The sequence below is a fragment of the Eumetopias jubatus genome, unplaced genomic scaffold (assembly GCF_037043125.1).
Source record: "Eumetopias jubatus isolate StellerSeaLion01/CBP00866 unplaced genomic scaffold, mEumJub1_p1.0 scaffold_7, whole genome shotgun sequence".
NCBI lineage: Eukaryota > Metazoa > Chordata > Mammalia > Carnivora > Otariidae > Eumetopias > Eumetopias jubatus.
This window is the reverse complement of record NW_028274813.1, coordinates 1,202,926-1,270,849: the sequence shown is the minus strand read 5'-3', so window position 1 is coordinate 1,270,849 and position 67,924 is coordinate 1,202,926. Positions and strand designations below refer to the sequence as shown.

Sequence of the window (67,924 nt, the reverse complement as noted above, 5' to 3'; positions counted from 1 at the left end):
CAGACAAGGAGAATGTTTTAAAAACAACCACAGAGTAAAGAAATCCCTTACACAGGAATGATGGCAGTTTTCTCATCAATAACAGAACCCTAAGGACCTTGGATTCCAGGGTAAATAACTGTCTATCAAGAATTCTGTGCCTGGAGGGGCGTCTGGGTGTCTTAGTCGGTTAAGCGTCTGCCTTTGACTCAGGTCACGATCCCAGGGATCGAGCCCCGCATCGGGCTCCCTGCTCCGCGGGAAGCGTGCTGCTCCCTCTCCCACTCCCCCTGCTCGTGTTCCCTCTCTCGCTGTGTCTCTCTCTGTCAAATAAATAAATAAAATCTTAAAAAAAAAAAAAGAATTCTGTGCCTGGAAAGCTATCCTTCAATAATGAAGGAAAATTAGAGACATTTTCATGTTACTAAGGACTGAGTGTCCACCAACACATTCCCACTCAAGGAAAATAACTGGCGACTGAGAATTTTATATCCAGCTGAATTCCTATTCCGGTCAGTTGTAAAGGATATATTTCAGGAGGAGGAATAGTGCGCAGGTCTGAAATGAGAGAAGGAAAGGTGAGCAGATCATTCTCACACACCCTGACCGGAAAAAATGATGATAAGAGGTATAATGTATGGGGCTTAAGATAATAATAATAATAGTCTTACAAGACAGGACAAACTTGAGAGACAACACACGCTGGAGATCATCAGAGATAAAGTACTCGAAGGTCCTTGCACTACACTCAGGAAGAGAGAAAGCTGTTCCTTATGTATGCAAGGTAAAAATCCAAAACCAAGCTAGTGACAATGTGCGGACACAAATGTCTACATCAACACAACGAAAGAATATTGTGGAAGTAGAACATGCAGTGGGTCTGAGTGGCCTTTTGGGGAAACCATCCTTCGGGTGGGAAGCCGGTGCCCCAGCCCCGATCCTGGCTGCGTCATCAGAGCCCAGGACACGGCAGGAGAAGTGATGGAGCTCCCTTTACCAGACGTGGTAACCTCCACTTGCGCTGCACGGGTCAGAACCTGCCCTGGGGCCATCACATGGACCATAGACAGCGGGAGGAATGATCCTCTCCACTCTCAGAAACGGTAAGAGCGGTGTGGAATGTCCTTCACCGAGAGGATACAGTTAGATCAGGACCAGAAAACAGGAGAAGAATCAGTTGACCCACAAGAGCAAGAAGAGACACAAAGAACTGTATGATGTGGGCCAAATACACAATATAAGGAATGAAAAATGAAATGTAGTGGTAATCACAATAAACGTAAATAGACTACACTCAGCTGGAACAAGTAAAGATGATCAGGTTAGATGATGTTTTAAATTCCAGTTCTGGGGGCGCCTGGGTGGCTCAGTCGTTCAGCGTCTGCCTTCGGCTCAGGTCATGGTCCCAGGGTCCTGGGATCGAGCCCTGCATCGGGCTCCCTGCTCCGCGGGAAGCCTGCTGCTCCCTCTCCCACACCCCCTGCTTGTGTGCCCTCTCTGTCTCTCTCTGTCAAATAAATAAATAAAAATCTTAAAAAAATAAAAAAATAAAAATAAAAAATTAAATTCCAGCTCTGTTACTTACTAGACACAGATCTGAAATACAAGAAGGCACATCAACCTAAGGTAGAAGGATATTTTTAAAAAGCCACACAAATTTAAACTAAATTAAAATCGGACAACGTAGATTTTAAGACAGAAGCTGCTACGAGGGAAAGTGAGAGCATGGTGACAGGTGGTTCAGTCGGGGGAGACAGAGACACCGGAAGTGCAGACTCCACCGCGGGAAGCAGGAGTGTGCGCGGGAATCCACAGGCCGGCACAGCTCTCCCAGTCATTCCTGTGCCGAGGAGACAAATCATTAACCAGTGATGTATGAGATTTGGAAGCACATCCGTGAGCTGGATTTAAAGATGGATCTAGACCCCAGACCCTCCCCAGCGGTGGCTGCGCATTCTTTTCAAACACATTTACAGATTCTGAGCACACATGGGCACACAAGGCCTGTTCTTGACCAACGTTAAAGACGTAGTGCCGCGCGGGCCTTGCTTTCTAACCCAAAGTTGATTAAACTAGGAATCAGTGATGAAGAAAGAAGCTTCACATACACTTGGAAATCTTAAACCAAATTTCTTTTTTTTTTGAAGATTTTATTTTTAAGTAATCTCTACACCCAACATGGGGCTTGAACAAATGACCCTGGGATCAAGAGTCGCAGGCTCCAACAACCGAGCCGGCCGGGCGCCCCTAAGCCAGATTTCCAGATCATTCACACGTAAAAGGAAAAACGGTAAAAAATGTAAAATACTCAGAAGTAAATACTGACCAAGTCACATAGGAGATCATGGGGCACAGTGGAAGCAGAGATTTGCAGAAAACAGATCCCTTGGGCACTTTGTAGCAGCAAGGAATAGCTGGAAATTAGAGCCAAACATGCAGCTTAAGGCAGAAAAATAGCCACAGAGCACATGACAGGAAGTAGAAGAATGGATGGAATAAAGGTGAAAAACGGGAACAGATTGAAAATGAAACCGTAACAGAAAACAAAAAATATAAAAGTTGATTGATTTCTTGGAAAAGAATAAAATCGCCAAAATTCTGGCAAGATCTCCAGCGGGGGAGGGAGAAAGACAAGAGGCATAAGGCCGGTCTGGGGGACGCAGGGGGTCATCCCTGTGGACACGGCCGAGCGGACGGCTTTAGGAAGGCAAAAGCACTATGAGAACCTTGTCAATACAGCGGCAATGTCAAACAAAAGGACACATTCCTAGAAAAATGGGATTTACCAGAGTTGGCTCTCAGAGAAACAGGGAGCCTGAATGGTCCTATAACCAGCAAAGAAATTGAATTCATAATTTACAATCTTCCCACAAAGATGTAAACGATCTAAGATTTCCATGCTCCACCAAAATTAAAAAGAATAAGCCTGTTTTACAAAGTTCAAAACATAGGAATGAAAGGGTGCATACCCAATCCATCCTAGGACTCTAATATAATTTTTTTTTTTTTTTTTTTTTGAGAGAAAGAGAGCTCAAGTGGTGGGGTAGGGGCGGAGGGAGAGAGAGAAAATCTTGAGACGGCTCCATGTCCAGTGTGGAGCCCAGTGCGGGCTGGATCTCGCGACTGTGAGATCATGACCTGAGCAGAAATCAGGAGTTGGAGGCTTAACCGACTGAGCCACCCAGGCACCCCTAGGACTCTAATATATTTAAATTCAAAGACCAGGTGAAGCATGAAGAGAAACACGATGTGTCACCAACGGCAGTTGTGGGCACAGATGTACAATTGGAAATCCCTTACTGCTGAAGCCACTCCAACCACACGCAATGTAGGTCACGGTTCTTATGGGGCTATCCCAGGACCCCATGGTTAGTTTAACTTGAGAAAATCCCTGATTTACTTCATTAACAGATTCAAGGAGAAAAATATAGGGTTCTCTCGATGGATGTGTACCAAGCATGTGGTGGTCCTAGTGAAGTGGAGGGACTGGTCTACCCGTCCCGGAGCCTTCGCAGGGCACCACGGGGATGGGGCAGGGCCGCATGGGCACCAGGGTGAGCACATCAGTGGAAGAGAAAAGGAAGACCCACACACATCTGGAGACTTGATAAACACAGAGTCAGCAGAACAGCACGAGAGGACTCCTAATTATCCACCAGGAAAACAGGTCTCGTGCCCCAATAACCTGTTCCAGGTAGATGCTTACCTGTGGAAGAACACTGACTTTCTTTTTTTCTTCTTTGAAAATTTTATTTAAATTCAAGTTAGTTAACATAGGGTGTATTATTAGTTTCAGGGGTAGAATTTAGTGATTCATCCGTTGCGTATAACACCCAGTGCTCATTACATCACATGCCCTCCTTCATGCCCATCACCCGGTTACCCCCTCCCCCCACCTCCCTCCAGCGACCCTCAGTTTGTTTTCTATGATTGAGAACCTCTTATGGTTTGCCTCGCTCTCTGATTTCATCTTACCTTATTTTTCCCTCCCTTCCCCTATGCTCATCTGGTTTATTTCTTAAATTCCACATATGAGTGAGATCATATGATAATTGTCTTTCTCTGACTTATTTTGCTTAGCATAATACCCTACATTGGGGTGCAGGTGCCCCTTCTTTTCACTACATCTGTATCTTCGGGGTAAATACCCAGTAATCCAATTGCTGGGTCATAGGTTAGCTCTATTTCCAACTGTTTGAGGAACCTCCACACTGTTTTCCAGAGGGGTTGCACCAGCTTGCATTCCCACCAACAGTGTAGGAGGGTTCCCCTTTCTCCACATCCCCGTCAACATCTGTCGTTCCCTGACTTGTTAAGTTTAGCCATTCTGACGGGTGTGAGGTGGTATCTCATTGAGGTTTTGATTTGGATTTCCCTGATGGCTAATGATGACGAACACTTTCTCATGCATCTGTTAGCTGTTTCTATGTCTTCTTTGGAGAAGTGTCTGTCTTCTGCCCATTTCTTGACTGGATTCTTTGTTCTTTGTGTGTTGAGTTTGAGAAGGTCTTTATAGATCTTGGAAACCAACCCTTTGTCTGTAGTGTCATTTCCAAATATCTTCTCCCATTCTGTGGGTTGCCTCTTTGTTTGGTTGACTGTTTCCTTTGCTGTGCAGAAGCTTTTTATCTTGATGAAGCCCCAATAGTTCATTTTTGCTTTTTTTCCCCCTGCCTTTGGAGACGTGTCGAGCAAGAAGTTGTTGCTGCTGATGTGGAAGAGATTGCTGCTTTTGATGGACTCCTGTCTCACATTGAGGTCTTTCGTCCATTTTGAGTTTATCTCTGTGTGTGGCGTAAGAGAATGGCCCGGTTTCATTCTTCTGCATGTGGCTGTCCAGTTTTCCAAACGCCACTTATTGAAGAGACTTTTTCCATTGGATATTCATTCCTGATTTGTAGAAGATGAGTTGACCATGGAGTTGAGGGTCCACTCTGGGCTCTCGATTCTGTTCCATTGATCGATGTGTCTGTTGTTGTGCCAGTACCATACTGTCGTGATGATGACAGCTTTGTAATAGAGCTGGAAGTCCGGCATTGTCATGCCGCCAGCTTTGGTTTTAAAAGACTGACTTTAGAACATGGTGCTTGATTTTTACATCCTTGGTCAGTTATAATAGCGAGAAAACCCTTGCAGAGAAGTCTCAAATTTCAGTTAGTGGTAGTATTTTCTGTAGTGATATTAGAGTTGTTACTTGGAAATTGTGTTGAACCTGTTATAAGCCAAAGCTAATAAGTAATTATATTAATGTTAGGAACCAAAAGTTTCTGTGGAAGAGAGAAGAGGTGTAAGTACAGACCCAAACCAGGGAAGAAACGCTTGCTGTGGTCCCCAAGCAGGACGTGCACCCCCATGTCCACTGCAGCGTGATCCACGAGAGCTGAGACACGGCCCCGACGCACGTGTCCGTCAGGAGACGGACGGATGAAGAAGGTGTGGGGTGTATTCACTCACACGGTTGAATACTACTCAACTGTAAAAAGAAGGAAATCCTGCCAACGTGGGTGGACCTGGAGGGCACACTGTGAAGTGAGCTGAGTGAGAGAAAGACAAATACCGTATGACCACTTCCAGGTGTGGAATCTGGAAAAACCGAGTTCACAGATACAGAGAACGGACTGGCAGGTGCCGGGGTCGGGGGAGGGGGAAACACGAGGGGTCGTGAGGACACACCTTCCGTCATCCGGGGGTCCTGGGATGGGATGGGCAATGCGGTGAGCGCGGTGCTGTATCCTGGGAAGCTGTCAGGACAGCATGTCTTAAACGTTCTCATCACAAGGAGAAACCCTGATCCTGTGAGGTGACGGGTGTTAACCGAACCCCTCATGGTGGTCATTTTGCAGTATATACAAGTCTCGATCGTTATGTTGTACCCTGGAAACCAATGTGTTATATGTCAGTTACATCTCGATAAAACAGGGGAGGGTGGATAATAAAATTAAAAAGCAAGAAAAGAAAGAACACTACTCAGCCCGTGTAATGTTTCGGCTGAGTTGGAAACTTCTTACCGAAGGCTGTTGGCCAGGCAAATGCAGAGGGAATAACGCAGGAAACCAGTGGTCTGCGCCCCCCGGGCGCAGGCTGACAAGGAACCAGGAACCCGCAAGGCGCCCGAGCATCAGCCCTGGGTGCTTGCTGGGAGCAAGGCCGGAAGCACATTTTCCAACCGTCAGATGTAGTGTCACTCACTCGTGGGGGGGCTGAGAGTCAGGAGGACCCGGGGTCCCTGCCGCCCCCGGATGGCCTTCCTTCAGGATGAGCCGTCTCTGCCTCACTCCCAGCGCCCAGGTAGCAGGGAAGAGGAGCGGAGACGCCGTGGGGTGGGGAGGTGGACCTCCGGGGGGTGGCCAGGTCAGACAGGTGGAGCCCTTGTGATGGGATTAGTGCCTTATGAAAGAGCCCCCAGAGAGCCCCCAGCCCTCCTCTCTTGGGAAGACACAGCGAGGAGGGAACCAGGACCCAACCTGCCGGCGCCTTGACCTGGTGCTCCCGGCCCCCAGAGCTGTGAGGCGCAAACGTCTGCTATTTACAAGGCGCCCAGTCCGTGTGTTTTGTTATAGCAGCCTGAACAGACTGAGGGAAGCCAGAACTATGCTCCTGGGAACACAGGGCTGATGGTTGAACTCCAGCAGCCATTGTGGGGCCACGAGGCTGCTAGTCGACCCTAGGGATTGGGAGCTAGGATTCCTGAGGAGGGGCCTGGAGGGGACCTGGCTCCCCACGGCTGTAAAGCAAATACAGTCTCTAGGCCACCAGCCCCTGAACCTGGTTAGTGTGAGAGAGAAATGACCAATCCTGTTCAAGCCAAGGCTCCTTGGTTCTCTGTGGCTTACCCTGAGCCCGCCCGACGCCCGGGCCTGTGGCTAGAGAATGCCTCCACCTTGGGAGATGGGGCCAAGGAGATTTTCTCTGGAGGTGAAAGTTCCCAGCCCCACCCTCTGGCTGGCCCACCCAGCTCCAGATGTCTGTCTGTCCGGGGTGCAGAGGGAGGTACTCAGGACGAAGAGGAAGTGGCCAGAAGGGGAAGCAGCGGGCTGCAGACAGGAGGCAGGTGGGCTGGGGGTGGAGGCAGCCACCAGAGCCTGCTGCCCGCACAGAGAGCCGAGGGCCTGCAGTCTGTGTCTGGAGCGAGATGCACGCCAAGGCAGGGCCCCCAGAGGTGAGTCCAGGGAGCCCGGGGCTGGGTGGAAGAGCCAGGCCGAAGGCCCCGGGGAAGCCAGCTGCCAGCAAGCCCGGGCCCAGGGGATCACAGAGCCTCCGTCGGGCCTGCAGACCACCCGGTCCTTCTCCAGTCTGGGCCGCGGGGACCACCAGGCCCCCAGGCCTCCCAGTGAGCTGACAGTGGGCCGTCTGCCCCTGCCGGGGCCTGGCAGCCTCACCCCACGCTTCGCGGGGCAGGAAGTTCCACGCCTGTAGCCATGACCTCTGATGCCTGCAGGGTCTCAGCTGGCGGCTAGTGGGCCACGCTCTCCCCACAGGCAGCCCCAGCCCAGGGCCACGCGCTTGCTGGGGCTGCAGTGCGGGAGCAGCTCCGCAGTCGCCTAGGGCTGCCCTGGGGGCAGCCTCCCCCGGCCCCAGTGCTGTTCCCAGGGGCCAAGAGGAGGAGCGGATGTGCTCTGGGCATCGGAGGTCGGGGAGGTGCCTGGGACAGCTCCAAGTCCCGGATGGGGGCTGCGGGGCTTTGCCCTGCCCTCTTCCTGGGACACTTGGGGCACAGAGGGGAGCCGCCAGTCCAAGGATGTCCCTGGTGCCCCCTTCACCCGTCCCCAGCCCCGGGCTTTACACTGTGAAGGCCCGATGAACCCCTGGGGTGGGGAGTGGCACCCTGAGTGTGGCTCTTCCGGGAGGACGGGGAGCAGCGTGAGGCCCTGAGCTCCCCTCTGGGGGTAGGGGGCATCCTGGCTCCCCTCTTGGGGGGGGCTCCGTCGCTCTGCCTGAAGCCTTGTTCTGGCTTCTCAGGCCCCTCCCTGCACCCCCCGGGGGCATGCTGAACTCGGGAGCACTTGGCTCACGGTGACATTTGAGGCCACTACGGGGAACCTGCCTGGCTTCCAGCTCTCTGTGGGAGTAACTGCCCTGAGGGGGCTGCGTCCTGCTGCAGATGGGGAGCCCCACACAGTACCCCGGGCTCCCCAGCACCCCAGCACAACAGCGAAGGGTCCCAGCTCAGCCCCCACCATGCCTTCCCAGCCAGGACGAGTGGTGCTGCCAGAGTCCCAGGCGGGGGCTGCCTGGCGCCGGGCGGGGGGCCCAGCCCCGGGAAGGGAAACAGCTTTCTACGGGTTGTAAGGAGGACCCGGCTGAAAGCAGAAATGGCTCCGGGCCTCTTGCCACACGTGTGGCTGAAAGCAGGAACCGAGACTCAGACACCCAGATGCCCACGGAGAGGGAGACCGAGAGGGGAAAACAGCCCGGGGGCACACCCACAGACACACATACACAGAGACACAGAGACACACACAGAGACAGAGACACACAGAGACAGAGACACATACACACAGACACCAGCTTCAGGCTCCACACAGAGTCACCACCTGCAGGCTATGCCGCCCAGGGAGCAGTGGGGGGAAGCCCGGCGCTAGGCCTGAGGCTTCGGGTGACACCGGGTCGCCCTGTCAGGGCTGGGACCTCCGCAGAGAGCATCAGTGGCCCTGCCCGGCCCTGCTCCACAGGGCCCACTGCCCATAGGACAGAGAGGCCGGCAGGGCAGAATGGGGGGCCCAAGGGAGGGGGCTCTGTAGCCTCGCGGAACCCCACACCAGAGCAGCAAGGACGAAACCAGCCAGACCAGAGGGCTGCCCTCACTGTCCAACCCCTGTCTCGGGGGGCCCCCCCAGGAACAGCCCCAGGCCACCTGACCCCCCCCACAGTGGGCTTGGGCCCTGCTCAGCGCCATCGTCCCCTGTCCCTTGCCCACCCGGCCCCCCTGCATACCTGGCCCTCCCTGGGAGCGGGGGACAGTCTCTGTCAGCACCGGAGGGGCCACCCCAGCCCACCCCTCTGAGGACCCCCATGGTGACACCCTTCTCCAGTTGCAGGTGCTGGGAATGCTGGCCATGCTGTGGCTTGGCGCTGTGACTCTCGCCTACGTCCTGTGGCAGGTGCACCTTCCCCCGACCTGCGGCCAGCTGCACCCCGGGGAAGGGCCCATCGGGTCCAGGGGCCATGGCTCCAGCCCGGCCTGGGAGTCCCAGAGAGGGGAGGCCGGGCAGCAGCTGCAGGACTCCTGCCGGTGAGTGAGCCTGCCAGGTCTGCCGGGCAGGCGGCCACACTTTCTGCCCCTCCACGAGCTTCCACCGTTGGACCTGCCCTGCGGGATAAGCACGGCCCTCTGCCACCTCTTGGAAGATGCAGCTGGCCGGGAAGGCTGGCCCAAGGCCCAGATGGGTTGGGGGGCAGTGGAGTTCAGGTGGACTTGGGGTGCTCTTTGCAACAAACACAGGCCGCCACCTAGGGGCTCTGCCAAGGCTGCGAAGCCGGGTGCCGCCTGGGCTGAGGCTTGTGGCTTCTCAGCTCTCCCATCACTGGGGTGGCGTCGCTGTTCCCAGCTGCTGGGCCGCCTGCCTTCCCACGTTTCCTGCTGTGGGGGGGAGTCCTGCGCATGGTCCAGTCCACAGAGCCCGAGGGGGGCTCCCGCCACCTCCTGGTCCAGCCCTTCCTCGGGGTCAGCTTGGGCTGCCTCCAAAGGTCTCCCCACCAGTAGGCAGCCCAGACCCAAATCTCTGCTCAGAGCAACGGCTCTTGAATAGCAGGGCCCGCCTGGGATTGGGGCGGGGCCCCGGCCTTAACCTGCCCTGCTCTCTCCCTGGCTCTCCCCCCACCCACGGGGGTGTCACCGCCCCCAGCGGCTGGCTGGGCTCACGCCTGCCCCGTCCAGTCTAGTCGGCTCCCTGTCATGCGCCCTTGGCCTGGGCTCCGGCCCCCTGTTGGCAGCGACCCCTCCGGCCTGGCCAGTGGGCACAGAGCAGACGATATGAGGCAGGTTGGTGGCACCTCTGCTCAGGCCCCATGGGCTCTCTCTGCAGGCTTGTCCTTGTGGAGAGCATCCCCCAGGACCTGCCCTCCGCAGCTGGCTGCCCGTCTGCCCAGCCCCTGGCCCAGGCCTGGCTGCAGCTGCTGGACACCGCCCAGGAGAGCATCCACGTGGCCTCCTTCTACTGGTCCCTCACGGGGCCCGACATTGGGGTCAACGACTCGTCCTCCCAGCTGGTATATGCCCCAGCCCTCCCCACCCCGGCTTGACGGCCACAGGCCGTCCGCCCCATCCGGTGCCAGGGCACATCTCTCTGTGAGCTGTGGGTGGGCAGGGTGGCCTCCCGGGAGAGGTCTGGGTCCTTTCTAGTTGGCAGGGGCTCACCCCTCATGGCTGGCCTGGCCTTGCAGGGGGAGGCCCTTCTGCAGAAGCTGGAGCAGCTGCTGGACAAGAACATTTCCCTGGCTGTGGCTACCAGCAGCCGGTCACTGGCCAAGAACTCCACAGACCTGCAGGTCCTGGCGGCGCGAGGTGGGTACCTGTCCGGCCTGGGCCCCTGGGCCCAGGGGGAAGCATGGCACCTGACCTGCTGGTGCCATGGGACAAGGAAGGAGTGCAGAGCTGCCTGGGACAGGCCTGGAAAGGCCACCCATGTCCCCCTAGTTCACCAGGAGGCCAGGGCCCACAGGGGCCCAGGGTGGCAGGCTTGAAGTCAGCTTCACCCGGGGCTGGTTCCAAGGAGCCAGAGGGTCATTTTCCATGGTGCAGAGCATAGGGTGGCCTTGGGGCCCCACCGAGCCCAGCTGCTTTGACCTGTGGGTGGGCTCAGGCTGGGAGCTCAGCCGGGGAGCAATCCTTATAAACCGGGCTCTGGGGTGGGGCTGCCCCAAGGCATCCTGGGCCAGTCCATGCCTCCGTTACCCCACCTGGAAAGTGGGGACGATGATGGCACGGGCTTAGCAGGACTGCCCTGAGGGTAAATGAGCAGACCCACCCCGAAGAATCAGGTTTGCCTTGAAGCTGGTACCCAAGAGCCAGCTCACCACACGGTCCTGACCCCCCGGCCAGGTGCCCAGGTGCGGTTCGTGCCCATGAGGAAGTTCACTGGGGGCGTTTTGCACTCCAAGTTCTGGGTCGTGGATGGACGGCACATCTACCTGGGCAGTGCCAACATGGACTGGCGGGCCCTGACGCAGGTGAGTCCAGACCCAGGGAAGGGAGACCCGCCTGGAGCGCTCGTGCACTGCCCGCACTCCCGGGGGCTGGGCCTAATGTCCCGTGCAGCCTTGGTGTAACATGAGTATAACATCACCCTGCTGCAAACAATCAGAGCTTGGGTCACGAAGTTACGGGATCCCACACGGCTACTGCACTCACCCCGTGGAATCTCATTTAACCCCATGCAAAGATGTTCCAGTCACTCTATCCAGGGAGACATGCAGACTGCAAAGCACGATCCCTCTTAGGAAAAGCAGTGCATTAAAAACCAGTCCGAGAACGGTGGAGGAAAAGGCAGCTGTGTCTGTTGTGGGACGGGGTCGCGAAGAATGATTTTTCTTTTATGCGTTTTCTTTTTGTGGTAACAAGCATGCATCGCTTTGATCATTGGCGTACAGTGTTCAAGACAAGCAGGGTGCCCTGGGCACCCCACCTCATAGCTTCCCGCGAGCACACTGTGTGTTGTGACTCCGGCAGGCGACACTGCGGTGGGCAGGCTGCCGGTGTGGGGGCCCGCGCTCTGCCCGGCGGTGGGGGGCACAGCCGCACTCTGCCCAGGGGGGCCTCCTCCCACAGCCGCTGCCCTGTCCCCCCGCAGGTGAAGGAGTTGGGCGCCATCATCTATAACTGCAGCCGCCTGGCCCTTGACCTGGAGAAGACCTTCCAGACCTATTGGGTGCTGGGGGCGCCAAAGGCGGTCCTTCCCAGAGCCTGGCCCCAGAACTTCTCGTCCCACATCAACCGCTTCCAGCCCCTCCGGGACCGCTTTGACGGGGTGCCCACCACTGCCTACTTCTCCGTAAGAGGGGCTGAGGGGGCCTGCCAGAGCCCCAGGAACTGTGTCTTGCTGCGGTGCCCACCAGGGCCTCAGGGCAACGGCCTGGGGAGCCAGTGCCCAGGACCCCGCCGCGGTCCCCTGGCCAGCAGCAGCCTGGTGTGCGCAGACCCAGCTCCAGGAGAGGACATGCCATCCACGGGAGACAGGCAGCCCGGGAAGGGGGGCCTCCAAACACCCTGTTGGGTGGGGCCAGGGGGCTTCAGCTCGGGACCAGGGAGGGCCGGGGAGGACCAGCTCATCAAGTGGTTCTGTGGGTCTTCAGGCAGGGAAGGGGGATGGGGCAGGCTGATCCTCTGTCTGGGCGCGTGGGAGCAGACATCCCTCCAGCTGCCCGGTGGCTGGTCTTTAGACACCCAGCATCAGAGCCGGGGTGGGGGGGGGGTCCGCGGTGGGGCCCTGCCTGAGCACCTGAGCAGACACAGAAGCCTTTGTTGGTGCAGCCAGATGCCTTGTTCCAGGAAGTCAGGCCAACCTGGAGCTGGGGGGTGGGCTGCCCGCTTCCAGGCTTTCCTGCCGAGACCGAGGGCAGCCCCGAGGCCCCTGTGTAGACCCTCCCCCCTGTCTCCCCACCTCCCCGGGGGGCGCCTCTTGTCTTCCTCCACGTTCCCACGTGCTGGAGGGTGGGTGCATGCTGGGGTCACAGGGACCTCTCTCCCTGGACAGGCCTCGCCACCCATGCTCTGCCCTCATGGCCGCACGCGGGACCTGGAAGCACTGCTAGCGGTGATGGGGGACGCCAGAGAGTTCATCTACGCCTCGGTGATGGAGTATTTCCCCACCACGCGCTTCCGCCACCCGGCCAGGTGGGTCTGGGCAGGACCCCGGCGGCCCCAGGGGCTGGAGGTCCGCAGGTGGGCAGCTCCTGGCACGGTTCCTCTCCTGCCGGGACCCATGGCTTGCAGGCAGGGCCCCCGTTGGCTCAAGGACCCTGACCCGCCCTCCCACAGGTACTGGCCGGTGCTGGACACTGCACTGCGGACAGCCGCCTTCAACAGGGGTGTGCGTGTGCGTCTGCTGGTCAGCTGCTGGCCCCACACGGACCCCAGCATGTTCCCCGACCTGCGGTCCTTGCAGGCTTTCAGCAACCCTGCGGCCGGTGTCTCGGTGGATGTGGTGAGGACCTGCTCCCCGGGCCGGGCTGGGGGAGGTGGCCCTCCTCCCCTCCTGACAGCTCCCGCTCTGTGCCCCCAAGAAAGTCTTCATCGTGCCGGTGGGAAATCACTCCAACATCCCGTTCAGCAGGGTGAACCACAGCAAGTTCATGGTCACAGAGAAGGCGGCCTACATAGGTGAGCAGCCAGGTGGCGCAGCCCCAGGACCCGGAGTCTTTGAGGGGTGCCGAGCCTGTGCACATGACACGCGGAGCCCACATAAGCCCACAGAAGGGGGACGTGACCCCCCAAGCGGTGACCAGGCCAGGGTGCTGAAGGGGACACTGCTTTTATATCCAGCACGGACCCCTCAGGGCAGTGGGGCTGCTGAAGGGCACGAGGGTCTGCGGGGGCCTCTAAGGACCAGCACGGGACCCAGGGCAGGTGGGAAGGCCTGAGCACTGAGTTTTCAGGACACTGAGTCAGGACAGCTGTCCCGGGCAGACGTGGACGGAGCCCCACACGCGTGGAGAGCTAGCTGGGCCTCCTGCCTCTGAGGGGCTGCCCCAGCTGGGGTTTCTGGCAGCGGGGGGGTGGCCGCTGTGCCCCTCTGTCCCCAGAGCGTGGCTGAGCCTCACGGCTGGGCCCTGCAGAGGGGACTGGGGGAGCCCGGTCACCCAGGGACCCCTCCCCATCCACCGCCCCCAGGCACCTCCAACTGGTCGGAAGATTACTTCAGCAGCACCTCAGGGGTGGGCCTGGTGGTCAGCCAGAGAGCCTCCAGCACCCGGCCAGGGGTGCCCACCGTGCAGGAGCAGCTGTGCCACCTGTTCGAGCGAGACTGGGATTCCCACTACGCCGTGGGCCTGGACGGACAAGCCCAGGGCCAGGACTGTGCTTGGCAGGGCTGAGGTGCAGCTCCGCCCGAGCCCCGGTCCCACAGCTCCCCATGGACGCCGCCGCCCACTGCGCCTCCCCACCTGTCCCCTGTCGGGGCTCCAAGCTGCCCGTCCTCACAAGCCCTGCTCAGGGCCAGGACCTCCCAGCTCCTGGCAGGTGCAGACTGTTTGCTCACGCCCAGGTCCCGAACCAGCCCCTCTGACACCCCTCCTCCTCCAGAGAGCCTTCCAGGATGCTCCTCCCTGACCCACAGAGCCACAATACCCACCCACAAAGGGGGGCTTTAGAATACACAAGCACCTCCCTGCCTGTGTGAGTCCAGCAGGGGCTGCAGCCACTCCTCCTGGCCCCAGGTGGAGTTCTGCAGCCCTGACCCTGTGAGGCTGCTGGGCAGGCCTGCTCTGTGTGTCTGCCGGAGCCCAGTCCGCACTCACAGGGACCGGGGGGTGGGGCCGGGGCAGGTGCTAGGACAGGGGGGCCCAGGACTGTGGGCACGGGTCCTGGAGAGGGAGGTGGGTGCGGGGCTGCTGTCTGGCCCTTAGGACCATGTGTAGTGGACTCGGCACTGTGCGTAGAGTTGAGAGAACCTGGTTTTGAGCCAGGGGTTGGGGGGTGGGGTGTTGGCACCGAGCTGGGGTGGGGACTTGGATGCAGGCCTGCTGGGGCTGACCCCGTCCTGGGATGCACCCAGCACTTGCCCTGCGGAGGCGGGATCTGAATCCTGTTGGACACCTGGGTTCTGACCCTTCTACTGGGTCAGAAGCCTGTCTCGGCGCACCTTGACCTCTCTCGACCCCTGGTTTCTGACCAAGGCTTCAGAGCCCAACCAACCTGTGGAGCCCACCCTAGGCTGGAGCTTGGGGCTAGCTCAGTGACCCAGGGGACACTGGATGCTGAGGGAGCTAATCAAGTACATACCAGGGCCCTGCTCTCCCACATCCTGGGGTGCCTCTTCCCTGCCCCCCTAGTCCTCTCTGCCCCAGAGTGAGCTGATGGGCTGTCATTGGGCCCCCTACACGTCAGCATACTTGTTGGTGAAGAAGGTCCCTGAGCCCAGCCTGCCCTCCTGCCCAGACCGGCAAGGGTCTGAAAAGGGTGCCGCGGACCCATGCGGCCCTGCAAGGCATCCACGGCCTCTGGGAGCTGGTCTGTGTGTGAGCTGCGCTGGGCCAAACCAAGCCCCGGGGCCGCTATGGCAGCTCCCCACGGCTCGCATCCCCTGCCCGTGGACTGCACAGCAATGCCCGTCAGGAGGAGATGCTGTTGCAGCCCCATGTGCTCTCCAGGGCTGCTTGTGGGAGTCTGCTCTCTGGTGCTGGCCCCACAGCTGTGTTGTCCCCGGGCCGGTCAGCCACAAGCTAGCAGGGCTCCGTGCTCCAGGCTGTGCTGGGACAAAACCACAGCCAACGGCCCAGTGGCCCTCACCAGTGGCAGCCTCGAAGGCCCGTTCCAAAGCAGACCCCCCCGACAGGAGACCCAGCTTGATGAGGCTCAGGAGGTCCTCCGGGGTGCCTTGACGTGACTCCTTCTGGGCCACGGTGGACAGACTCTAAAGTGGTCCTCACGACCCTGCCCCCTGGAACCCATGTCCTGTGTGACCCCCTCCCCGTGGGGGTGGGCACAACCTGTCTTTGCTTGTAACCAATAGAACACACAAAGGTGCTGGAGCATCACAGCCGTGACTGTGTGACATGTTTGTAACCGTCTTGCTGGGAGTCCGCTCCTTGCTGGCTGGATGAAGCTAGCTCCTAGGCTGTGGCCGGTCGGTCAGGGAGGCCCCGGCGGCAGGGCACCGAGAGTGGCCAGCAAGACGCAGTGGCCCTTGGGCATCCAGCCTGCAAGGACTGAGTGGAGCTAGCAACTCCTTCCCCACTTGGACAAGAGATGAGACCCCAGCCCCGGCTCACACCCCGACTGTAGCCTGCAGGACCCTGGGCAGAGGACCCAGCTAAGCGGGGCTTGGACTCCCGATCCATGGAAACTGGGAGGTCATAAATGTGTGCGGTCTTCCGCTGCCGGCCTGTGGCACCGCCGTGACACAGCGTGGATGCCGCGTGGGAAGACTCCGCTGCCCCTCCTGCCTCCAGCACCGAGGCCCCAATATCTCAGGCCTTGACTCCAGCTTCAGATGAGGCAAGAAGCCCACGGAGCCTGGCAGACCCCCACGGTGGCGTTCCCAGGAGGACGGCACTCGCCGCCTCTGACATACGGGACAGGCCGGGAGCCTCGGCCTGGGGGTGCTCGTCTCGCTTGACTTCGGGACAAACACCCCACTGCCTTTCTTCCCGTTTGTCAATCGTGAACTGCCCATTTTCCCGAGGATTCCACATCCCCTAGCATGGGTGCCCTCCCCCGTCAGCCACAGGGAAGGGCACGGTGTGCGCACAGTGGGAGGGGAGCCCTCCGCTCTCCCTGCCAGGGCGGCACCAGGTGGAGGGCTCACGGCCCAGCCCTCGCTGCAGCACCCACAGCCTGAGAGGGAAAAGGAGCGGGTCACCAGGAGCCCCCCGGGCCGGGGGGGGGGCCCGAGGCAGTCTGAGCTGGGGACGCTGCGAGCAGTGGGCCCAGCAGGAGCGCCGCAGGGCGGCTGAGAGGAGGAGACTGGGTACCCGGCCTGGGGATTTGCTCCCGGGCGCTGCTTGGGAGGAAGGGAAGGAAGCCCCCGAGATGGGCCCCCATCACGGCCAAGGACGTCTGCCCTGCTCCAGCCCTGTGCTGCCTTCCCGCTGGGCATGGTGCCGTGTCCCTGACAGCGTGCCTTGCTCTGAGCTCCCGGCCTGCACTCCTTCTGGCTGCCTGACGCACGACAGGCAGAGGACCACTCTAAGAGTCACCCCTAACTCTCCTCTAGGGCAACCTGGGAGAGGTTAGTTCTGGGAGTGGGTGAGCGGAGCACGAGCAGAAATAAAAAGACCTCGCAGCCGGTGCTGTGGGATGCGTCTTGTCCTTTATTGTCCATTGGGGGGGGGTTCCACCGGCAGCCTGGCTGAAGCGTGTGCAGTGGGGGGCACAGGGGCACGTGGGGGCTGTGCGAGCACGGGACGGTGCAGACCTCCGCCGGCTCACCCGCCCCAAGCGGCCATGGAGGAAGCTGGCTCAGCCGGCACGCTCCGCAGCTCGGCCCCCCGCCCCGTTGGAGGGCTGCGTGGCGGTTGCCCGGCTGGTGTACCGCGTCCAGGAGTGCGGTGGACGCCGTGGACACCGGTGTGGTCGTGTGGCCGGGGTTCTGCTTCGGGACTTGGTGCGGGCGTCTGTCCTCTGCGGAACAGTCACCCCTTCCCGGCCCTCACTTGGTGGCGGGCCTGGGTGCAGACTGCTGGCTGGCGGCTCCGTCCTGCTCCAGCAGGATCAGCTCGGTTCTCGCCGCGGAGGTCCCCATGGTGCCGGAGCCCCGCCTGGCGCCCGCGGCCTCCGCCGGCCCCCCTGCTCCTGTCTCTTCTGCAGAGAAGCTTTCTCGCGCGTCATAGAAGATGCCTGCCTCCTCTTGGAGACTCTGCTCGGCCAGACTCACCTCCTCTTCCTCACTTTGGCTTTTCTCGGTAGGGGAAGAGGAGAACCCCAACTTAGGAAACCGGAACCAGCCCCCCTTCTCCTGCGAGGGAGGGGTCCGCGCCTCGGGCTGGGTCTGCACGGGAGCTGGTCTCTGGGCATCGGCTTGGGAATCGGCACTTGTCTCGGAGGCCGAGGAAGAAAACCCGATGCTCGGGAGCCAAAACCGGAACAGACCAGAGGACCTTTTCCCTTCAGGTTTTGCTTTGGGAGCCTCGGCCTCCTCTGCCTCCTGGCCCTCCTCCGGCAGGAATTCGAGGATTTCCGCGGGCTCCTCGTCAGAACAGCTGTCGGCACGCCCATGGCCAGAGTGAAGGTCAGATGAACACGCTGGCGGTCCCGGCATGTCTACATTGGGACAGATAATTTCAAAAGGCTCTCCGGTGTCAGGCTGGAGGTCTCCAGAAACGGGGTCTGCTCCTGGGACGGGCTCCTGAGCCTCTCGAAGGCGCCCCCTCAGCCCGCACTCTGTGGTCACCAGGTGCACCCGCGCCCGAGGGGGGGGTTCTGGGACCCTCCCCTTCGGCAAGGAAAACCCACAGGAAGGTGTTTGGGTCTCCGATGCGGGGACCTCTGACTCCTGCACGATCTGGGTGGGAAAGGCCTCGGGGCCCGAGAGCTCGGTGTACCTGGCGGTCACCGTGCTGTGCACGGCCACCTTGCGGCTGGCAGCCTCCGCGCCCTGAATGTGCACTCTGACCTTACAAATGGGGGCAGCTTCCGAGGAGAGGCCGAGGGCCACGGGGGCCTTCGGGAGGCTGGTGCCCCGCCCGCTGGGGCTTTGTTCCAGCAGGGCTGTGTGAGGACCGCTCTGCGGGCAGGATGGCAACTCTCTCACACCGGGCACGAAAATGTCAGCCTCCAAGCTGGGGGCCGGGAAGCTGAACCTCGGTACCTTTAACTTGGGGAACTGGACACGTAGCACAGAGTCTTCCCAGACTTGACCCACGCTGACTACGGAAACCTGGGATGGCACATCCGTACTGGAAGCCCTCAGTCTGACAGGGCCCTCAGGCTGGGAAGGCGGCCCCTCTGCCCCCTGGGCCCTTCTGCCCAGGCCCTGGCCTGCTGGTCCAGGAAGAAGGGGCTCACCTGCTTCTCCTGGAGGGCCGCGGGGCTCTGCAAGCACCCCATGCAGCTGGAGGGGCAGGGAGCCTGCGCCCGGCCGGACCCTGACCTCGGAAGCTGACGGCCCCACAGGGGCGTGAAGATCAAGATTCCTCCGGAGAACATCTGCATAGGAGGAAGCCGGGCTGCCTACAGCTGCCCCATCTGCACCAGCCTCGGGGGGCTGCAGGGACTTAGCAGCGTCCACCTCTGACGCAGGTGCACAGGCATCCGGGCTCTGCATCCCAACCACGGCCTCTCCTTCCCCTTGCACACGGGCCGTCACCGGTGCGGGCCTCTGAGCCCCCAGCCCTGCAGAGCCCACCCGCTCTTTGTGGGGGCGTCCAAAGCCGGGCAGGCGGAGTGAGGGCATCCTAAACCAGCTCTCCCTGGAGCCTGCTGGTGCTTCTCCCGCGGCTGCATCCCTCTCTGGGCTCCCCACCGCTGGGGATGGCTGAAGGGGGTCTTCCACCAAAGAGGCCATCACGTCCCCACAGAGCTGGCTTGCTGAGCTGTCCCCAGGCCCGTGCTCTTGGGTGCTGTCCCTGAGAGACAGGCCGTGTTTGGGAAGAGGAAGGTGGCCTGTAGACGGGCTCCCCTCTACCGTGGCATCCCCGGGGCTGAGGTCAGGTTTCACAAAGCCCGCGCTGGGAACAGGGGCCTCCGGGAGGTGGAGGCTCACATCCGCTCCTTCTGGGGGGCCTGCGGCTGTGCCAGCACCTCCAACACCACCCTTACCACTGGCCGTGTCTGTGGGGCCGGCAAGGGCCAGGCCTGGGTCTCCCCGGGGCAGGCCGGCCCCCCGTGTGGAAGCCTCCATTCCGGGAGGCGCGACCTTCAGCTGGGCAAGGGCTGGTGTCCTGACTGCTCCCGCCTCTCCGTCCTTCCCGAGAGACACATCTGCACCAGCTTCTGCAGGTGTAACGGGACCCCCGGGCGGGCTGCCCAGGGCATCTGCAGTGACAGCCGGGCTGTGTCCAGGGTCTGCTTTGGACTCCGCCCCCTTCTTCAGGGACCAGCTGAAGGAGGGAAGCTTGAGCCTCGGGGCTGTCACGGGCCTGCCTTTGCCCTTGCGCCCCGCACCTTCAGCTGGCGCTTCCTCTGGGGCCACTGCCGACGTCCCCGCAGTGCCTGCCTGTCCCTCTGCCACCGTGGACGCAGAGACACCTGCAGGTGGCAGATGACCCTCTGGCACTGGGAACGCCGTGGCTTCCTCCACAGAGGAGTCCAGTCCCTGTGCAGCGAGTGGTGGGGACGTGGGGGGCGCATGCTCGGCAGCTCCAGGCTCCACCACTGCAGCGGCTGATGTTGGCAGTGACAGTCGGAACTTGGGTCGATGAAATTTAGGAAAAGTCACCCGGCCATAAGATTCGGGAAATGCAATGTCCACGGGGCTCGTGTGACCGTCAGGCTGGGACAGTAGAATGCTCTCACTGGAGGGGAGGTCGCCTGCACCTGCCATGCTGGGAAGCTGAGCGTGAAACTGGGACCTAGACGGGGTTTCACAAGGCAGCTCGGAAGGGACGGGGCCTCTGGGGACAGTCACCTGGTACTTTGTAAGTGTGACACCCTCACTGGGACTGAAGCAGGACGATTCCCCATGGGGACCACTGAGCCAGCCCAGCCTGGACACCGGCAGGGAAGTCTCCACGGAAGCCACAGGCGTCCCCAGGGGCTCCCCATGTCCTGACTCCAAGGGGGACGCTGAGGCCCTCACAGGCAAAGGGACCTCAGTTTCCTCTGCAGAAGCTACAAAGCCTTTATCTGCTTTCCCTGGCGGAGAGAAGACTTTGGGCAATTTAAAATGGGACTTTTTGCTTTTGCTTTTTTCTCCTTCTTTTCCAACTGACAAGGCGACATCACCTTCCATATGGAAAGCATGCTGATCACCACCAGAGACAACTGGATCTCTGAGGCCTGAGGAGAGCGAATTCTGGGTAACTTTATCATGAATGTCAAGCCCTGGAGAGACCAGGGAAGGCTTACTGGGGGAGGTTCGAGAGGAGGAAATGCTGATTTTAGGAAATTTAAACTTGGCTGCTTTGGAAAACACTTCAACCTCCCCAGAGGATGAATCCAGCTTGGCAACAGGAACCTGGGCATCCACCTCCACGGTGGGCAGGGACACCTCCACGTCAGGGGCGCTCACCTCCCCTTTGGCATCCTGATTCAGGTCCAGTTTAGGCCCCTTGATGTCCACCTGGGGGGCCTTGGAGTCCACTTTGGGCATTTTGATGCTGGGCATCTGCACCTTGGGCAGGTGCCCTTTGAGTCCGGCTGTGGCTGAGGGTTCCTTGAGCTCCTCCTTGGGCACTTGCCCCTCAGGGAGCTTCAGGCCCACCGAGGCAGTCTTGATGTCTAGGTCGGCAGATGGCAGCTCAATGGTCACGTCACTGGTCTTGACGTCGGCCTGGATAGAGGGCATGGAAACCTCAGCCTGGACCTTGGGCAGGGACGCGTCCACAGAGGCTTCCAAGGACTTGCTTGGCGCCGACGTGCCAAAGGACGGCATCTTGAACTTGGGCATCTTGAACTTGCTGTCTCTGGCGGCCACCTCCTTGTCTCCCAGGGACAGGTCAGCCTCCACCTTGGTGTCAGGCACCTGGGCATCCACCTCCACTCTGGGCAGGGACACCACCATGTCGGGGGTGCTCACCTTCCCTTTGGCGCCCTTCAGGTCCAGTTTGGGCCCCTTGATGTCCACCTGGGAGGCCTTGATGTCCACCTTGGGCATCTTGAGGCTCGGCATCTGCACTTTGGGCAGCTGGCCCTTGATCTTGACCCCTTCTTCTTTGCCCTTCAACCTGGACACAGCCGCCACTCCTTCGGGGGGGGACACCTCCAGCTCTCCGCCCGGGAGGTCGATATCAGCAGTGGGCACTTGGACGGCACCCTCTGGGGCTTGCACCTCTCCTCCCAGGGAGGGCAGTGTGGCTTTGGCTCCGACCTTGGGTACCAAAATGTCCACGGATGTTCCCAAATCCTTGCTAGGTGCCGACGTGCCAAATGACGGCATCTTGAACTTGCTGTCTCTGGTGGCCACCTCCTTGTCTCCCATGGACAGGTCAGCTTCCACCTTAGTGCGGGGCACCTGGGCACCCACCTCCCCGGTGGGTAGGGACACCTCCACTTCGGGAGCACTCATCTCCCCTTTGGCGCCCTTCAGTTCCAGTTTGGGCCCCTTGATGTCCACCTGGGAGGTCTTGAAGTCCACTTTGGGCATTTTGATGCTGGGCATCTGCATCTTGGGCAGGTGCCCTTTGAGTCCGCCTGTAGCCGAGGGTTCCTGGAGCTCCCCCTCGGGCACTTGGCCCTCAGGGATCTTCAGGCCCACCAACCCAGTCTTGACATCTAGGTCGGCAGATGGCAGCTCAATGGTCATGTCACAGGTCTTGACGTCAGCCTGGATAGAGGACATGGAAACCTCAGCCTGTACCTTTGGCAGGGATGCATCCACAGGGGCTTCCAAGGACTTGCTTGGCGCTGATGCACCGAAGGACGGCATCTTGAACTTGGGCATCTTGAACTTGCTGTCTCTTGCAGCCAACTCCTTGTCTCCCAGGAACAGGTCAGCCTCCAGCTTTGCGCCAGGAACCTGGGTGTCCACCACCATGCTGGACAGGGACATGTCCATGTCCGGGGCACTTGCCTCCCCTTTGGCACCCTTCAGGTCCAGTTTGGGCCCCTTGATGTCCACCTGGGGGACCTTGATGTCCACCTGGGGGACCTTGATGTCCACCTTGGTCATCTTGAGGCTTGGCATCTGCACTTTGGGCAGCTGACCCTTGATCTTGACTCCTTCTTCTTTGCCCTTCAGCCCAGACACAGCCACCTCTCCCTCGGGGAGGGACACCTCCAGCTCTCCCCCTGGGAGGTCGATATCAGCAATGGGCACTTGGACGGCACCTTCTGGGGCTCGCACCTCCCCTCCCAGGGAGGGTAGTGTGGCCTTGGCTCCGACCTTGGGCACCGACATATCCATGGATGTTCCCAAATCCTTGCTTGGCACTGATGCGCCAAAGGACGGCATCTTGAACTTGGGCATCTTGAACTTGCTGTCTCTGGCGGCCACCTCCTTGTCTCCCACGGACAGGTCAGCCTCCACCTTGGTGTCAGGCACCTGGGCATCCACCTCCACTCTGGGCAGGGACACCACCATGTCGGGGGAGCTCACCTCCCCTTTGGCGCATTTCAGGTCCAGTTTGGGCCTCTTGATGTCCACCTGGGGGCCCTTGACATCCACCTGGGGGGCCTTGATGTCCACCTTGGGCATCTTCAGGCTGGGCATCTGTGCTTTGGGCAGCTGGCCCTTGAATTTGACCCCTTCTGCTTTGCCCTTCAGCTCAGACACAGCCACCTCTCCCTCCGGGAGGGACACCTGCAGCTCTCCCCCAGGGAGGTCAATATCAGCAGCGGGCCTTTGGACAGCACCATCTGGGGCTTTCATCTCTCCTCCCAGGGAGGGCAGTGTTGCCTCGGCTCCTACCTTGGGCAGGGACACGTCCATGGATGTTCCCAAATCTTTGCTTGGCGCCGACGCGCCGAAGGACGGCATCTTGAACTTGGGCATCTTGAACTTGCTGTCTCTGTCGGCCACCTCCTTGTCTCCCATGGACAGGTCAGCTTCCACCTTGGCACCGGGCACCTGGGTGTCCACCTCCAAGGTGGGTAGGGACGCCTCCACGTTGGTGGCGCTCACCTCCCCTTTGGCACCCTTCAGGTCCAGTTTGGGTCCCTTGATGTCCACCTGGGGGTCCTTGAAGTCCACTTTGGGCATTTTGATGCTGGGCATCTGCACCTTGGGCAGGTGTCCTCTGAGTCCGCCTGTAGCCAAGGGTTCCTGGAGCTCCCTCTCAGGCATTTGACCCTCAGGGAGCTTCAGGCCCACCGAGGCAGTCTTGATGTCTAGGTCGGCAGATGGTAGCTCAATGGTCATGTCACTGGTCTTGACGTCGGTCTGGATAGAAGGCATGGAAACCTCAGCCTGTACCTTGGGTAGGGATGGGTCCACAGAGGCATCCAAGGACTTGCTTGACCCCGACGTGCCAAAGGACGGCATCTTGAACTTGGGCATCTTGAACTTGCTGTCTCTGCCAGCCACCTCCTTGTCTCCCAGGTACAGGTCAGCCTCCAGCTTGGCGTCAGGTACCTGGGTGTCCACCTCCACGCTGGGCAGGGACACTTTCATGTCAGAGGCACTCACCTCCCCTTTGGCACCCTTCAGGTCCAGTTTGGGTCCCTTGATGTCCACCTGGGGGGCCTTGATGTCCACCTGGGGGGTCTTGATGTCCACCATAGGCATCTTCAGGCTGGGTATCTGCACTTTGGGCAGCTGACCCTTGATCTTGACCCCTTCTGCTTTGCCCTTCAGCTCGGACACAGCCACCTCTCCCTCAGGGAGGGACACCTCTGGCTCTCCCCCCGGAACGTCGATATGAGCAATGGGCACTTGGACGGCACCCTCTGGGGTTCGCACCTCCCCTCCCAGGGAGGGCAATGTGGCCTCGGCTCCGACCTTGGGCAGGGACATGTCCATGGATGTTCCCAAATCCTTGCTTTGTGCCGATGTACCGAATGACAGCATCTTGAACTTGGGCATCTTGAACTTGCTGTCTCTGGCGGCCACCTCCTTGTCTCCCAGGGACAGGTCGGCCTCCACCTTGGCGCTGGGCACCTGGGTGTCCACCTCCACGCTGGGCAGGGACACCTCCACTTTGGGAGCACTCACCTCCCCTTTGGCACCGTTTAGGTCCATTTTGGGAGCCCTGATGTCCACTTGGGGGGCCATGATATCCACCTGGGGGGCCTTGATGTCCACCTTGGGCAACTTGAGGCTCGGCATCTGCACTTTGGGCAGCTGGCCCTTGATCTTGACCCCTTCTGCTTTGTCCTTCAGCCCGGACACAGCCACGTCTCCCTCGGGGAGGGACACCTCCAGCTCTTCCACAGGGAGGTTGATATCAGCAGTGGGCACTTGGACGGCAACCTCTGGGTCTTGCACTTCCCTTCCCAGGGAGGGCAGTGTGGCCTTGGCTCTGACACTGGGCATTGACACTTCCACATCCACGGATGTTCCCAAATCCTTGCTTGGCGCTGACACACCGAAGGACGGCATCTTGAACTTGGGCATCTTGAACTTGCTGTCTCTGGTGGCCACCTGCTTGTCTCCCACGGACAGGTCAGTCTCCACCTTGGCGCTGAGCACCTGGACATCCACCCCCATGGTGGATAGGGACATCTCCATGTCGGGGGCACTCACCTCCCCTTTGGCGCCCTTCAGGTCCAGTTTGGGCCCCTTGATATCCACCTGGGGGGCCTTGGAGTCCACATTGGGCATTTTGATGCTGGGCATCTGCACCTTGGGCAGGTGCCCTTTGAGTCTGCCTGCGGCTGAGGGTTCCTTGAGCTCCTCCTCGGGCACTTGACCCTCAGGGTGCTTCCGGCCCACCGAGGCAGTCTTGACATCTAGGTGGGCAGATGGCAGCTCAATGGTCATGTCACTGGTCTTGATGTCGGTCTGGATAGAGGGCATGGAAACCTCAGCCTGGACCTTGGGCAGGGACGGGTCCACAGACACTTCAAAGGACTCGCTTGGCACTGACGCGCCAAAAGACGGTATCTTGAACTTGGGCATCTTGAACTTGCTGTCTCTGGCGGCCACCTCCTTGTCTCCCAGGGACTGGTCAGCCTCCAGCTTGGCGTCGGGAACCTGGGCGTCCACCTCCACGCTGGGCAGGGACACCTCCATGTCGGGGGCACTCATCTCCCCTTTGGCGCCCTTCAGGTCCAGTTTGGGCCCCTTGATGTCCACCTGGGGGGCCTTGATGTCCACCTGGGGGACCTTGATATCCACCGTGGGTATCTTCAGTCTGGGCATCTGCATTTTGGGCAGCTGGCTCTTGATCTTGACCCCTTCTGCTTTGCCCTTCAGCCCAGACACAGCCACCTCTCCCTCGGGGAGGGACACCTCCAGCTCTCCACCTGGGAGGTCAATATCAGCAGTGGCCACTTGGACGGCACCCTCGGGGGCTCTCACCTCCCCTCCCAGGGAGGGCAGGGTGGCTTCAGTTCCGACCTTGGGCACTGACACGTCCACGGATATTCCCAAATCCTTGCTTGGCGCCGACGTGCTGAAGGACGGCATCTTGAACTTGGGCATCTTGAACTTGCTGTCTCTGGTGGCTATCTCCTTGTCTCCCAGGGACTGGTCAGCCTCCTCCTTGGAACCGGGCACCTGGGCGTCCACCTCCATGCTGGGCAGGGACATCTCCACATCGGGGGTGCTCACCTCCCCCTTGGCCCCTTTCAGGTCCAGTTTGGGCCCCTCGATGTCCACCTGGGGGGCCTTGATATCCACCTGGGGGGCCTTGATGTCCACCTTGGGCATCTTGAGGCTCGGCATCTGCATTTTGGGCAGCTGGCTCTTGATCCTGACCCCTTCTGCTTTACCCTTAAGCCTGGACACAGCCACCTCTCCCTCAGGGAGGGACACTTCCAGGTCTCCCCCATGGAGGTCAATATCAGCAGTGGGCACCTGGATGGCACCCTCTGCTACTCGCACCTTCCTTTCCAGGGAGGGCAGTGTGGCCTCAGCTCTGGCCTTGGGCAGTGACACTTCCATGTCCATGGATGTTCCCAAATCCTTGCTTGGTGCTGACACGCCGAAGGATGGCATCTTGAACTTGGGCATCTTGAACTTGCTGTCTCTGGAGGCCACCTCCTTTTCTCCCACAGACAGGTCAGCCTCCACCTTGGCACCGGACACCTGGGTGTCCTCCTTCACACTGGGCAGGGACACCTCCATGTCCGGAGTGCTCACCTCCCCTTTGGCACCCTTCAGGTCCAGTATGGGCCCCCTGATGTCCACCTGGGGGGCCTTGGAGTCAACTTTGGGCATTTTGACACTGGGCATCTGCCCCTTGGGCAGGTGCCCCTTAAGTCTGCCTGAGGCCGAGGGTTCCTGGAGCTCCCCCTCGGGCACTTGCCCCTCAGGGATCTTCAGGCCCACCAAGGCAGTCTTGATGTCTAGGTCGGCAGATGGCAGTTCAATGGTCACGTCACTGGTCTTGACGTCGGCCTGGATGGAGGGCATGGAAACCTCAGCCTGGACCTTTGGCAGGGACGGATCCACAGAGGCTTCCAAGGACTTGCTTGGCACCGACGTGCCAAAGGACGGCATCTTGAACTTGGGCATCTTGAACTTGCTGTCTCGGGCGGCCACGTCCTTGTCTCCCATGGACAGGTCAGCCTCCCCCTTGGCGCTGGGCACCTGGGCATCCACCTCCACGGTGGGTAGGGACACCTCCATGTCGGGGGCACTCACCTCCCCTTTGGCGCCCTTCAGGTCCAGTTTGGGCCCCTTGATGTCCACCTGGGGGGCCTTGATGTCCACCGTGGGTATCTTTAGGCTGGGCATGTGCACTTTGGGCAGGTGGCCCTTGATTTTGACCACTTCTGCTTTGCCCTTCAGCCCGGACACAGCCACTTCTCCCTTGGGGAGGGACACCTCCAGCTCTCCTCCTGGGAGGTCGATATCAGCAGCGGCCACTTGGACAGCATCCTCTGGGGCTTGTACCTTCCCTCCCAGAGAGGGCAGTGTGGCCTCTGCTCTGACCTTGGGCACCGACACGTCCACGCATGTACCCAAATCCTTGCTTGGTGCCGATGTGCCGAAGGACGGCATCTTGAACTTGGGCATCTTGAACTTGCTGTCTCTGGAGGCCACCTCCTTGTCTCCCAGGGACAGATCAGCCTCCACCTTGGCACCGGGCACCTGGGCATCCACCTCCACCCTGGGCAGGGACACCTCCACATCGGGGGTGCTCACCTCCCCTTTGGCGCCTTTCAGGTCCAGTTTGGGGCCCTTGATGTCCACCTGGGGGGCCTTGATGTCCACCTTGGGCATCTTGAGGCTCGGCATCTGCACTTTGGGCAGCTGGCCCTTGATCTTGACCCTTTCTGCTTTGTCTTTCAGCCCGGACACAGCCACCTCTCCCTCGGGGAGGGACACCTCCAGCTCTTCCCCCGGGAGGTCGATGTCAGCAGTGGGCACTTGGACAGCACCCTCTGGCGCTTGAACCTCCCTTCCCAGGGAGGGCAGTGTGGCCTCAGCTCTGACCTTGGGCGGTGACACTTCCACATCCATGGATGTTCCCAAATCCTTGCTTGGCACCGACACATCAAAGGACGGCATCTTCAACTTGGGCATCTTGAACTTGCTGTCTCTGGTGGCCACCTCTTTGTCTCCCAAGGTCAGGTCAGCCTCCACCTTGGCGCTGGGCACCTGGGCGTCCAGCTCCACGGTGGGTAGGGACACCTCCATGTTGGGGGCGCTCACCTCCCCTTTGGTGCCCTTCAGGTCCGGTTTGGGCCCCCTGATGTCCACCTGTGGGGCCTTGAAGTCCACTTTGGGCATTTTGATACTGGGTATCTGCACCATGGGCAGATGCCCTTTGAGTCCACCTGTGGCCAAGGTTTCCTGGCGTTCCCCCTCGGGCACTTGCCCCTCAGGGAGCTTCAGGCCCACCGAGGCAGTCTTGACCTCTAGGTGGGCAGATGGCAGCTCAATGGTCACGTCACTGGTCTTGACATCAGCCTGGATAGAGGGCATGGAAACCTCAGCTTGGACCTTGGGCAGGGACGCATCCACAGAGGCTTCCATGGACTTGCTTGGCACCAACGCACCAAAGGATGGCATCTTGAACTTGGGCATCTTGAACTTGCTGTCTCTGGTGGCCACCTCCTTGTCTCCCAGGGACAGGTCAGCCTCCACCTTGGGGCCAGGCACCTGGGCATCCACCTCCATGCTGGGCAGGAATACCTCCATGTCGGGGATGCTCACCTCCCCTTTGGTGCCCTTCAGGTCCAGTTCGGGCCCCTTGATGTCCACCTGGTGGGCCTTGATATCCACCTGGGGGGCCTTGGTGTCCACCGTGGGCATCTTCAGGCTGGGCATCTGCATTTTGGGCAGCTGACCCTTGATCTTGACCCCTTCTGATTTGCCCTTCAGTCCAGACATAGCCACCTCTCTCTTGGGGAGGGACACCTCCAACTCTCCCCCTGGGAGGTCGATATCAGCAGTGCCCACTTGGACGGCACCCTCTGGGACTTGCACCTCCCCTCCCAGGGAAGGCAGTGTGGCCTCGGCTCCAACCTTGGGCACCGACATGTCCACGGATGTTCCCAAATCCTTGCTTGGCTCCGACACACCGAAGGACGGCATCTTGAATTTGGGCATCTTAAACTTGCTCTCTCTGGCAGCCACCTCCTTGTCTCCCACGGACAGGTCAGCTTCCAGCTTGGCCTCAGGAACCTGGGCATCCACCTCCATGGTGGGTAGGGACATCTCCATGTCGGGGGCACTCACCTCTCCTTTGGCACCCTTCAGGTCCAGTTTGGGCCCCTTGATGTCCACCTGGGGGTCCTTGAAGTCCACTTTAGGCATTTTGATGCTGGGCATCTGCATCTTGGGCAGGTGTCCTTTGAGTCCGCCTGCGGCTGAGCGTTCCTGGAGTTCCCCCTCGGGATCTTGGCTCTCAGGGAGCTTCAGGCCCACCGAGACAGTCTTGACGTCTAGGTCGGCTGATGGCAACTCAAAGGTCACATCACTGGTCTTGACGTCGGCCTGGATAGAGGGCATGGAAACCTCAGCCTGTACCTTGGGCAGGGACGCATCCGCAGAGGCTTCCAAGGACTTGCTTAGTCCTGATGTGCTGAAGGACGGCATCTTGAACTTGGGCAGCTTGAACTTGCTGTCTCTGGCAGCCACCTCCTTTTCTCCCACGGACAGGTCAGCCTCCACCTTGGCGTCGGGAACCTGGGAGTCCACCTCCATGCTGGGAAGGGACACCTTCCCGTCAGGGGCACTCACCTCCCCTTTGACGCCCTTCAGGTCCAGTTTGGGCCCCTTGATGTCCACCTGGGGGGCCTTGATGTCCACCTTGGGCATCTTGAGGCTGGGCATCTGCACTTTGGTCAGCTGGCCCTTGATCTTGACCCTTTCAGCTTTGCCCTTCAGCCCGGACACAGGCACTTCTCCCTCCGGGAGGGACACCTCCAGCTCTCCACCCGGGAGGTCAATATCAGCAGCGGGCACTAGGATGGCACCCTCTGGGGCTCGCACTTCCCCTCCTAGGGAGGGCAGTGTGGTCTCGGCTCTGACCTTGGGCACTGACACATCCACGGATGTTCCCAAATCCTTGCTTGGCACCGATGCACCGAAGGACGGCATCTTAAACTTGGGCATCTTGAACTTGCTGTCTCTGACGGCCACCTCCTTGTCTTCCCGGGACAGGTCAGCCTCCACCTTGGCGAAGGACACCTGGGCGTCCCCCTCCACCCTGGGCAGGGACACCTCCACGTTGGGGGCTCTCACCTCCCCTTTGGCGCCTTTCAGGTCCAGTTTTGGCCCCTTGATGTCCACCTGGGGGGCCTTGATGTTCACATGGGGGGCCTTGATGTCCTCCTTGGCCATCTTGAAGCTGGGCATCTGCTCTTTGGGAAGCTGACCCTTGATCTTGACCCCTTCTGCTTTGCCCTTCAGCCCAGACACAGCCACCTCTCCCTCGGGGAAAGACACTTCCAGCTCTCCCCCAGGGAGGTCGATATCAGCAGTGGCCACTTGGACGGCACCCTCTGGGGCTCGCACCTCCCTTCCCAGGGAGGGCAGTGTGGTCTCAGTTCCGACCTTGGGCACCAACACGTCCACGGATGTTCCCAAATCCTTGCTTGGTACTGACGCACCAAAGGATGGCATCTTGAACTTTGGCATCTTGAACTTGCCGTCTCTGGAGGCCACCTCTTTGTCTCCTATGGACAGGTCAGCCTCTACCTTGGTGCCAAGCACCTGAGTGTCCAGCTCCATGGTGGGTAGGGACACCTCCATATCAGGGGCGCTAACCTCCCCTTTGGTGCCCTTCAGGTCCAGTTTGGGCCCCCTGATGTCCACCTGGGGGGCCTTGAAGTCCACTTTGGGCATTTTGATGCTGGGCATCTGCACCTTGGGTAGGTGCCCTTTGAGTCCGGCTGTGGCCGAGGGTTCCTGGAGCTTCCCCTCAGGCTCTTGCCCCTCAGGGAGCTTCAGGCCCACCAAGGCAGTCTTGACGTCTAGGTCGGCAGATGGCAGCTCAATGGTCACGTCACTGGTCTTGACGTCAGCCTGGATAGAGGGCATGGAAACCTCAGCCTGGACCTTGGGCAGGGACGCGTCCACAGAGGCTTCCAAGGACTTGCTTGGCGCCGACGTGCCAAAGGACGGCATCTTGAACTTGGGCATCTTGAACTTGCTGTCTCTGGCAGCTACCTCCTTGTCTCCCACGGACAGGGCACCCTCCACCTTGGCACCGGGCACCTGTGCATCCACCTCCACGGTGGGTAGCAACACCTCCATGTCGGGGACACTCACTTCCCCTTTGGTGCCCTTCAGGTCCAGTTTGGGCCCCTTGATGTCCACCTGGGGGGCCTTGATGTCCTCCTTGGCCATCTTGAGGCTGGGCATCTGCACTTTGGGGAGCTGGCCCTTGATCTTGACCCTTTCTGCTTTGCCCTCCAGCCCCGACACAGCCACCTCTCCCTTGGGGGGGCACACCTCCAGCTCTTCCCCTGGCAGGTCGATATCAGCAGTGGGCACTTGGACGGCACCCTCTGGGGCTTTCACCTCCCCCCCCAGGGAGGGCAGTGTGGCCTCGGCTCTGACCCTGGGCCCCGACACGTCCACAGATGTTCCCAAATCCTTGCTTGGCGCTGATGCACCGAAGGACGGCATCTGGAACTTGCCGTCTGTGGCGGCCACCTCCTGGTCTCCCAGGGACAGGTCCCCTTGTTGCCTCTCAAGCTCCAGTCCTCGTTCCTCTGGTCCTGGTGGCTGCCCCCCTCTTGTGTCTCGCTCTTCTTTCTCTTCTAGTATTTCTTTGTCTTCTGCCTGTAGTGACTTCACTGTCACGGTGCTTCCTGTTTCTTGGTCCGAGGCCAGGACGGGCTTCTCCCCGGCTGCTCTCGCGTCCTTTCTGGGCGACCATGTGAAGGAGGGCATGTTGAACTTGAGCACTGTCCATCTCTCCTCCCTCCCTCCTTTGTCTTTGTTCCCATCCTTCTTCCCTCTTCCCCTGTGACCTTCCTCAGCGCCCCCTGCTCCTCCTTCTTCCCGCTCTGGCAGGTGCGCTTTGGGCTTCTCGGGTGCTGCCAGCTGGGGTCCTGGTGCCCCCTCCCCCGCGGGGCGGGTCTCCTGTGCCGTGGTCCCTCCCTGCCCGTGCCCCTGGACCAGTGGTGCTGTGCCTCCTTCTGTGTCTTGCTTTCTTTCTTTGGAGAATTTAAACACGGGTGTTTTTAAACTGGGTATTTGGATTTGGAATCCTGGTTGATGGCCCTGTGCGTCTCCTTGGCCTTGCAGAGCCGATCTGGCAATCCCAACTTCCATGCCCTGAGCCACCTCCCTGAGGCCCTCCCCGCCTTGTGGGGCTGAGCTCACCCCAGGCTTCCCCTCTGACACAGCGTCCTCCGGGTCTTTCACCTCCTTTGTTTCTTTTCGGCGCCTAGACGCCACACTGGCCCCTTCCCCCAGGGCTCCCCGGCTGGGGGCTCCAGGCTCTATGGGTGTCCCCGCTGGTACCTCTGCCGTCCCGTCCTCTCCCCTGCTTTGCACAGAGGCCTCGGGGGCCTCTCGTCTGTCCTCGCAGGATCCGGCCTCCTCCACGACCCCGGCCTGGAGAGCTTCACCTTGGACCCCTCTGCTTGGTCGCCCCTCCAGCGTCGGACCCTTCCCTGAACCCATCCTGAACCTGAGGTTCAGGAACCTCCTTCTCCGCTGGCCGTCCGGTCCCGCCTTCTGCTCCTGACCCTCTGCTGGGAGCTGGGCCTCCGTGTCTGTGCTCGTGGGGGACACGTCAGGTGCATCTCCCCGCCCGTAGGCCTCTGAGGAGCTGTGTGACCTCCGCGGTCCCGGCATGTGCTTGCTCGTTATTGACTGGAATTTGGGCCAGGACAGCCTCTCTTTTTGGGGCCGCCTGCGTCTGCCCTCCCTGGGCTTGGCGAGCAGTCTCTCCTGGTCTCCTCCCCCTTCCAGGGTCTGTGTGGGGGTCTCCGTGGAGCCATCAGCCACATCTTTGTCCTGAAACACAAGGAGAGTGAACTTGCAGCTGCTGGTACGAGGCACCTGAGCCCGAGGCGCTCCGGGGACAGGAGAGGGTGGGGAGGGAGCCCCTCCTCAGCCTCAGCCCCAGGGTTTGGGTGGAGGTCAGTGGGGCCCAGCCTCACCGGCTGTGGTGCATCACCTGCTTCTCACTGCCCTTCGGGCCATGCTGAGCCCCCCTGGCAGCGCCTTCCTCGTCCTCTGTGGCAGGACGTTTCCGTTTGACTTGGAACTGCACCTTGTAAGGCTCTGAGTACTGAAGAATTTTGAGAGCGTCTTCATATTTAATGTTGTCAAAGAATATGGTTGTGCTGAGCAGCTGATCCCCTAGACAAAGACAGAGCGGGCCCTAGGCCTTAGCGGCCCCAGTCCCACCATGGTTCGGAGAGATGCATCTACCGGGGCCCCGGAAGCCCAACCCCACCCTCCATGGAGCCCTGCGTGGGAAGGAGGCCGCCCTGCGGCGCTGGCGGGAACGCCCAGCACACCCGGTGGCCCCAGACTGGAGTGGCCGAGCAGGTGAGGCCCCTTTTCCTCCAGGCCCCTCCCGTCCTGATGGGGACCACGGGGACCCCAGGGAGGGGCGGTCATGGCACCTTCTCTCAGGCTGAAGAGCTTGGCAGCTGACGAGTCCTTCAGAACTTGTTTCACAAAAATCCCCTGGTCCCCACCACCTGTGACGCTGTAGCCGCTGGCTCCAGCTTCCGCCTCGGTCATCAGCGTCACCTCTGTCGCCTCCTGCATGGACTGGAGGAGAAGCACATCAGGGCCATGGTGAGCTTCTGCCTATGGCGCCATGGGCATCCGTGCTGGGGGCCTCACCACCCTGAGCACGGGGACCCCAGAGTCCTGCCCATCATCCAGGAGACAGGGGGCAGCATAGGAGCCCCTAGCCAGGGCCCGGGCTGTCGTGTCCCGGCCTTGGAGAGAGCCAGCTGCAAGCCACCTCCTGCCGGAGCAGCCTCCTCTTTGTCCCCCCCAACCTGCCAGCCCTCGGGAGCAGCTGGTTGGCCCATCGGGCTCAGTGAGCAGAGAGGAGGGGCTTCTGCTCGCAGGGCGGCCAAGCCTTGTTCATCCCTCACACCCCAATGGCACGCAAGGCGGCGGGGGTTTCAGAAGTGCCAAGGAAAACACAGCAAGCGGGATGGCCAGCCCAACTCAGAGGCTTTGGGCCCGGCCGAGCTGTGGGACTGCAGGAGCCACAGATGACAGGACAGGCTGCCCTGGGGCAGTGCACCCTCCTCGCTGGGTGCCCCTGGAATCCAGCACCTTCCGTGGTTTGTGTACGGGGCCAGCAGCAGCTGCACCCACTGCAGAGACTGAGGTCTGCGTGCCTCGGTCTCCCTGGCCACATCGGGCTCTTCCTTGGACGTCTCAGGGGAAGCCCGGACCAGCCTCTGGAGCCCCCGCCTCTAGACCAGGCCTGACGAGGGTGACAAGCAGGCCCTTCCCCGGTCTCCTCGTCCCTCTCCTTGCTCCGAAACAGCCACGCCTCCCGCCCAGCTGGGGTCTTCGCAGAGAGCCCACCTCCCTGAGCCTCAGGCACTACCACACCCACCTGCGGACAACTCATCCTGGAGAATGCCTGGGAGTCCCCCGAATCTCGCTTCCACCAGGATCTCCGTCCCCCAGAGCCCGAGGACGCCCGCCGCCTCGGTGTGTCCTCCTGCAGTCACAGAGGCCAGAGGTCACACTCCTGCCCCCACCCCGGGCACAGGAGGGACTCAGGAGACCGGAGGCCCCAGAGCAGTGCTGTGTGCCAAGGGAGCTGATCTCATGGCTGGGGGGGGGGGGCGGCGGTGACTCTTGGTCCTGGTGCTTCCTGACAGGGCCCAGCCCCCAGGCCCCAGCACCCACACCCAGGGCAGACCCCCCCAGGAACTGGGGTTTTGTGGGCAGGGTAAGAAGGAAACAGAGCAAGAACAAGTCTTTTAGGAAATACACCTGCTCCCATGCCCTCCCCCTAGGCCCACTCCAGAGACAGCCCGTGTATGCCCACATCAAGCACGGGCTCGCTTTCCCACACATGCACACGCCTGCACAATCTCATCTCCGTCTTGGGCCGCTGAAGGGAGGGGTCCCGGGGGACGGAGGGGTCAGAGAGGAAGGCGCAATGGGTAGAACTGTGGCCTGGTGAGCAGCGGGGCAGGCCTGCATGGCTGCACAAATGGGTGGGAGTTGCCCACACAGAGTGATGAAGGAGACATGCCCACAGCTGCACTTTCCCTCAGCCCCTGGTCTCTGTCCCGCAGGCTTACCGGGAGTCCAGAGCTAGCACCCTCCACAGTGTATTCATACACAGGGGAGGACCCCTGTGGCCGTGGCCGAATGATCTCGTCCACGGGCCCTTCCGTTACCTGGCAGGAGAGAAAAATCAGGTAGCCCTCAGCCACCTGGGCTCTGCGCACGCCCAGGAAAGGCTGGGGCTGTGTGAGGGGGGCATGCATCCTCCAGGGCCCTCGCTTACAGAGTGGTCCTCTTCTGTGTCTGCGTCCGGCTCCTCAGGCTGCAGCTGCCGGCCAGAGACTGCAAAGAGAGAGGCTGAGTCAGCGGAGCCATGCAGGCGGGGAGACCAGACGGTGGACCCGGGGGGCCGGGCCCAGACGAAGTCCGTCCGTGTACCGTGCTGGTGCACACGTCACCCCATCCTGGACACTGGGTCTGAGAGCACACACAGGGGTGGGCAGGTTGTGACATCAGGTCAGGTAGCGGTGAGCCCGCACGGGGGGGGACTCAGGCAAAGTAGCCTTCACAGATTTAGTCCAAGATAGTCACTAAACAAACACACAGAGAAACAACAATCACAGCCCCGAAGGGGCCAGAACCCAGAGTTGCTGCAGTGTCCAGCACTCAGCCAGAAGTGACATGACACGCAGAGAAAGAAGAGCGTCTGATCCATACCAGGGAACAAAGCAACTCGCGGAAGCTCTCTGAACGTCCAGAGGTGGGACTGAGCACTGACTTCAAAGCAACGACTATAGATGGAAAATACCGTGGCTCAGCAAAGGGAGGCTGTCCTAGAGAAACAGAAATTATAAAAAGGCTACATGGAGATGCTGGAGTTGAAAATGTACTACAGGGACTCAGGAGCAGAACTGACATGCCAGGAGAAAGCACTGAAAAATTTGTAAATTAATAGAAATTGGCCAATTTGGAGGACAGAGGAAAAAAGATTCAAGAAAGTGGCCGTGCCCGCGAGGCGTGCGCGGTGCCCACGAGGTGTGCGCGGTGCCCGCGAGGTGTGCGGGAGCACATTCAGCTCAGCAGCAGGTAAGTGGCCCGAGTCTCAGAAGGAGAGAGAGAGAGAGAGAGAGAGAGGGAGGGAGGGAGGGAGAAAGGCCACCGGGAGCTATCTGCAGACCAGCGAGGCACGGCCATCACAGAGGGATAAACACATGGGGGTCCAGACCCAAAACATCACAGCCCAGACAATGAAGAGAGGGGAAAATTTTGAAAGCAACAAGACAAACAGGAGCTGCACAGTAAGGGCGGGACCACACAGTCAGCACCTGGCGCCCCGGGGGCTGGGCGTGCGCCGTGGAAGGGCACACTCACGGGCTGAAGGGAAGACATTGGGAAGCTAGACTTCCAGGTCTAGCAAACCATGCTGCACAAATAAGGGCAAACGGAGGCATCTGCAAATGAGCAAAGACCGGGAGAATCCACTGCCGGCGTGTCTGCCTCCCCAGCCATGCTGAAGAAAAGGCACGGTCGCCGGACGCTCTCTCAAGTCCGCAGGGAGGAACGGGGAATGCGGAAAACGCTACATCGGGCGAGCACGAGAGAACGTAAACAGACCTGTTCCCTCCGTCCAGCTCAGGTCTTCACTTCTTTTAAAAGACACGAGGCTGTAGGAAGCAGGGGGTTGGCAAACTTTCCTTGTAGAAGGCCAGACAGGCTAGGCGTTGGAGGCCACGTGACCACTGCAACAGCCTTGACTGCCCCAACGGGCAGCGGGCGGGGCTCGGGCACAGGCCAGCCCTTCCACTCCTGGGGCGGGGGGCGGGGAAGGCAGTCATCGCAGGGCCGCCTCGGGATTACCACACATACAGGTGCGATCCGTATGTGACGACAGAGGCAAGAGCGAGGGGCAGGAGAGCACACACGTTGGGTTGAAGTCTCTGTATTTTACCAGAAGGAAGGAAACATCGCTGGGGTTACGAGTGGGCACAGGCGTGGACCATAGGCGTGGACCATAAACAGGCTTAGGAGAATGTGGGGTGATGGGAATGTCCTAGAACTGGATCGTGGTGATGGTCACACAACTTCGCAAAGCTACCAACAACAATTGAACCGTACAGTCACAATGGGTGGGTTTTGTGGTATATAAATTATCCTCCATCGAGCTGTGAAAGAAAAATGGAATTGATTGCACAAAACAAAATTAATAAAATGTAAAATTTACCATGTGTAGAAGTAAAGCATATGACGACTATGGTTTGAAGGATGGGGTTGCAGGAATGAAAGTTGCCGTAAAGTTGTAAAGTTCTTACCTCATATGTGAGGCAGTGTTACTGCGACGGGTACAGAATACGTAGTATAAGCCATAAAGGAGCCATTGCAGAGAATGCAGAGCTAATAAGCCAACAGTGGAAATGAGATGGAATCCTAAAAATACATTTTCTATAGATATATACAATGCGTGTCTCTCTTTCTACATATATATAAAATGTATGTTCCTGAGTCATTATATATGTGTAAATATATTTAAGTATCTTAAAACATGGTAGGGAGGGAGGGAGAGAGGAGCAAGGATAAAATAGAAAGCCATGAGCAAGACGGTGGGATTTCGACCAACCATGTTCACAATCACATTAACTATAAAGGGACTTAAAATTCCAATCAAAAGGGAGAGATTATCAGAGGAGATTTAAAGAGGCAAGACCTATCCATATGCTGTTTACAAGAAATGGACTATAAATGTAAAGATATAGAACGTTAAAAAGGAAAGTATACACCACGCACTGTCCTAACATTTTATAATGATAGACGGGATGGGGGGGCGCCTGGGTGGCTCCGTCGGTTAAGCGTCCAACTCTTGGTTTCAGCTCAAGCCGTGGATCTCAGGGCCGTGGGATCGAGCCCCACATCGGGCTGTGCACTGAGTACAGAGTCTGCCTGAGACTCTGTCCCTCTCCCTGCGCCCCTCCCACGGTGCACTCGATCTCTCGCAAATAAATACATAAGTCTTTTTAAAAAGGGAATAATTCATCAAAAACCACAATAAACTTGTCCGTATACACCTGATAACAGCGGTTACAAACACAGAAGAGAAAAGTGGCCGCACTGACAGGACACTGAAATCCACAATTATGACAGGAGACCCTAACGCTCCTCTGGGTACAGAATAGGACATATAAGGACAGGTGAACCACCAGTGAACCAGTGAGACCAAACTGGCACGTGGAGGCCCCTCCACCTGCTCCTACGTGCACATGGGACATTCACCAAGATACACTACATGTCTCAGTAAGTTTAGGAAAAAAGGGGGGCACCTGGGGGCACAGTTGGGTGAGCATCCGATTCTTGGTTTCAACTCAGGTCATGATCTCAGCTCCGTGCTCAGAGGGGAGTCTGCTTAAGATTCTCTCTCCCCCTCTGGCCCTCTCATGCACTCTCTTTCTCTCAAAAATCAATCTTTTTAAAGAATAAAATTAATAAGATGTTGGGGTGCCTGAGTGGCTCAGTCATCAAGCGTCTGCCTTCGGCTCGGGTCACGATCCCAGGGTCCTGGGATCGAGTCCCGCATCGGGCTCCCTGCTCCGCGGGAAGCCTGCTTCTCCCTCTCCCACTCTCCCTGCTTGTGTTCCCTCTCTGGCTGTGTCTCTCTCTGTCAAATAAATAAATTTTAAAAAATTAATAAAATGTTTCAGTAAGTTTAAGACAATTTAAATCATGCTAGGTATTTTCTCTGATGCCCAGCAGAATCAAGACAGTATGATATAAATATAAAAGATCAATGAAATGGAATTCAAAGTCCAGAATAGCCCCACACTTTGTGCAGTCGATTGATTTTTGACAAATCAGCCAAGTTATCTCAATAGAAAAATTGTAGTCTTTTCAACAATGGTGCTGGAACAACTGGATATGTGTTTGGAAAACAAAAAAACAAAACAAAATCCTGGACTCTTACTTCATGTCACACATAAAAATGATTTCAAAATGAATCATAGAGCTAAATGTAAAACCTAAAACTATAAACCTTCCAGAATAAAACACAGGGGACATTCTGTACCACCCTGGGGAGGGAACGTTTTCTTAGACAGGACACCAAGGGTGTGACTCACAAAAGAAAACGCAATAAATTACATTTCATCATAATTAAATACTTCCGGTCTTGAAAGGCATTCTTAAGAAAATGAAAAAGCAACGCATAGATCTGACAAAGGACTTGCATCCAGATAAACTGACAAATCAACAGATAAAGAACAACAACAACAAAAAACTCAATTAAATACGGGCAAAAGATTTGAACAGACACTTGACAAAGAGGATATGCTGACGCCCACAAGAAGATGGATGACTTCCTTAGCTGTCAGGAAAATGCAAACGAAAACCAGAACAGAACAAAGATCCCAGAAACAAACTCACAGATGCAAAGCTGTGGGAAATGGATGATGGTCTTTTCAGTTACTCGTGTGGGTCTGTTGGCTATCCATGTGAAAAATATTAATCTCAACCCTATGCCAGCCGTGGAAAGTATTAATTTCATGTGGATTGTAGGACCAAAGCAGAAGGTTTAGCAATAAAGCCTCCAGAAGATAAATAGAAACGACTCTGGGGGTCGGGAAGCAATTCCTAACAAGTGTACTGAAGGCGCCAGGCCTATAGGATATGGCGGAGAATTGGTCTACGTCACCATGAAGAGCTTCCGTTCATCACAAGACATCGCCGAAGGCGTCAGCAGCCAAGCTATGGACTGGGCAGAGATTTGCAACACACTTACCAAACCAAAGCCTCCTGCCCCGAATGTAGGGAGATTTCTTGCAAACCAAAAGGAAAAGACAAACAACCCAATAGAAAAATGGGCAACAGGGGCGCCTGGGTGGTGCAGTCGGCTGAGCGTCTGACTTCATTTCGGCTCGGGTCATGATCTCAGGGTCATGGGATCAAGCCCCACGTCGGGCTCCACACTCAGTGGGGAGTCTGCTGGAGATTTTCTCTCTCCCCTCCCTCTGCCCTTCCCCCCACTCGTATGCACTCTCTCGCGTGCATAAATAAATCCTTAAAAAGAAAAGAAAAATGGCCTGCGCCCCACTGCTGCTTGTGCTCACACGCGCTCTCGCTCTCCCTCTCTGTCAGGTTTGTAGGATTTGTACTCTTGTTCAAGAAAGAATTTTTAAAATTTTCCATGAAACTGAAGTGAGGAAATGATAAACTTCCTGCCGATAAGTCTGAACGTTCAGACGAACTGGACGGACCTGTAGAGAAGCATGGGGCCAACGCAGCAGGAGGAGAAGTAGCCTATCTACATAGTTTTGTCCTGATCCAACAATCAAATCCTTATTCACAGCCTTTCCACAAATATGACTCCAGCCTGACCCCCCGGAACTGGACCACCTACTCCACGAAGACACAGCAGTGATGGACGCCAGCTCCGGCTGGCGCACGGGCCGGGCTTGGGGAAGCCCTCTCTGCAGGTGCCCACACTGCCGGTGGCGAGGAGACCCAAGCCCCCGCCCACTGCAGGCTGCAGGGCAACGAGTGGGAGGCGTGAGTCCCCCTGCCCCATGAGGTGGGCACCCAGACGGGGGACTGGGCAGGTCCCTGTCCCTGCGGAGCAGATGGGGGAGGCCCAGTCCCCCAGGAGTGTGACTTTGGCCACTGTTCTCTGGCCAAGTTGCTGTGTGACCCTGAGCAAGCCTGCACCTTCTCTGGGCCTCGATTTCCCGATGGATGTCTGGGGCCGCTGTGCCCACCCGGAAACACCAGGGGGACTGCCAGGGTGGGGAACGGAGAGTGGGGAGCAAGTCCCTGCCTCTGATCCGGGCCTCTCCTCTTCTCCACGGAGCCAGCTCCCCTGCACAGCAGCCAAATGCACCATCCTGCCTCAGTTTCCCTTCCAATTCTGCCCAGGCCCGTACCCCCAGCCCAAGGTGGGTACGCCTGTGTAATCAGTGAGAAATGAGAGACCCAGGCCTGGAGGAGGGGAAGCCACTTGCCTGAGGCGGCTCGCCCCCGGGGGGAGGGGTGCAGGGGAGGGCTGAGTCCAGAAGAGGTGGCGCCCGCCCACGCCACCAGCGCACAAGGGACGGAGGGAACGCAGTGGGGGCGGCACGGAGTTGGGTCTGGTCTGGGGTGGGGCCTAGGCGGGCAGGAGGAGGGGCTTGGGGCGGGCTGCCAGGCTCCCCCAGCCCGCCCAGAAACCTGCCGCCCGCCCGGGCTGCCCGACCTCGCCCAGAGCTCCGCCGCCAGCCGCAGCCGTTCCTGTGAGTCAGACAACAAAACAAGAACGGGTGACCGCCCTCTCCTGGCAGGCGTGTCCCTGGAGCGGCTGGGGGCGGAGCGCGACCGGCCGGGGAAGAGGTCCCCAGGCAGGGCCTCCAGCTGGGCGCCCCGTGCTGGGGGGGGGGGGCGGGGCACGGCGGTGGAAGGCTCCCGTAGCCAGGCAGGGATCCCCGGCCCTGAGAAGCTGCAGCCCCAGATCTACTCCAGGGGCGTCTGGCGGACGCCAAGGGCCATGGTGAAGGTGTGGACAGCGCGGAGGCGGGGCACACCCCACGCTGGGAACCAGGGCCTTGGAGCCCAGCGGGCCCTGCTCCAGCCGGCCGGCCCCGCCTCGGCCCCCACCGTGGGCTGAAGAACAGGATCCAGGAGGTGGCAGGATCAGAGGCAGGGACTTGCTCCCCACTCTCCGTTCCCCGAGGCCACGCCGCCAGGAGGGTGCCAGGCTGTGGTTTTGAGCTCTAGGTCCCTCTGCGCCCCTTCAGGCAGAACCGCCGGCTGGCCAGCGCCTGGTCCCGGGACGCACAAACAGGAAGGAGGAAATCCTGCCTGCCCGCTGCGGGGCAGAGCGGTCGGGAGCCTGCCAGGCTCAGACCTGCACCCCGGGGAGGGAGGACCAGGCCCCCCAGGGTCCCCCAGAGCATCTTCCTGTCGGTCCCCATGCGCCAAGCCCCGCCCCGCCGTGAGTGCAGGGGCGGCGACCCGCCCGCCTGACCCAGGCCCCTGCCCACTGTGGCCCCAGAGACAGGCTCTCTAGGCAGTCCGGCGACAATAAGGGCACCAAAGCCCCACTTCACAGAGGACAGGGAGGCAACAGGCTGAGCCCAAGATTCTGGCTGCTGGTCCCTGGTGCCTCCCCAAATGCCCTTCCTGCTCCTTGTCCTGCCTCAGCCCCTGACCCTAACCCTTCACGGCCTCAGACACCACTGCAGCATCCAACTCCTGCCGGGGCTGGTACTAGGGGTCAGGCCTTACACACCCCAGGGGGTGCGCTTGAGCCCTTCCGGTGAGGGGCCAGGGTCTATGCTCCCCCAGCAGCAGAACAGCTTCACTGCCGAGAATATTGGAATATTCTGGGGCGGCGTCTCAAGGAAGTGTGTCTGGACAGGGGGCACAGCCAAGGTGAGGTGGTATGCTGATGCGGGACCAGGTGGAGGGGATGGAGAAAGTGGGGCGCTAGCCCGGATGCCTTCCTCACTCTCAGCTCGCCCCCACTGGGGACTCTCCTACCAGCCCCTGGCCAGAGTAGGGCCACCCGTGGGTGGGGCCATTTTGCTTGAACAAAACCCAAGTTTGCATGGACACTGGCTGCCCTCCAGGGGGGCCAGGTATGGTGGGTGCATATGCATGTCACCAGGGCAATTGCGGGCCTGGGGGATTATGAGATGGCAGGGAGGAGAGCTGCAAACGGGGACCTGGACCGTGGCCTGAGAGGTCTAGCGTGGGTGTGTGTGCGCGAGTGTGTGCACGCCCGTGAGGGCGTGTGTGTGGACATCTGTGCCTGGCTTGGGCTCCTCCCTGTAGCACCAGTGCACAGTCCCTGACGAGGCCCCCTGGCCGCCCAGGGAGCCGTGGCGGCGGGAGCCCCTGAGGCAGGCTCACCCGTCAGGGGACGCTGCCCGTGGGCTTGGAGCCCAGTGCCCACACAGGCACACAGCTCAGACCCCACCCCGTGCTGGAACCTCACGAGGAAAGTGCCGGGCTCGGCTGACGGGTCATGAGACATTCAGACTTCCCAAAGCAACAATCACAGGCAGTGAGGGCCTGCCCTCCTCCCCGCCTCCCTCCTTCCCAGCTTTCTCAAGGTAACTCTGCTGCTTGGGGAGGCCAGCCTGGCTCCCGCTCTGCCCCCAAGGCCCTAGCCTGGCTGCCTAGGCCTATGGGGGAGGGTTGTCACCTGCTGCTGCCTGGGCTGCCAGGTTGTCTCCTGATGCTGCCTGGGCTGCAACCAGGATGCGTTCACATCACCCTGCATCGCTCTCGGATGCCCAGCCGGCCCACAGCTCCCCCCAGCCCTGGCACTTCTCACCTGTGGCTTCCCCTGACAACTCACAGACCCAGCATGGCCACCCAGCCGTCGCTTCCTCTCTGGTCCCGAGCACTGAGAGCCCGGTGCTAGTGCAGAGAGCAGACGGGGAAGGGAAGGGAAGGATCTCCTGGAAAGCCCGAGGGTGCCACTGAGCTGTGGGACCGGGAGGGCAGGGGGGCGGGGGGCAGCACGTCTCCTCCTGTACCTGGAGAAACTGAGGCAGGCACATCAGCCTGCCAACTCCAAAGGGCCCAGCAGCCAAAAGGAAAGGCCCCACACTCCGGCCCATCCCAGATGCACCAGTGGGCCTGAGCCTGTTTCTCTGAGCTGAGAGGCCAGTACCCCAGACGTGCTGCCCACCTGTCACCTGCCACCTGCCACCTGCAGTGAGCCTGGGCTTGCTGGAAGCGCCCTCCCCAGACTCCCAGGGCCCTCAATGCACCCACAAGGACAGTGGGCAGCCCCTGAGGAACCCTGCCTGGCCACACGGACCAACCTTGGGGATCTGCCTGCCCTGGGACTGCAATGGCTGTGCTGGTGCCCTTGGCCCCCATGAACTGAAGGCCTGTCCCTCCACCATGGGCTCGGGCTGAGGCAGGGCAGAGGGTCGGGGAGATGACAGCCCTGCTTGGTGCCCAGCCTGAGCGCCCCACCCGGCCCCCACAGGTGGTGGGTGGTGAGATAAGCAGGCACCCAAGGGCTGAACCTTGGGAAGGGGGCTGGCGGCTGGGGGCAGGGGGCTGGGGACTGGGAGCAGGTTTCAGGGGGCAGGGGGCTTTGGACAGAGGGCAGGGGGCTGCAGGCTGCAGGCTGGGGGCAGGGGCTGTGGTCAGGGGGCAGGGGGCTGCAGGCAGGGGGCTGCAGGCTGGAGGCTGGGGGCAGGGGCTGCGGTCAGGGGGCAGGGGGCTGCAGGCTGGGGGCTGGGGCTGCGGTCAGGGGGCAGGGGGCTGCAGGCTGGGGGCAGGGGCTGTGGTCAGGGGGCAGGGGGCTGCAGGCTGGGGGCTGCAGGCTGGAGGCTGGGGGCAGGGGGCTGCAGGCTGCAGGCTGGGGGCAGGGGCTGTGGTCAGGGGGCAGGGGGCTGCAGGCTGGGGGCTGCAGGCTGGAGGCTGGGGGCAGGGGCTGCGGTCAGGGGGCAGGGGGCTGCAGGCTGGGGGCTGGGGCTGCGGTCAGGGGGCAGGGGGCTGCAGGCTGGGGGCAGGGGCTGTGGTCAGGGGGCAGGGGGCTGCAGGCTGGGGGCTGCAGGCTGCAGGCTGGGGGCTGCAAGCTGGAGGCTGGGGGCAGGGGCTGCAGGCAGGGGGCAGGGGGCTGCAGGCAGGGGGCAGGGGGCTGCGGTCAGGGGGCTGGAGGCTGGGGGCAGGGGCTGCAGGCAGGGGGCAGGGGCTGCAGGCAGGGGGCAGGGGCTGCAGGCAGGGGGCTGCAGGCTGGGGGCTGGGGCTGCGGTCAGGGGGCAGGGGGCTGCAGGCTGGGGGCTGCAGGCTGGAGGCTGGGGGCAGGGGCTGCAGGCAGGGGGCAGGGGCTGCAGGCAGGGGGCAGGGGGCTGCAGGCTGGGGGCTGGGGCTGCAGGCAGGGGGCAGGGGGCTGCAGGCTGGGGGCTGGGGCTGCGGTCAGGGGGCAGGGGGCTGCAGGCTGGGGGCTGCAGGCTGGAGGCTGGGGGCAGGGGCTGCAGGCAGGGGGCAGGGGCTGCAGGCAGGGGGCAGGGGGCTGCAGGCTGGGGGCTGGGGCTGCGGTCAGGGGGCAGGGGGCTGCAGGCTGGGGGCTGCAGGCTGGAGGCTGGGGGCAGGGGCTGCAGGCAGGGGGCAGGGGCTGCAGGCAGGGGGCAGGGGCTGCAGGCAGGGGGCAGGGGGCTGCAGGCTGGGGGCTGGGGCTGCGGTCAGGGGGCAGGGGGCTGCAGGCTGGGGGCTGGGGCTGCGGTCAGGGGGCAGGGGGCTGCAGGCTGGGGGCAGAAGCAGGTACAGAGGATAGCCGCAGTGGCTTACCCAGGTTGATGTCCTCCCGACTTGCCCAGAAGTGAAGATCCCCGCTGAGCTCCCTCCGGCTGCCCTCCTGGGTCCCTCCCCTCCACAACCCTGCTCTGCTGCCCCGCCCTGGCCTCCTCCTCAGGCAGGCCTGGAGCCCCGCCAAGCCCCCTCACCCCAGCGGAGGGATGGGCGGCCCCCTCACAGCCCGGAGGCTGGGCCAGGCCCCGCCCCCCAAGCCTCAAGGAGCTGGGGAGCCCGCCCCTCTCCCAGAGTGCCCCCCCCCCCGCAAGCCCAAGCAGCTGACTGGGAAAGGAAACGCCAGCCGGCCCCGGGATGTCTGAGTCACTACCACCCGCCAGCACAGTCCAGTCCAGTCCAGTCCTGCTGTGTAGACAGGTAGGCAGGACCAGATGTCAGATAGGACACCCCCCGCCCCTCCCCGGCCAGGCTGTTCATGGGCCCCGCGCCTCAGTTTCCCTGTACATGGGGGACCAGAGGCTCGGAGTGGGCCAGACTGGTGGTGCAGGGAACGGGGGGCACAGTCCGAGAGGTAGATAGGCCCTTCCGAGACAGTCCTGCGATGGGCACTAATTCCGGCCCCGTCTGGGACCTGAGGGCCTTCAGGCTGTGTGGAGACCCCTGCCCAGGGCACAGCCAGCCCCTTCCACAGGCAGCACAGACCAGGAAGGCCAGAGCAGGGCCGGTCTAAGCCCACCCATGCCCTGGGCTACTGAGTGACCTTAGAGAAGCCCTGCTCATCTGCCTACGTCCCTCAGGGGCAGCCTGACCCCGGCCACCCTTCCAGCCCCTCAACCCAAACTCAGCAACCACCACCTCCCAAAGCGCTAGGGCCTTCGACGAGCCAGATGGGGGGAGGGCCCTAGAACCTGCATTTTAACCCCCTCCCTAGTCATCTGGCTACAAGTACAGCCTCTGAGTCTGAGACCCCAAGTCATCCACTCCCCAAAGCACCAAGTACCTGGCCTATCAGCTCTTGTCACTCACCCTGCTGACCCCCAGGACTCAGCCCCCACCCTAGGTGCCAAGGGGCAGGTGAGAGGATGCAGGTTCTGGCTCCGAGGCCCCTCCCAGCTCCAGGAGCCCTGGCAGGCCTGGGCAGGGCCCTACAGGCTGAGTGAGCCATCAGCAGATCTCTCACTGGATCCCAGAGCTGCCCCGCCCTGTGCCCCGCGGCCCTGTGGGGTGGGGCTCAGCTGGCTGCTGGCACCTGCACCCCACAAGCAGGTTGGAGCAGGCCCGCACAGCTGAGGAACCCAGCCTGGGGTCCCAGGGCAGCGAGGGCTCAGGCCCAGCCCTGGGAAGGTGGTGGTGGGACGGCGGCACCCAGGCCAGGATCAGCGAGGCAGCTGCGGGCTGGAGGCTCTGGGGGCCGCTGAGGGCAGCAGGCCCCACACCGGGACACAAGAAGCCAGGAGTGGCCTGGGGGGGGGGGGACAGTAAGGGAGGGCGCCTGGCCGCTCAGAGGGACCCCAGGTAGGGAGAAAGCTCTGGCTAGCCCGGGCCAGTGGGCACTCTTGGCCCAGCGCGGGTGGGAGGCCCCAGGGTGGGTCCCCAGTCCAGGAAGGAGGGACAGTACCCAGGCCTCTCCCATCCTCCCCCTCTCTAAAAACTTCATGGTCACAGATGACTCTATTTACCGTGAGACAGGAGAGCTGGCGAGGCCTGCTGGCCAGTGACCTCACCCACTCCCACAGCCCCAGACGGTTCTCACCTGGGAACTCTGTGTACTGCCTGACACCCCACAGGTCTGTCATCTCCCCCAGGGCAGGGCTGAGCCCAGCTGGAAGGGAGGCTGCTGCTGGTACTGAGCAGGCCACCCCCCTCCTTCCCTCCTGAGCGTGGGTGTGTCCCAAACCCACAGAGCCTCGTCGCCGGCCCCCTCCTCCAGGACCCCGCTGCCCCCCAGCTCCCTTGCCCCCGGCCGTGTGGCCCTGGGACACTACAGGAGCCTGGGCTGGGCCCCCAGTGCCAGAGGGAGCTGCGGCCAGACCACCCCCCATGCTGTGCGGCCTGCAGGCTGGGGTCTGTCCTCCGGCCCCACCCTCCCCCCACACCCTGTGCTCTGCTCCCCCACACGCACAGACCCCCTCCAGACTCTCAGCAGGCTCGACCCTGACTCTCCCCCACAGGCAGCTAGCGCCCACAGCCCTCAGCAAGCGCTGTGTACTTGCGGTTCCCTTGCCGATGGGAGATGGGGGCGAGCAGGGCCTGCGATGTGCAGGCCAGCCGGGAGCCCTGGGCCGGCAGAGAGTCAGGCCAGAGGCACAGGGCTGTGGGTCCAGACCACTGTGAGCTCGTAGGGGCAAGAGTCAGGGGGCCGCCCTTCATACCTTGCCCCTGAGCTGGTGTCCAGTCCCACGGGGGTCATACCCTTCTCTCCAGCACGGAAGGGCCCCGGTGCAAGGCCCTGCCCACTTGCCTCAGCTCCCAAGGACCCCATGTGGCCAGGCAGGTGCTGGGCCAGCTGATGGGTGTCTGCTGACCTGCCACACCGCAGGTCCCAAGACCCAGGCCGTCCAGCACGTGCCCACCGATGCCCACTACCCAGGCAGTTGCAGCTCAAAGCCACGGGCACCCCGGGCCCCTGCTCAGAGTCCGCACAGGAACTCAGCTGCCGCCAGGGGCTGGGCAGGGCCAGGGCAGCTGATAGTGAATCAGCTGGGGAGGCGGCCAGGGCCAAGCTTGGCGTTCTCAGGAGATGTGTCAACAGAGGAACCCTTGGGGGCTGGAGCCGCCCAGGAGTAAGGCCTGCCAGAGAGGGAGCTGCCCCTGGAGCAGTCCCACAGCCAAGTGCCCTGTGGGAGGCCATCCTTGTCCTCACCCTGGGAGGGGTCCAGCAGGGCTGGCCGCTCTCGGGACACAAGGGCCTCAGCGGGAGGGGTGCGGGGGTGCGGGCAGAGCCTGATGCAGGCGGCCCCTGGTCGGATCCCCACTCAGGGCAGAGGGGCTGGAGCCCCAAACAAAGGGGGCATGACCTGGCCAAATGGGGCTGAGCCCCCGGGCTGTCCCCTGCTGCTCCTTTCGGAGCCTCGACTCCCCTCTTGGCACTGGACACCCGCGTCTGGTGCCATGTCCAGGCCGGAGTGCCGCTTGTGGGCCCCTCTCAGGATCCCTGCCCCAGACCCCAGCAGGGTCCAGGAGGCCGCCAGGCGGCCTCAGCCGGTGGCCCAGAGCCCACTCGCCGCCGACACTCCCGTCAGTCGCTGGGTCCCTGCCGGAAGCTCTCTGGCCCCGCGGCCCGTGCCACCCCCACCCTCTCACACACACTAGGGTCAGCGCAGGGCAGGAGGCGGGGTGGGAACCCGGGGCCACCACGTGCCGCCCCAGCCGCCCCAGCCGCAGCCCCTCAGGCCTTTGCATTTGAAAAAGTGCCTCAAACTATTAAATATTTACCCCAGCAAGGCGGACCCTTGGCTCCCAGCCGCCTGCCGCTTCCAAAAAAAGACAAACAGAAGGAAGCCTGGCCATAGGAGCAGCAGCTGAGCTGGTGCAGGCTCACCGGGAGCTACGCCCAGACTCTCGGCAGAAAGCGTCCCTGACCTTCGAGGGGGCTGGGGGGCGTGTCAGGGAGGTCAGGGCCACACAGCCAGGTCTCACTATGCATCCAGCTAAGCACCCCTACCCCAGCTCTCCCCACTTCCCCGCCCAGTCCTCTGCCCCCTCCATTTCCTCCTCCTCCTGCCTGGCCTCATCCCTTCCCACGTGGACTGCCCAGAACCCATGTGGGGCTCCCAGTGCCCTTGGAACAAACCCCCGCTCCTAACAGCAGGCCCCTGCCTCTCTACCCTTCACCCCTACATGTATCCCCAGACCCACCCTGTTAATCTACTTGTCCCCCAGCCGAAGCTTTCTCTAGGCCTCTTGCACTCCTGCGCTCTCCCTACCACATGCACCTTCCTCCAGGAAGCCCTCCCTGACTCCTCTGTACACCCAAGCCTGGACTAATGGCAGAAGCTGTGCCTGACTCACCTTAGCCGGATAGACAATGGTAAACTGTTCCCTGCTGTGTGACCTCCCACATCCCAGGGCCCCCGACAGAGCCCTGAGTGTAGCACTTGCCTCCTCTGCCTGGGGAGATCTGGGCTTTCATGCCTTGAGTGAGTGGCAGGGGCCCCCAGATGGCTAGTGCCCTGCCCCACCTGCCTGGGTCCTTCCCCCTGACACCTCCACTTCCTCACCCCCAGGCAGGCCAGCCCCAGGCTCAACCAGAGGCAAGAAGCCTTCAGCCAAGGGCAGCCATGGAAGAAAGGATACAGAGAGGGTTGGAGTCTGAAGGTGAGAGAAATTTGGGCCCAGCAATCCACGGGGCTTCCTGGAAGAGGCAGCTCCTAGCCTAGTCAAGGATGGAGGAGCTCAGCCAGAGAGAGAGAAGGCCATGAGGGCATTCCTGCCACAGGCCCAGCCACGAAGAGCCCCAGCGGAATGGGGCTCACACAGCCTCTGGTGCACAGGAGGTGGCAGGGCCTTTGGGGCACTGGACACCGCCCCCCTCCCCCGAGACCTTGGGGCAGGAGCAGACTGTCCAGCTTCAGTTCTCCCACAGGGAAAAGAACGAGGGTGCTGTCAGGAATACACCTGCCACACCAGGGGGGGCTGGAGAATCTGCCTCATTTAGCTTAGGGAGGGTCCGTACCCCCTCCCAGGATGGCCTCCGCAGCCTCCTCCTTGCTGCCCGCTCCTGCCGTGGACACTTTGGGCTGGAGGGAGAGCTCTCCCTGGTGGGGTAAGGCAGCACCAGCACCTGCCGGACATCACAGCGCTAAGGAGTGGAGGCCAGAGAGGCCCCACGCTGGTGCAGGGCTCTGCCTCACGGCTCCAAGAGTCAGTGTCCCTGTCTGCAAAACGGGGACACAGCCCTCTGCCGATGTGGACAACCCAGGGAAAGCTACCAGTGTGGACGGTGTGGGGACACTTGCCACCCGCAGAGGCCCGTGGCCTCCCTGACCACACAGCTCTAGTTCTCTGCCCCACCTCTGCTGTGGGCAGCCGTGCTCACTTGTGTTCACAGACACAAGTTCCAGACCACAGACCCTTGCAGCTCCAAGCCCAAGGCCATGCGAGGCCACCAGCCCTGTTCAAAAGAGGGAGGCCACCACAGGGATGCCCCACACTGCAATGCTCTTGGGAAGGGCCCGAGTTACCATGGACCCCCACAAGAAGAGACCACCCGGATCCTCCCTTATGGTGGGGCCTCCCAGGACCCAGTAGGCATTTCTCAGAGTGGGGATGGGAGAGGGGCTCAGGCTAAGCCAGGGGCTTCGGGTGCAGGGCAGGGGCCCAGCGCAGGAGTAGGGGGCTCCCTGTCAGTCCAGTTGCCCTGGACCCAGCTCTGCCTTGGGAAGAAACTGGCTGCCTCTGGGGAAGGAAGCGGTGTGATGGCTGGTACCCATCACACAGTGAAGCGGGGGCAGTGCACCCAGGTGGAGCTCCCTTCCCATGCCGGCAGGGGCTTGGAAAGGGTTGGGGGTGAGCTGCTCGCTGGCCAAGGTGCCCTGAGGCTGGGCGGATCCCCCCACGGTGTCTTCCGGGCGCAGCCACCAGGGGGCAGCCTCCCAGGGCAGGCTGGACGGGAGACGGCTTCCTCCCCCAGCTGAGGGGAGAAGGGCACCCAGGCTCTGGGAGGGGTCTTCAAAGGACCTAGCATGGCTGGCCCAGGAGGACAGGTTTGGACTGGGCAGAACGATGAGGGTGCGGCAAGGCCTGCCCATCTCTAGTCTTCGAGGAGGGAACCGCAGCTGGGAGGACGGGAACCAAACCCCCCCGGGGGCCTTATCTGGAATGCATGTTCCTTAGCCTCGCTGAAGGGTGGGGGAGGGCCTGGGAATCTGATGGTGGACCCAGCCCCCAGGGGCTCTGATCCAGCAGGTCTTCTCTCAATGCCCCATGAGAATCACTGACATTCCCGAAGAGCTGATGGTTTCGTAGACAGGACCTAAGGAGGGATGGCCCTGAGGCCAGTCCCAAGTCAAAGCAGAGAATAAGGGTCTCAGCTGTGGAGGGGTGTTCAGACCAGGCCTTTCCGAGGCAGCAGGGTGGATGAGATGGCTTTGGACCCTGCAACTTGGGAGTCTCTGGGTAACCTGTGAGTAAGGGTACAGGCCAGTGTGGAATGCTGGAGGCAGCCCCATGTCGTTCTGCCCCCTCTCCTTTCCCTGTGATGCAGCAGATCCCCAGGACTGTGGGCCATGGCCAGCTTCGGTCAGGAGGAGGGGGCTGGAGGCCCACCGCAGCCGTCATTCTCCCGAGCTTGTCCAGGGAAAATCCCTTGGACAAGGGAGGGCCAAACAGGAGGCCAGCAGGGCCTTGGTGTTCACCAGAAAACTGGGCAACAGAAGGGACCCTGGGAGCTCCAGCTGCAGCTGAAGGGCCTTGCCCAGGCCAAGGGGCACCCCTCTCCCCTCTGCTTCAGCAGCACCATCGTCATCTTCTACCCCTGCTCCCCAAGGAGTGGGGTCCAGTCTGCGCCACTGCAGCAAGGCCCAACCCACCTTGCTGGCAACTGGCCAGATGCCCTGGGTGTGGCTGCTGCATCACTGACCTGCTGCTGCCTCTGCCTCACCCCACCCTGCCCCCCAAGACTCTGAGACACCCAGGCTCTGGAACCAGACCTCATGCAGGGACAGACAGATAACGAAGCACCTCATTCCCATTCTGCAGCCAGAGGTGTGGGGAGGGGGTAGTGCCCCATGGGCAACACCCACCTTTGCTTCCCTTGCCCAGCACTGGGTACTCCTTGGCCTGAGCTCTGACCCCACTCGGGCCCCTCACCAAGCCCCAGACCTCAGGTCTAGCCCCACCACCTACCCAGTGACCCAGCCGCACAGTAGCCGCACTGTGGACCCAGTCCAGCCCAGCCCGGGACTCTGGAACAAGGCCAATAGCCCTAAGTCCTGTTCCAGCCAGGCTGCTCTCCCTCAAAGCGGGATGGAGGGTGAGCCTGGCAGCAGGTCCCCATGCCTGGTGACCCACGGCCCTCATGCCCCACTCACGCCCCACTCACACGTGCGGCCCTCCGCAGGCGGCCGCCTCTGGGGACAAGGCAACATCCCAGAGGGCTAGAGCAGGGAATAGTGACAGAGAGGGAAAGACAGGCAGGGGTAGTGAGTGACGGAGGCGGGGAGCGACAGAGTGAGTGGTAGAGATGAGTCAGCGACCCAGAGAGACAAAGTGAGCGGCAGAGACGGAGAGAAGCAGAGCCAGGTAAAAGGCGAGATGCAGCAGGAGGGAGGCAGCCCCGAGCAGCCCCGAGGCGCAGAAACGCGCGCGAGACCCCGGGCCGGTCCCCGAGGCGCCCCACCCGGGTCCGCACTGCGCACCCTGACCCGCCCGGCGCGCGTCCCCGCGCAGAGCCCACCCTCCCGAGGGGAGCGGGCTGCAGGCGGAGAGGAAGCGCACCGCTGCCGGGGGCTCCGGGCCAGGCGGGCAGCACCATGTGGAAACAGTCGCACATCGCGGCGGCGGGGCGGTGCGGGCCAGCGGCGGCCCGGCGCGTCCGGTCGCGGGTCTCGGCTCCGGCGCGCGGGCGGCCGGGGAGCCGGCGGGCGCAGCGCTCTGCCTCCGCTGGCTTGCGCTGCCGCGGGCCGCCGACCTCGCACTGCGGACCCAGCCGGCGCCCCGGGACCCCGCCACCGCCCGGACCCCGCCCCGCCCCGCCCCGCCTGGCCTCATTCAGCCCATTGGCTGCCGCCCGCCCGGCCACGCCCCCGGGGCCCACCTCCTGTCCGACCCCCGCCGCAGGCCCGTCCAGCGCCCTCGGCGGGCCTTTCTGGGTCCCGACAGTTGACTTTGGGCCCCTGCCAGGGAGGGGTCTCCACACGCCGCGCCTAGGCTCCCGGGCTGGACCCGCGCTCCGCAGTCCTACCTCCCAGCCCAGAGACGGACATTTTAGTGACAAGCTGGGGTGCGGGGCACGCTGGGGGCCACAGAGGCAGCGGGAGCCCGTGCAGGCCATGGGCATGTGATTTGACCTCACCGGCCCTGCCCACGGGGCTCCCAGGCTAGAGATGTGCTCTGCCCAGTAGCGTGGTGCCGCGGTGGGGGTGCGTGGGGAGGGGCTCCCGGCAGGCTCCCAAGGGACAGTGTAAGCTGGGACTTCAGGAGTGCGGGAGGGCTGTTGGGTTCAGAGGCCTCGGAGTAGTGCGTGTGCCGAGGACAGGGTAAGAGAGCCCAGGCTGAGAATTAGGTGAGGTGAGGCAGGGGGCAGCAAGACTGGGCAGTGGAAGCTGAGGAAAGACCACCTGGTGGCTGGGGGGGAGCAGGGTGGTTGTCCGTGGGGGCCACTGCTGGAAGTCAGGAGCCCCACAAGACGGTGGGTGGGGGCTGGGCCAGGGCAGCAATATGAGGAGGGGGACAGGGACCCAGGATGTCCCAGAAGATGACAGAGGGGCTTGGTAAGGACTGGAGTGGGATGGGCCCCGGGCTCCAGCTTGGGTAGTGTGCAGAAGATGACACTCCTTGGGGAGCGGGGCAGGGAGCTAGCTGAGGCCCAGCCTGATGTAGATCCGAGGAAGGGGACCTTGAGGTGTGGGTCCTGCTGGGGCTGGGGGTGGGAGGCCTGGGCCAGAAAAGACCCCGAAAAGCACAGCTACTGCCGCGGAGGACCATTCCCGGGGGCGTCCTAGGCGTGGTGCCAGTGGTGCTGGGACAGACAGACGGACACACACACACACACCTCACACGCAGATGTAGACAACGCACATATTCACACCGATACACAGACACAGACTGACTTGGATATGCCTCCGTGCACACACACTCCCACACGTACTGACACAGCCGTGCCCACGTGCCCAGATATGCACAAGAGGACACAGACACACCCATGGGCACACACAGACACACTCTACTCCTGGGCTTTCGTGGGGATGCACACAGCCAGCCGGGCCCAGGTGAGCCTGCCCAGCAGGATGACTCATGCGTGCCAGTTCCCGTTAGCCGGGCTGCAGCCGGGCAGCCGGCCAGCTGCAGGTCGGACAGACATGCACAGCACTGCTCGGAAGCCTCCCTCCACTGAGCCCACGGCACAACGGGCCACAGCCCTGTCCTTCAGGTGTGGGTCTCACCCTTCCTGCCCTGGTGTTTTCCCGCAGGCTGGGCAGCATTGCCCTGCAGCCGGAGACCCTGTGCCCCCTCTATCCCTGGAGTCCTGCCCTGCTCTGTCCACCAGGGAGTCAGTCGCTCATGGGTGCAGGGAGGAGGCACTCTTTGTGTCCCCGGGTGTGTTCCGCATCTGTCCGCTTCTGTTGGGATCTCGGCCTGCCCATCTGTGTTTGTGAGTCTGGCAGCAGGGCCCTGGGAACAAGGGGCACTTGTATAATCAGGGACTAACTTAGGGCACAGACCCAGTTCTGCATCCCCCTGCCCCATTAGATGAGTGACCTTGGCAAAGTTGTGTGGACCCTGGTTCCCTGTCCAAATGAAGTGGCCTCATTCCATGTGACATCCTGATGTCCAGCATGATGGGGCTATGGGGGCTCCTCCCAGCTCTGTGGGGAGGGCAAGGATGGGGCCCTGGGTGGGGAGGCCAGGGAGCTGCCCCTCCTGAGCAGAGGTCAGGAGCAGGGGTCTCACATGGCTGCTGAAGGAACAGCCCTCAGCCAGCCCCTGTGCAGCTGGGTGGTCCCTGGGATCGCTGGCTGGCCAGGGACCCTCCCTGGGGCCACTTCTGCACATGGCCTTGGTGAGGCCTGGGTGGGCTTACACTACCCTGTTGGGGCCTTGCTCACTCTGCAGCAAGAGAGTTGGCTTGGCATTGGCTCTGGGCCCAGATTCAGGATGCTCCTGCCCCAGAGACTGCCCCATCCCTTCTCCTGCCTGCTCTCAGGCAGAAGGCTGATATCACCTGTTATGCTCACCCCTACACATCCCCGGGGGGGCCCCCGGGAGCCCCATTTCATCTCTAGGAGGGCCTGGCGCCTCAGCAGAGTATGCCACTGTGTAAAGGGAGATGGTCCATTCGTTGGCCCTCACTGCCCCCAGGGCCGGCCAGCCTGGGCCCTGCCTCCTTGTGCCCAATCCCTCCTCCCTCCTGAGGGGGCCTCAGAAGCCCCAGCCTGGCCCCAGGATCATAGGGTCAGCCCGGGGAGAAAGCTGCTCGGGTGGAGCCTGTGAAGCCCATCCATAGCCCCCCCACTCCCCGTCCGTCCCTACCGCCCCCCCCCACCCCCAGCCCAAGCCTGGCTGTGAGTCTGCCGCAGAGCCCCGAGCTGCCAGGAGCTGCCGTCGTCCCGCCCCGCTACAGCCCTGCCCTGATGGCCCCTCCAGGGACAGATGCCCTGCTGGGAAAGGTGACAGCTGTTGGACATGGCTCAGGAGCCCCTGCTCTCCCACAAGCCAGACTCACAGCCACCCCTGGCCCATACAAGGCCCCCACCCTCAGAGCGCTGGGCGGGGTGTGCTGGTTCTGCAGTGCCCCGTGCTCTCTCCCGTGGGCACACATAGGCTCAGCCTCCTCCCTCGGACCACCACGCTAGGCCACACCTCAGCCCAGCCCTCGCTGATGGGCGGGGGTGTCAGGCTCCCCCGCAGCCTCCTGAGGCTGGGTGTCTGGGAACCAGGGCCTAGGATGCGGGGCCCTGGTGGGGCCCAAATGAGGACTCGCGCCTCTCCAGGCTGGCAGGGACCCCAGAGCATCAATGATTGATGTCTCTGTGCGGCAGCTGCTGCACCATAAGCAAAAATAGCTCTGCATTGTCCCTGCCCAGCCTGGCCCAGCCCAAGAGTCACAACTGAACGGGGGGCCACGTAGGACCCTATTAGCTGCCATCTGCCCTCCCATTCAGTCCTCACACGGTGGGGAGGGGGCAGGCTTCAGGTCTGCTGACCCTTGGCCTCTAACTGCCTCAGTCTCCCCCAAGCTGAGTGCCTGCTCCAGGCCTGGGGAAAGGTGGCCTCCTTGACTCCTCCCAGGGGTTTGGGTCTGAGAACCCCAGCAGGGTGCCTAGGTGCTTCTGGGAGCAGGGGACACTTCCCCATCGCTCATCAGGCCATGGCTGGGAGGCCCCAGGATACTGTGCGGCTCTGAGCCAAGTGGAGGCTGGCCCCTTCCTCCTGAGGCTGGGACAGGGGAGGCTTAGCTTGGTGGCAGATAAGCTGTCCCCCACCCCTGCTCCTCAGGGGAATGGACCGAGATATCCCGAGAGGAGCCTGGGGGGGGCCACATGGTTCTTCCTCCTGACTGCACTGTGCCCCTCCACTCGTGCTTGTGTCCCCTGAACCCCACTTTAATGGCGCCATGCTCCTCTCTGACCAGTCTCCCTCAGCAGGTGAAGCCTCTTCAACTTGAACAGATACCTGCCCTGCCCCGCCCCCCCACCCTCCTGGAGGCCTGGCCCTCGGCTTGTGCCCCACGTCTCATGCCCATTCGGCTCAGTTGGCCAGAGGAGCCAGGAGCCAGCTGTCAGCTCCCTGGGTTACACCCCCCCAAAACCTGCAGCCAGGACCGAGCACCCTATGTCAGTTCACCTCTGCCACCTCCTCTGAGTCTTGGCTCCCCCAAGGCAGCACCTTTTTAGTAGTCAGAGGTCACCGCTGTAACAAATAACCACACAGTGGCTTACACCAACACATTCATTCCCTCGCGGCTCCAGGTGTCAGTAGGGCTGTATTCCTTCTGGGGTTTCAGGGAGGTGTACTTCCTTGCCCTGGTCAGGTCCTAGAGGTGGCCCGCATCCCTTCGTCCAGAGCCCTGCATCTCTCTGACCTCTGCTTCTGTCTCTCCAGCTCCTCAGACTCTGACCCCCCTGCTTCCTCCTTGCCAGGGCATTGGGCTCAACGGCATAACCCAGGACTTTGTCCCCATCTCAAAAGCCTTCACGTAACCATGTCTGTAAAGTCCCTCGTGAGGCCTTGTTAAGGTCCCGCACTCACAGGTTCTGGGGACCAGGACGTGGACACCTCTGGGCGGCAGTATTCATCCACCACAGCTAGTAAGACAGGTCAGCCACCTGTACCCTGAAGGTCACAGCGCCATTTTCACTCTTCGCCGAGGCCCACACAGGGTGTGGGAAACTGCTGAGCTCCCAAGAGCTGGTTCCAGCCCCAGCAACACTTCGCACTCGGGCCTTTGGGCCCGGGCCTCAGTTTGCCCACCTGTACACAGGGACAACTTTTCTCCTACTCCCTTCCCTCCCTGCACTACGAGGACAGCAAGGACAGTGGATGAGGGGGTTCAAGCACTGGGTAGACAGCAGAAATGCCTGGGACCAACACTGTCCCTGGGGTGACATCCAGGCAGGACAGCCGGCATCTGGCCACCTTCCCCCAGGGTCACCCAGGTGTCTGCCCAGAGCTGGGCAGTCGGACTGCGTTGCTTGCACACTGCATTGCTGGCTGGTGTACCCCTCAGGAAGCACGGGAGGGGACAGGAGGCTGCAGTCCGGGAGTCAGCGATGAGCTCATCTGGTAATTTTCAAAATTAAAAATTTTCAGTAGCTGGGCTGACAAGGACCAGGGCGAGAGGGTGATTCATGCCAACAGGACAGGGCCCAGGGAGGTCACAGGGTGGAGAAACGCGCGGATGGAGGGAGCCTGGGGAGCGGGGGTGTGGATCAGGGTTTCCGTCACCTCTGGGGAGGCTGGAGTCAAGCGCGCTCGGCGAGGTGGATTTCCTGAGCCTGGAGGTGGGGGCGGATGGGGAAAGGTCTGGAAGGGCTGGGAGGGAGCTGGCGGGCGGACCAGGCTGCCGCAGGAGTGCCCTTGCCCGGGGGCGGGTGGCAGCAGGAGGGGGGCTGGCTGTCCAGGGCCCACACTGCGCCTGCTGCGCCCCCTGTCCGGCCCGCAGGCGGCGGACCGCCATCCTCCCTTACGCTTGGGGACAGCGCGGCCCTGGGACTCGGGAGTCGGCCGCGCGGTGCGGGAGGCAGCCCCACCCCAGAGGCCCGCGCGCGCCGCGGAACCGGGCAGGGCGCGCCCGGGGCGGGCTGGCGAGTCGGGGCTCCAGAGGCGCGCGGGGCCGCTCCAGGGAAGCCAGGGTCCCTCCTCCTGGAGGGCGGAGAGTTAGGGCCGGGGTGGGGGGTGGGGGACACGCAGGCGCACAGCGGGGCGGGCCAGCGCGCTGACGTCACGACGCCGGACGCCGGACGCGGGGGCCAGCGCGCTCCGTTGCCGGGCAACGGGCGGGCGTGGGGACAGCGGCGGCCGCAGCTCCGGTGAGCCGAGGTGGGTGCGGGCGGGGGCCGCAGGCCGGGCCCTCGCGGGGACCCCGGCCCCGGGCTGCCCTCCTCCCCGCCCCGGGGCGACCTCACCCCCCGCGCTCCCACCCCGTGCAGCCCCGGGCGGCTCTGGCGCAGCGCTGTGGGTGTCTCGGGAGCACCTCCCCAGCTCCCCATCGCGTGGACGCGGCCCGGACGGCACCGACATGCAGGGCCAGCGGCAGCGGGGGGCAGGGCCTGGCCAGACACCCCCTCCCAGCAGGTGTCGGAGCGACCTCGCAGAGGAAGCAGGCGACGTTTCCCTCTGCCCGGCTTCTAAAGACAGCGGTGCAAGCAAGGCGCCAGGGGGGCGGAGAGGCGCTGGCGCCGAGTGTCTCTCCGGGGGCGGGGAGGGCTTTTCTACCTGCCCCGCCGGCGGCCCGGACCCCGGGGAGCACAACAGCGCCTGGGGGGAGTTTGAAGGCTTTCAAGAATCTTCGGCCAAGTCTGAACAGTTCTCCCCAAACTTTGAGCTCCCGGAGAGACCCCCTCATCCTCGGCGGCAGTCAGTGGCTTCTACCCAAAAGGAGCGTGGTTCTCGCCAGCCTCCCCAGGGCGGGCCTGGGGTGCCAGGAGCCGCGGGCAGCTCACCTTGTGAGGTATTTCTACAGCAGACCCTCCGGCTTCGGTGGGCTGGCCCGGGAGGGGGTCTGCTTCTCTCCCGGCCTTGGTCCCTGCCTGTGTGGCTGGCTGGCCTGTCCTGAGCCAGGGAAGGAAGGAGGCTGGACCATACTGGGGGGCGAGTCAGGAGCGAGTGCTTGTGTCCAGTGCTCCTGAGTCCAGGCACTGGGCCTCCACCATCCCGCCAGCCCACCTTTCCCCGCTCCGTTCAGGGCACACCGGGAAAGAGCTTTTTGTCCGAATTGTTACTCTCCTTATTCAGAAAGCCTCACCAAGAGTCCCTTCCAGCCTGTGTGTGATGACCGGGTGCTGGAGATGGCCTGGAGATCCCAGGCCGCGTCCCCTTCGCCGAGGGCGCTGCCCTTCCTCACCTGACCACCAGTTTCACCTTTTTTATGACTGCATCTGATCCTTCTTGTCTTCCGCTTCCTTCCCTTGCTCCTTTTCCTCTGCCATCTCTTCCCGAGGGCTTACCCTGAAACCCCCGAACACCACGAGAACAAAAGGAGTCAGATGAGTAAGGGATGAGAGAAAAGGTTTTGCTGGTTCTAGGGATGAACAGTTTGCTTCCTGAACCAGTGTTTCCCTGGACCTCTGGCGGGAGGCGCCCTCCATGCAGTCCGCTCTGCTAGCCCGCTGTTCTGAAAACAGACTTGTCTTCCACTGGGACGAAGAGATCAGGGAACAATCTGACAATAATGTGAACTTTGCAAGAGACACTAGGTGAAGAGAGAAAACTGCACCCTGCTGACGTGAATATATGCACTGAGCACACACACCCCTCCAACAGCTCTCGGGGCTCCCCGCCCTCCCAGCTCGCACAGCTGCCCTCACCTCCACCTGCCCAGTGCACACCCACCCTCACCTCCAGCATGCGCTCAGTGTGCACACCCACCCTCACCTCCAGCCCACCCCATGCACACACCCACCCTCACCTCCAGCCTCTCAGTGTGCACACCCACCCTCACCTCCAGCCCACCCCGTGCACACACCCACCCTCACCTCCAGCCTCTCAGTGTGCACACCCACCCTCACCTCCAGCCTCTCAGTGCGCACACCCATCCTCACCTCCAGCCTCTCAGTGTGCACACCCACCCTCACCTCCAGCCCACCCCGTGCACACACCCACCCTCACCTCCAGCCCACCCCGTGCACACCCACCCTCACCTCCAGCCCACCCCGTGCACACACCCACCCTCACCTCCAGCCTCTCAGTGTGCACACCCACCCTCCCCTCCAGCATGCGCTCAGTGTGCACCCTCACCTCCAGTCCCCTGGTTTGTACTCCTGTCACCTCCTGCCAGACTTTGGACATTCATTCCAGCACTTCACACTAACTCCCAACCTTCTGACCTCAGGTCTTCGTCCAGGAAGGGCCACCTTTACCGTCGTGTGGATAGATTTCCCAGCCAGCTAACACGCGGGAAACACTAACACTTTTATCAGGTGCCTCTTTCTCGTGTGTCACTGACGAAGCTTATGAGTGCTGTGCCCTAATCCCACTTTCTACGCCCTGTGCTTCTCATCGGGAGTGTGCAGAGCAGAGATTTTGGGGAGCGAGTGTGTCGCGCTGTGGCAGCAGTGATGGTCTGATTGTCCACACACTTCATTTGCACCAAAACTATGTATCGGGGGTAAGGGGATGTAATGTGTGTTTTTTTCTTTTTCCAGCTTCTGCCCACCTACGAGGATGTGTTCAGGTTTGTTTTTCAAGAAGTACCAGTCCAGCAGGCAACTGAAGGCATCCCCCCCTTAGACTGCATCTTAGAACTGCCCGGCTGTGAATCTGGACAGCAACTGTGGTAAGGAACTTACGTTCTTACAACAAGTCTCAGTTTATAATTTCGGTTGACCAACTGGACGTTTACAGAGAGCCCGTCACTCCCGAAGTTCCCATAGCCTTGGGGTCATGGGGTCCTCACGGAGGGACCAGGCAGCACGGGTCGATGCTCTGGCCATGGTCACCCCTCTCAGAGCCATGTTCACCTGGAACAAGGTCGACGGGGGCGCCAGCTCCCGGTGCCTCAGTGCAAGTGCTGGGGGTGTGGAAGGGCCTGAGGGCCTGGGCCGTGGGCACGGGGCCCTCCCGGGGGGCCTGATGGACTGATCCTCAGCCACAGAGAAGACATGCCGGTGCCGCCGAGGGACAGCCTGAACCCACAGGGTCAGCCAGCCTGAGTGCATCTGGTGCTAGCGGCAAGGCTCTGGTCCCCGGGGCCCGTGCTCTGGGACATCACAGACGCAGGTATGCGCAGACGGCTGTGTCCTCAGACGTGCTCTCACTGGGCACTGAGAGAAAGCAAGTACAGCTCCCTGCATGTGGTCGAAAAGCTCGAGGTCCGCTGAGCCCAGGCCGCAGGAGGAGGAGGTGAAAGGTGGCGTGAGCTGGCTTCCCTGACCCCATGCCCTCTTTGTCAGAGAGTTCTGCACACCAGCCCTTCTGGGCTCCAGTCTTGGGTCCAGTCAGGGCCCACCCCAGGGAGTCCCGCCAGGGGCACGGAGACAGAGGCCTGGAGCCTGGAAGGCTGTCACCACCGTGTGCCCTCTGGATATGGTGCTTCCCCAAGGCGTGGGCCGGGCCAGCAGGCAGGTGGAAGGGCCTTTGGTGGCAGCATGAGCATCCGACACCCAGAGACATGGGTGGTCCTGGGTGTCAGGCCTGGCAGGGCTGGACACTGGTGTGTGACGGGAGGTGGCTGTGACTTTGGGGTTTGAAAGCATGAGGACGACTTGGAAATGATGTGGGCACTTAGCCTAACTGCCCCCCCATGGTTCTTTGTGTGAACACCTTCCCTTCCCTCGCGGGAGCTGCGCTAGCAGCCATGGATGGCACGTGGCTGGTGGGGGGGTGGCCAGTAGCTGTGGACGGTGCGTGACAGACTCCCAGTGCGTCCTCTAGTCACTGCCCCACCCCTAGTTTTCGAGTGTCCCTGTGGTCCCTGTGATCACCAGGAACACAGCTGTGAAGCACCGGGCCTCCGGGACGTCTGCCCCTTGGAGGTGCCGCTCAGCTGTGACCGTGAGCCAGGAGGTGCCAGGGGAGGAGGGTGGGGGTGGGGTATTCATCGGGGGGCACATATCGTCTGAAGAAAGCAACGCATAACTCAGCCCAGAAGGGAGCACTCTGTTCTCACAATCCCCGGGGGCAGGTGATCTCTTGGCTTCTGTTCTGAAGGTTTCTCAGTCTCTCTTTTTTTAATGTTTTATTTATTTATTCATGAGAGTCAGAGAGAGAGAGAGAGAGGCAGAGGGAGAAGCAGGCTCCCCGCGGAGCAGGGAGCCCGATGCGGGGCTCAATCCCAAGACCCTGGGACCATGACCTGAGCCAAAGGCAGACGCTTAACCATCTGAGCCACCCAGGCACCCCTCTCAGTTTCTTTAATTAACATATCTCTTTTCCAGTTCTGAATCTAGAAAACTCTGGAGAGCTCTTCAGAACACAAATAGCACATCGGCCTCTCGATGCCTCTGGAGTGAGTCCCGTTGCCAGGAAAATCTCTTCCTCGTTCTTGGAATAGATGCTGCTCAGAAGGTGAGTCAGGTGGACACGGGGCTCCTGGGGGTGCAGCTGGACTCCACAGCGACTTTGCTGGCCACCCTGAGGCCGCAAGGAGCCATCTACACAGACGGCATGAGGGTAGGGGGGCCTTGCTACCAGAAAACAGCAGGTGGGGGAGAAAACACACTGGTTTCCAGTGGTGGTTGGGGGGGGATGCGGCAACGCAGGCAGGGCAGGGGAGAGATGGGTCAGCTCGTCGGTGTCAGGCACCTGCCCTGTGTCAGGCTGACAGATGTCCAAGTGCGGCCGGACCCTTGACACGTGGTGGAGGAGGTGCCGTGGCCGAGCGGAGGACATACACTGCATGCGGGGCGGGGCACAGGAGCTCCCAGCAGAGGGGAGGATGGAGAAGTGCCCCACGCAGCAGCGGCCTTTGCTCAGGGGCTGGGGGCGGGGCTGCGCCCAGCGAGCGGCAGGTGCCCGCAGACGGGTGAGGTTAGCCACCAGGTGGGTCCCTAGCCCCTGAGGTGGGAGCCAGCAAAGCTGGAGCAGAGAGGTGGCCAGTTACCAGAGAAAATGCAAATTGTATCCAGAGCAGTCTTTCAGCCATCAAGTTGGCAAAGACCCTTTTCTGGTTTTTAGTATTATGGCAATTTTCAAACGTGGAAAACCTAAAAGGGGCTGGCAGGCCTCAGTGACAACGGGGGCCTTGGGGATGGCTGCTGATGGGCCTCGGGGCCAGTGGGGCTGGCCAGGAGGGACGTGAGGGCTGCAAGGAGCCAGAGGGGCCTGATGAGGCCACCTTGGCAGCTTTTTAAAGGAAAACAGCCTGGAGGATGGGGAAGGGGACAGGCAGCCTGAACAGGAGGCGGGGAGGTGGAGCAGCTCCAGGTGCAGCCAGGCTGGGGGGCGGGGGGGGCAGCTCCAGGTACAGCCAGGCTGGGGGGGGCAGGGCTCACTCTGGAGGCGGTAGAAGACTTGAGGTGGAGGGCCCTGTGGGTCTGGAGGGAGAGGGTGGCTGTGAGCCTGGTGACAGGAGGGTGGGGACCGGCGGCCTGCCTTGGCTCCATGGACACTGAGTCATGACCACGTGGCAGTTTAATGGTGGGATGTGCCAGAGGGGTCTGGGTTAACAAGGCAAACGCAGAGAAAGTGGTCCTTTATCTTCCTTCCCCGCGTGTGACAGTGGCTTGTCTCACTAGAACCTTTCCGGAGACCTGGGTCACATTCTGGAATGTTCCGACCTCCAAGAGCCTGAAGAACTGGGCGTGCCCACCTTCCGTCTGCAGCCCTGCAGAGCCCTGATCCAGACCAAGGTGAGCCGCCCCCCGGGACAGGCCACAGCCGTGCTGGCCGCATGGGTCTATGTGCTGACACCTGCTACCTGAGTCTCACAGACTCGGGAGAAAGGAGCACTGCGGCCATCTGGGGCGGGCAGAGCACCAAAGGGTGCTGGGAGGTGCGCAGGCGTCACGGGCAACTGGTGGGCTGTAGGAGGGGCTGCAGGGAAGCAGCAGGGCAGGGGGGTGATGGGTGAGGAGGCACATGTGAGGGGCGCTGCAGGCCCCGCTGGGCAGCGGGGGGCAGGGGTGCATAGACAGGGGCTTCTGCTGCCCTCTTCTGAGGACAGGGCACAGCTTTTCCTGGGAGTGGGGGCGCCTGCCCACTCATGGGCCGGGTATTGTGGGGAGCAGTGCCCAGCCTGCAGGGGCCTGTTTCCCTCGGGACCTGGAGCACAGGTGGGGTTCACTCTGCATGCACCCCTGCCCCAGGAGAGTAGTGGCACCTGGGGGATGTCCACCGCCAGGGTCTGTTCTGATGGTCATTGGTGTGGACAGCGAGTGCAGGGGAGGCCCCTTGTCATCCAGCTGCACAGGCCAGGGCCATCTCCAGGGACGTCAAAGCACGCTGGTCCATCTGCTCTTTGGGAAACCCCACAAGGCAGGAGGTAGAAACTTCTAGAAGTGCAGGCAGGGGCATCTTAGAGCAGCAAGACAAAGAAATGGCCATCGCAGCATCATTTACAGTAGCTTACACGTCCACAGCAGCTGGTAGGTGGAAATCCATGGACACTGCAGACGAGAGCAGGAAGGGCCCTGTGACCCCACCTAAGCCCTCAGGACAGGGTAATAGGATCACCTGGGATGAGGAGGCCTGCGTGGCCCTGGGCACACGACATGGCTGTCCTCCCAGTGTGGTGTCCCCTTTGCTCTGGGAAAAGCCACGGAGCTGTCCGCTCCATCCCATGCGCCTCCGTGTTGACTGCCCAATGACAGGAGCTTAAGGCAGGAGGAGAGAAAGCCCCACGGGGCCCAGCGGCAGGTGCAGCAGGCCGGCCCCAGGGGCACACAGCCCACTGGCCTCTGTAGGCCCTGACCATGCCCTTCCTTTCCCATCAGCTCTCAGGGACTTCCGGCGGCAGACAGGGGAACCTGCTTGCATGCAGCCTCTTTCTGAAGACCCCCTTACACAGAAACGGGCAGTACCTCACAGTTCCATGGAAAAAGAAGATCTTCAATCCACGTAACCTAAAAATGACCTTGTTTAATAGCGACGTTTGCTAAAACGGGAATACTTTGTATTTTTATCAGGAGTTTTACATTTTCTTACTGGCTTGGTTTGGTACTGGAAACCGGAACTGTTTTGTGGGCATGTTTCTGGGGATACCCTGTGCACATCCGTGCTGCGCCCCCTGGTGCATATTGGGGTCTGACCACTTTAGAAGAGCGTGTCCTTTGGCAGAGCTAGTCTCAACAGGAAGGGGGTGCCCAGGGTCCCCAGGAGCTCCGCCCCAGCATGACATGAACCAAGGTGGCACTGGGGGCCCTCTGCCTGGTGCAGGTGCTGTCGGCCCCTGGGGGTGCCCAGGGATGAACCCAGGCCTGGCTGCCTGCGTGGCACCGCCAGGGGCACAGCCAGGTGGCCTGGCTCTCAGTGGAACTGTCCGCAGGAGGCAGGCGTCCACATGCTCAGGGAGTCCAGAGCACGTTCCTGTCACACCTGGGGGAGAGCGAAGGCCCTGGGAGCACTTACTGCACCACTGCCTGTCTGGCAGCCTTTCTCTGCATCTGGCCCTCCTCTCTGACTCCGAGCAAGCGTTCTCTGGTTCTGGTGGAGGCACTGATTTTTGTAAAATTTTATTAAATAAAATGGCCTGGACAGGCCCATGTTCTTGCTGGTTCATCTGCTCTGTGGGGACTGTTGCCAGAAGTCCTGCGGTCGCAGGCTGTCCCTGCCCGAAGCCCCTGGCCTGTCTGTCTGGTGGAGCCTGGCTCCCAGCGCTGTCCTGTGTGCACGGGTCACACTTGCCGCCTGGAGAGCATGGATGGGGGCTGGCCTCAGATGCCAGCTCCGTCAACCCTGGAGTCAGACCCAAACAGTGACCAGCAGATGTCGCCTGTCGCGGGGAGAAGCGCGCTAGCGGTCACTCTCCACCAGACTGTAGGTGTCTTATGTGAAGGGGTAATCAGATTTTTTTTAGTGCTGTAGGTTTGGGAAATCTGCCCTCATTTTTCTTTTTCAGCCAGAAAGATGGAAATTTGGAAACTGCTTTTCTGCCATGCTGCTTCCGCCACAGGGCAGCGTCCGCCCTGGGATGTGCCATCATTTCCCAGCCTTTGGTGAAAGTCAGACTTGAACCCAAAATAGGCCATTCTGTGTTCTGCCTCCTCCCCTGAGTCACTCTCAGATGCGGGCACTGGACTCCCCACAGCTGCCTCCCTGCCCTGTTGCTGGCAGACCTCTCCTGAACCCCAGCCAGCCCAGTGCCCCCAGCTCTGTCCCCCACTCCAGAGGCCAGGGCTGTCCCTGTCCCTCAGTCTGCGTCCAAGCAGACATCAAGTCTGGCTCTGATGCTGTGTCTGGGTGTCTGGCCAGGCTGCTCAAGGAGGGGCCTTCTGAACCGGGAGAGTGAGTGCTGACTGGTCCCCTCTGGTTCAGAGGCTGCCCCTGTCACCCCGACCAGAATGTGCCCCGTCAGCTAGAAAGTCAGGGTTCAAAATAATCACAGAGCTGAGGATACCAAGGAATCTACATTAATGGAATTCAGTGTCCCCAGGGGCAGAGCGGGAGAAGGGGGACCCCAGAGACCCTCGTCCAGCTCTCGGCCTTTGCTGAGCACTGAGAGCAGGGTGCAAGGAGAGAAGGCTGATGGAAAATCCCCAAGTAGAAGCCAGCCTCTCTCAGAAGTAGGGGCCAGGGAAGCGAGAGACCCTTCTCTGAGGGGTGCTCTGGGGCTCCTGCCACCAGCTCTAGAGGCTCCGCGGGGCAGCTGGGCCCCTGCCTGGGCGCTCCAGGCCATGGCGGGCTGGAAGGACCTGGAATGGGGGCAAAGGGAGCCTCCAGTGATCTGCAAACATGGCGGCCGGGCTCTGCAAGGCAGGCTGATGTCCAGAGCCTGGCCAGGGCTCAGACCTTGGGCCCCGCTGAGCAGCAGCCCTGCAGGAACCTGGAGATGCGGGAAGCCTCCGGGAGCTGCAGCGGGGCCCGGGCCCAGCCCGACGGCGGACGAAGACTCAGCCCCTCCAGGAACCTGACAGCTCCTCGCTACAGACTTCAGTCTCTGCTGTTCTCTTACCAAATGCTTCGCAGTCAGCAAGACATGGCAAGGCCACAGAAATGCGAGAATCCCTGATCCCTGGTGGACAGGAGCAGAGGCAGAGATGGCCCAAACGGTGCAGGTCCGAGACCGTAAAATGGCGTTGGACGAAGTGGTGAGGATCCAGTGGGAAAGGAGAGCGCACACGGGAGAGACACGGAAATCACACAGGAGAACAAAACGGAAGCGCCAGGAATGAACACCATCACCCCATCCGCGAGCCATTCTTGAGAAGGGCCCGACGGCGGACCTGACACAGAACAGTCCATGAGCACGAACCGGTCAGTAGAAACCATCCGGGCAGGACGCAGAGGGACAGAAAGAGGGAGAAGACACAGAACGGGGTGCCCAGGACCCGGGGGCAGCGCCAGGCGGTGTGCCCCTGCGTCATCGGAGGCCCAGAAGCAGAAGCCCAGAGGAGAGAATGGCTAAGGACTCCCCGACGCTGGCGAGAGCCACAGACCGGCAGCCCAGAGCAGTACCCGCTGGAAGACGACCAGACCTGCGCTCTGAGCCTGCGGGAGCCCAGCCTGGAGGGACAGGGAGCTCCGCTCGCCCCAACGGCTCAGGCGCAGGCCAGCGGAGGCCTTGGTCGCCATGCAGGGCTCTGGCCCCTGGCGCCCGAAGGCTGGAGGCCGCGTCCGAGTGCCTGGACCAGCCCAGTGAGCGGCCCTGCAGGGAGGACACGGCGACGCGGGGAGGGCGCAGGCGGGCCGCCATGACCGTGGGCCGGGATCAGGGAAGGAGGCGAGCGTAAGAGCCATGAGCAAGGCTGTCACGTGTT

General features: G+C 61.2%; 3 protein-coding genes across 4 annotated transcripts; 2 read left to right on the top strand and 1 right to left on the bottom strand.

The window, feature by feature from the left end:
- The first annotated feature begins 6,989 nt into the window (after positions 1-6,989).
- Positions 6,990-14,094, top strand: PLD4 (phospholipase D family member 4). Its single transcript, XM_028096681.2, has 10 exons — positions 6,990-7,138; positions 9,012-9,211; positions 10,005-10,188; positions 10,363-10,483; positions 11,021-11,148; positions 11,769-11,969; positions 12,672-12,811; positions 12,956-13,121; positions 13,201-13,297; positions 13,808-14,094. Exons 1-10 carry the CDS (start codon positions 7,112-7,114, stop codon positions 14,008-14,010), a joined length of 1,467 nt encoding a protein of 488 aa, XP_027952482.2. The 5' UTR covers positions 6,990-7,111; the 3' UTR covers positions 14,011-14,094.
- Positions 14,095-16,950: 2,856 nt separating this feature from the next.
- AHNAK2 (AHNAK nucleoprotein 2) lies at positions 16,951-52,683 on the bottom strand. Its single transcript, XM_088024421.1, has 8 exons — positions 52,629-52,683; positions 35,248-35,306; positions 35,039-35,137; positions 34,339-34,446; positions 33,377-33,518; positions 32,923-33,107; positions 32,327-32,759; positions 16,951-32,254 (listed from the first exon to the last, which is right to left on the bottom strand). Exons 1-8 carry the CDS (start codon positions 52,681-52,683, stop codon positions 17,286-17,288), a joined length of 16,050 nt encoding a protein of 5,349 aa, XP_087880547.1. The 3' UTR covers positions 16,951-17,285.
- A 5,907-nt stretch (positions 52,684-58,590) lies between these two features.
- Positions 58,591-65,107, top strand: CLBA1 (clathrin binding box of aftiphilin containing 1). 2 transcript variants are annotated; one of them, XM_088024420.1, is made up of 7 exons: positions 58,591-58,680; positions 58,777-58,932; positions 58,978-59,022; positions 60,716-60,846; positions 62,447-62,576; positions 63,746-63,859; positions 64,943-65,107. In XM_088024420.1, the coding sequence occupies exons 1-7, from the start codon at positions 58,591-58,593 to the stop codon at positions 65,105-65,107; spliced, it is 831 nt and encodes a 276-aa protein (XP_087880546.1). The 2 variants fall into 2 exon arrangements, with proteins under 2 accessions (XP_087880546.1, XP_087880545.1); XM_088024419.1 differs by having other exon boundaries at positions 58,591-59,022.
- Positions 65,108-67,924: the final 2,817 nt, after the last annotated feature.

What these genes read in the sequence shown, in the direction of transcription:
- PLD4 (XM_028096681.2), top strand. Translation starts at nt 7,112, where the DNA reads ATGCACGCCAAGGCAGGGCCCCCAGAG. An exon ending in ACGACTCGTCCTCCCAGCTG is followed by an intron (nt 10,189 to 10,362) that starts GTATATGCCCCA and finishes CTGGCCTTGCAG; the next exon opens with GGGGAGGCCCTTCTGCAGAA. An exon ending in AGAGAAGGCGGCCTACATAG is followed by an intron (nt 13,298 to 13,807) that starts GTGAGCAGCCAG and finishes CACCGCCCCCAG; the next exon opens with GCACCTCCAACTGGTCGGAA.
- AHNAK2 (XM_088024421.1), bottom strand. Translation starts at nt 52,683, where the DNA reads ATGTGCGACTGTTTCCACATGGTGCTGCCCGCCTGGCCCGGAGCCCCC. An exon ending in ACACAGAAGAGGACCACTCT is followed by an intron (nt 35,138 to 35,247) that starts GTAAGCGAGGGC and finishes CTCTCCTGCCAG; the next exon opens with GTAACGGAAGGGCCCGTGGA. An exon ending in GTGCTAGCTCTGGACTCCCG is followed by an intron (nt 34,447 to 35,038) that starts GTAAGCCTGCGG and finishes CTGTGACTGCAG; the next exon opens with GAGGACACACCGAGGCGGCG.
- CLBA1 (XM_088024419.1), top strand. Translation starts at nt 58,591, where the DNA reads ATGCAGGGCCAGCGGCAGCGGGGGGCAGGGCCTGGCCAGACACCCCCT. An exon ending in GAATCTGGACAGCAACTGTG is followed by an intron (nt 60,847 to 62,446) that starts GTAAGGAACTTA and finishes TCTCTTTTCCAG; the next exon opens with TTCTGAATCTAGAAAACTCT. An exon ending in GAATAGATGCTGCTCAGAAG is followed by an intron (nt 62,577 to 63,745) that starts GTGAGTCAGGTG and finishes TTGTCTCACTAG; the next exon opens with AACCTTTCCGGAGACCTGGG.